A 60,948-nucleotide genomic window follows, 5' to 3' on the forward strand; every position below is an offset into this window, starting at 1 on the left:
GGCAATGTGGCAAAATCCTGTCTCTACAAAAAAAGAAAAAAAAAAAAAAGCGAAAAATTAGCCCAGTGTGGTGGCGCACGCCTGTAGTCCCAGATACTCTGGAGGCTGAAGTGGGAGAACGGCTTGAGCCTGGGAGGCGGAGACTACAGTGAGCCATGATCGTGTCACAGCACTCCAGCCTGGGTGACAGAGAGATACTCTGTCTCAAAAACTAGAACAAAACAAAGTGCATAAATCTGATCATGTCATTCTCCTGTTCTTCACAAAATAAAGATTTTACAACTTAGCAGCTATAGAGACAAGAAGCTTTAAATTTGGCCTCATATGCCATTTTATCCACTACTCCCCACCTCTTCCCACCTGCCCACCAGCCACCTGCCCCTCCAAATGCACACTCCATGCTCTTGCCACACCCAGCTCCTTGGCATTCCCTGGATAAGACAGAGCAAACCTTGGGTTAGTCTCCCTTCCAGCATTCCATTAAACACACTCCCTCACTGTCTATCAAATTCCAACTCAGTCCTCACACATTAGCTAAAGTGAGATGTCTTCCTGAAGCCTCACACAGCTCCCTAGGTCCCTCCTCTGTATTGCCACATCATGGCGTATATTCTTCTATTAAAGCACTTGTTAATGATGTAACATTTTGTTTATAACTGTCACTTCCATTAGCCCATAAGCTCCCCAGGAGCAGGTATTTACTCAATATTTTCAGTGCCTAGCACAGTGCCTGACACATAACAATTATCCAATGTTTGGTGAATTACTAGTATGGGGTTAATAATGCAGGCTCTTGGAGCATTCAGGAGAATGTCTGCAGATCTGGAGTGATTGATATTTTTTAATTCCCGACATGGGTTATTTGTACATTCTCTCTTTTCTCAATTAGTTTCAACAGAAGTTACTGATATATTTGGGTATAGATTGATCATCTCATTGCATATTTTAAATTTATCCTACTTGTTTTATATTTCTTCTGCTCCCTGTGATGGTTAATTTTATATGTCAACTTGACTGGGCTATGGAGAGCCCAGATATTTGGTCAAACATTATTGTAGCCAGACCTCTGGGATTCAAAACCAACCACTGTCATTGTTATCTTGGGCAAGTTACTGAACTCCTCTGTGCTTAAGTTTCACAGTTTAAAAAATGGCAATAATGCATAGGGTTGTTTGAAGAGTTAATAACTATAATGAGATTGGAACAGATCTCTGCACATTAAGTGCTCAGTAAATTCTCTTATTTATATTATTCCCACAGAAAAGGTACACATTTCTTCAGATCCTTTTGGTTTAGGGCCTTTAGTAACTATTGTAATGGTCCAGGCAAAAGATAATGAGGTGGGGATTGAAAGAGTGGTTTAAAGACAAGAAATGTGGTAGACATCAGATAGAATCACAGGGCTTGACAAAGCCATGTGAGGGGTAAAAAGAGAAAAGTCAAGGACTATCAAATTATCAGGTAGGACCTGGAGAGATCATGGCAGAATCCACGACCACAGCCAGAGCCGGCTCCACCTGCACCAGGAATTAGGGAGTTGGTGCCACTGTGCTCAAAATCCAGGAGAGAGAACTGAACCCCAAGGAGAGTAGGAGCAAGAACCCAGGACAAGACGCCAAATCCAAGGGAAGCTTCAAACCACCAGGAGCTAAGGAGGCAATGAGCAGAGTCAAAGCCTCTGTGACAGATGAATCTCACTCAGGGCTTACATAACTGATCTGGACATGGGGCACCCCAGGAATTCCCCATATCAGCAAATGATGGTAAATTTGAGTGACAGTTACCTATTTGTTGCTAAATTCCTAAAAGATCTTTAGAAGCTGGGTGAGGAAGAAAAAATACAGTCAATGAGATTCAATGTGAGTAGATGAAAATGAAAGTTTTTCATTATACACATCTAAGATGATGAGCTTTCATGAGTTGATAGAACCCTCATGAGAAATCTGGACACCCAGGACCTGGCCCCATCTTAAGTACTAACTAAAATATAACCTCTTTGGGCCTCAGTTTCCCCGGCTGTTTGATGAAATGATTGATCTTTGGTATCCTTTCAAGAGCTTATATTCTCTTCAAAGGAGTTTTAAAAGGCTTTCTGGTTGATTCTCTCAAGGAAACATCCCTAAACTTCACTATGCTACTAGATATCATATGTGTCAGTCAAGCGTCATTTGCCAGAGTTCCTCAGTCAAACTTCCCCCTTAATATTATTTTTAAACCTATTAAGCCTCCATTCCATATTTGGTGGTATAATTTGTGCTTCTCCTCATCACCAGATCCTGCGGAAATTTCAGTACATCTTTCCTCATCACCTGTTGCTCTAGTTTCTACAGATGCGTCTGTTGCAACTAGCAGAAAACCAACTCAAACTGGCTTGAACAATAAAGGAAATTCATTGGTTCATATAACTGAAAGGTGTAGTAATTAGAAAAATTTCAGGCATGATCTAATCAAACTGGATTTCATTCCATAATTCTCTTGGCTCTGCCCCTTCCCTTGTACACAATTTGTCTTCAGACTGGGTTCCTCGTAGTAGCAAAATGGCTGCAGCACTTCCAGGTCATACATGTGTTTAATATTCAGCAAGAGTCCAGAACCTCAGTCTGATTGAATCAATGTAGGTTATATAGCCATCCAAGGCCAGGGAAATGGGATTATGATGAATGGCTTGGGGCAATTAGGGCTTATCCCTGAAGGTGGGTGGGATCTACCCGACTCAAAACATGTGGCTGCTACACCCTAAGACACAGTGGCAGTAACCAGCATTTTCACACTACAGTTGAGTTTATAAACTCTGTTCTACCCCTCACCTCCTGCAGTATTCTCTCTGCCCTGTAGCAACACAAGGAAGAAGGCAACTGTCCTTTCCTTTGAATCCTCCAGAGAAAACACCACTCTCACAAGCATAGTGGGTCAGATTCACAACAGGGCAGGTAGTTACAGAGCAGCACAGCTCAGCACATATTTTTCAGCATAACATCCGGCATCTTGTTTCTTAAAGGTTCCTGGCTATCTCTGTAACTGGTATTTTCTCACTGACATAGTTTTAATCTTGGGCTCTAAGCTACCACTTTGTTGTTGACTTTAATCTACATTTCCCTGGTTTCTGGGATGGAGAACATTATCATATGTTTATTGTCCAGTTAGATTTACTCTTTTGCAAAATACTCTTTCAAGTCTTTTTGCTCATTTTTATATGCAACAGGTGCATATGAAAGGTGGATGGACTTTTATATAAAATGTAAAATAATCTGTCTTTTCTTAATTCTGTGTAGGAATTTTTTAAATATTCTTGATACTCGATTTTTGCTGAATGGTTGCAAATACCATCTTCCATGTTATAGCAAGCCTCTTTACTCTCTTTTTTTTTTTTTTTGAGAAGGTTTACTCTCTTAATAGTATTTTCTGATAAATGAGGATTCTTAATTTTAACATAAAAGCTCTTTTTCTTTATGGAGAGCAGGTACTTTTGTGACTAGGTTAAAACACATTTGCCTATCTGGAAGTCATATAGATATTTTCCTATATTACCTTCTGATGTTAGTTTATTGCTGCCTAACAAATGTACCCAAAGCTCGGTGATGGAAAACAAAAATTATTTTGTTCTCATTCAGGTGCCTGGGTCAGCTGGTCTGGGATGGGCTCACTTTATCTTGGCTGGGCTTGGCTCCAGGCTGGGTTTGGCTGGGGCAGCTTCACCAGAGAACTCTACCCATGTGTCTCTCATCTCCCTGTCAGGGTCAGTGGACTGGATCAGGCATATCCTTCTCATGGGGATGGCATAAGTGGAAGAGGGCAAGCAGAGATGTCCAAGGTCCCTTGAGGCCTAGGCCCAGAATGGCACACTGTCACTTCCACCAAAGGACTTAAGCCAAACATAGAGTCCAGGGAGGAAAAACATAATCTGCCCCTTTTATGAGAGGAACTGCAAGGTCACCTGGGAAAGGGCATGGGCACAGGGAGGAGAGAAGAATCGGGGCCAATAAAGCAATAAACAATATTCTCTATAAACTTTATATTAATAGCTTTACCTTCCATTTAAGTATATACCCCAAATGGAGTTAATTTTTGTGTGTGATATGAGGTTGGGGTTCATTGTTTTTACACGGGGGTACCCAATTGCCCTAGTGTCATTCTTTGAGGACATTTTCCCACAGTGCATAGCAGTGGTACTTTCATCATAAACAAACTGTGCACATACACAAAAGTCAGTCTCTGGGCTCTTTCTTCTTTTAGTTTTTTTTTTCTCTCCCAGTGCCGATACTACACTTTCTTAAATACTGTAGTTGCTTATAAATCTTGATATCTAGTACAGCGAGTTCAGCCCACCTTGTTCTTCTTCAATGATGTTTCAGCTTTTCTCCATCCTTTGAATTTCCATATAAATTTTTCAGCATCACCTTGTCACATGCTGCCATGAAAAACCTACAAACAATACCTTTGTGAATATTTTTTATTGTAAATGCTTTGAATCTATACATCAAATTGGAGAGAATTGACATTTTTTAAATGTCGGTTTTGCTAATTCAAACATAGCGTATCTCTCCATTCATTAACAGCTTCCTTGACATTACCCAACAAAGACTTTAATTTTTCCCTGTAAAGTCCTTACATGTCTTTTCCAGAGAATAGACACTTCTTATGATATTTTAAGGTATGTTCTTTTAAATTTTAGTTTCTTATCCATTACTGATCTAATGAAAAGATATTCTCACATTTATTTTTATCATCAGAAAATTTAATAAGCGCTCTTATTAATTCTAGTAACCTATTATTTTATGTAGAAAATCAAAATAAACACACAATTACATCATCTGCAAATAATGACAACTTTCTTTCTTTCTAAACCTTATACATTTAATTTCCCTTATTGAGCTCTCTGATAGAGTGATGAGTAGAAGTAGTGATAGCAGGAATGTGTCTTGTCACCAAAATTTTATCTTATAGCAATGAATTCCCATCTATACCTAGTTGCTTAGAATCTTTACGACAAATCAATGTTGAATTATCAAAAGATTTTTCTGTATCTACTGAGATGACCATAGAATTTTTCTCCTTTATTAATGTGGTAGGTTATACTGATTGAAATGTAAATCAACATTGTATTCCTGCCCTATACAGTCATGATGTATTAGGCTTTTTATGTATTAATACATATCTTTTTAAATTTGGGGGAGTACATAGTAGGTGTACATATTTACAGTGTACATGAGATGTTTTGATACAGGCATGCAATGTGAAATAAGCCCATCATGGAGAAGGGGGTGTCCATCCCCTCAAGTATTTGTTCTTTGAGTTAGAAACGATCCAGTTACACTCTTTATTTTAAAATATACAATTAAGTTATTATTGACTATAGTTACCCTATGGTACTATCAAATAGTAGGTCTTCTTCATTCTTTCTATATTTTTTTTGTGCTTATTAACCATCCCTACCTTCCCCTCCAACTCCCCACTCCCTTTCCCAGCCTCTGGTAACAATCCTTCTATTTTATAGGTCCATGAGTTCAATTGTTTTCATTTTTAGATCCCACAAATAAGTGAGATATTACTACTTTGTTGGCTATAATTTTGCTGAAGATTTTTGCATCTATGTTCATAAGTGAAATTGACCTACAATTTTCCTTTTCATTACTGTCCTGTCTTTTTCAGGTTTAGGTTTCAAGATCATGCTACAAGTCTCATAATTCCAGTATTTTTTAAATGCTCCCTCTTTTTCTATTCTCTGGAAGAGTTTGCATAAGATTGGAATTATTTCATACCTAAACGTTTGGCAGAACACACCAATGAAGGACAATCTGGGCTAGACTTTTTTGTTTTTGTGAAAAGATCGTACACAATTTTTTAATGCTTACAAGACTATTCAAACTTCTAATTTTCATTGAGTCCATTCTGATGTTACTTTTCAAAGGAATCAGTCCATTTTACCTAGCTTTCAAATTTATTTGCAGTTGTTTATATTATCCTCTTATTATTATCTAAATCTCTGCAGATCTGGAGTTATTAATCTTTTTTTATTCCTGACATTGGTTATTTGTGCAATCTCTCTTTTTCTTGATTATTTTCAACAGAAGTTACTGATATATTTGGGTATAAATTTACCATCTCATTGTATGTTTTCAATTTAGCCTACCTGTTTTACATTTCTTTTGTTCTCCTTGATGGTTAATTTTATATGTCAACTTGACTAGGCCATGGGGGCCCCAAATATTTGGTCAAACATTATTCTGGGTATGCCTGTGAGGGTGTTTTTGGATGAGATTTACATTTAAATTGGTAGACCAAGTAAAGCAGATTGCCATTCGTAAAGGGCAGCTCTCATCTGCTCAGCTGAAGGCCTGAAGAGGACAAAAAGGTTGACCCTTTTGCAAGTAAAAAGGAACTCCTTCCTGAGTCCTTGACCTGGGACATAGATCTTTTCCTGTTTTTGGACTTGAACTGAAACATCAGCTCTCCTTGGGTCTGGAGCCTGACAGCATTCAGACCAGAACCCTACTATTAGCTCTCCTGGGTCTCCAGCTTGCTGACTGCAGACCTCAGGACTGTCAGCCTCCATAATCACATGAGCCAACTCCTTCTAATAAATCTCTTATATAAATATATAATGTCTGACTAATATAGACAATCTTGCACCTTGCTTTAGAATGTAAAGGTACTTAAGTACCTGCAATTTTGCTCTCAGCCTTTGGGGCCTCTGTTCAACCTTAAAGTCAACAAGAAAAGTCACATTAAAATTCTGCCAGACTATTACTCAGTAATTGTTTAAACTCTTTCCTAATTTGGATGATTCAAATGGGGATCATCTGTGAGGCACAATAAATATTCAGACTTAGACCTCAGACCTGGATGAGTTATGTTCCTCTCCTTCCCCCAACTGGCTGCACGAGTGAAAACAAAAATGGGCTAGTTGTTCCCATAGGGTCCTATGAAAACAATCAGTTACCTTTTGAGTTTGCTCTCTTCTCCTGTTTCAAAGTCCCCTCTCTTTCTTCACTCATGTCCCCACAAGCAGGTATAAACTTTCTCTCACTAGCAAATAGCAGAAACTGAAAAATGATCAAAGGAATCTACTGCTGCCTGCGTGCTGCTGGGAAAACATTGTAAAAGGAGCACCCGGCAACCTGTGACCATGGAGATGGTTTGTAATCAGCAAGCCAGGGCCCTCGCTTTCCTTCCTTCTCTGGGCATCCAATAGACGGTTGGTTTAGAAACTCTGAGCCCACAGACTATTTTCCAACAACAGCTGCATAGCAACAGGGTTCATATGCTGTAAGCCCAGCAGTCAAAAACTGCTCATGTTTGCTTATCAAAACCAAAGTTATGATAGCAGGCACACCAGGCTTCCTTTTCTAGCAGTAGGGCAGATTTGATATCCTCAACTACCTTCTCGACTGAAACTAAGACACTGGATAAAATATGTAAGAATGTAAAAATAACATCACATTGCTGACCTAGCACAAAAGGATGAGAATCTACAAAGGCCAAAATGAAGTGAAAGCAAGAACTCAAAGTAAGCAGGCACCAAAGCCACCTTTTGCCCTGGGTTTCTGTTTCGACAGCTGCAATGGCTTGGGGTTTGTGAAGTAAAGCCTCAAATACCACTAATATAGACAATGTATTAGGAGACCCCACCCAAACCTGGCACCTCCTCCCAAAGGATACACCCTCAAAAGAAGAGTAGATAAGAAATAAACCCATCACGCAAAAGATGACGAAGAAATGTGTATGTTTTGATCTTGGTGTTGGGTGGGGAAAATCTCCCCTGAGACCTTGTAACCACAAGCCAGCCTTCAAATGGATTTGTTGTCTGAATTAACACCATGGAATTGCCTTGAGATGATTTGCAGAAGGCAAAGAAAATTCCCTCTGGAGGAATAAAATCTCAACTAAGGACTCAAAGAATTCCCACAAATTTCCAAGGAAAGTAAGCAGTTTACAGCTTTAAAAAAATCACATAATACACAAGGAACAAGACACTAAAATCAATACGTACAAAAGTCCACAGGCAGCAAAGTCAGATCACAGACAGTTCAGATACTAGGGTTATGAGATACATAATACAAAATGGTTCTACAACTCCACCCTTGCTTATTTTCCTTGTTTCCAAATGCGAGCCCCCATCAGTGTCTGGTTCTCAGTCCCTTTCTATTTCTTCAGAAACACTGCTCTTGCTTTTCTTTTCCTTCAACCTCTCTCTCCCCAGGCACCTTCCCCCAGGACTATGAACACATTTAAATCTTCCCCATTAAGAAACGAAGGAAGAAAAGAAAAAAGTAAAGGAAGCTTGCTTCCACCCATCTTGCTGTACCACTCACAACTAAGCCTCTTGAAAGAGCAACTGCTCAGAATGGTATTGCCTAGGTTGTCTTCCAGGGTTTCTATAATTTGGGGTTTTACATTTAAGTATTTAATCTATCTTGAGTTGATTTTTGTATATGTTGTAAGGAAGGGGTCCAGTTTCAATCTTCATATGGCTAGCCAATTGTCCCAGCACCATTTATTGAATAGGGAGTCTTTTCCCTATTGCTTGTTTTTGTCAGGTTTGTCAAAGATCAGATAGTTGCAGGTGTACAGCCTTATTTCTGGGTTCTCTATTCTGTTCCATTTGTCTATGTCTCTATTTTTGTACCAATACTGTGCTGTTTGGGTTACTGTAGCCCTACGCTGTATTTGGAAGCCCAGTAGTGTGATGTCTCCAGCTTTGTTATTTTTGCTTAGGATTGTCTTGACTATTTGGGCTCTTTTTTGGTTCTGTATGAATTTTAAAATAATTTTTATAGTCCTGTGGAGAATGTCAATGGTAGTTTAATAGGAATAGCACTGAATCTATAAGTTGTTTTGGGCAGTATGGCCATTTTAACAAGGTTGACTCTTCCCGTCCATGAGCATGGAATGTTTTCTATTCATTTGTGTCATCTCTGATTTCTTTGAGCAGTGTTTTATAGTTCTTATAGAGATCTTTCACCTCCTTTGTTAGCTGTATTCCTAGGTATTTTATTTTTGTGTGGCAATTGTGAACAGGACTGCATTTCTTATTTGGCTTGACTATTGTCGGTTTATAGAAAAGTTAGTGATTTTTGCCCGGGTGTGGTGGCTCATGCCTGTAGTCCCAGCACTTTGGGAAGCCAAGGCGGGCGGATCACGAGGTCAGGAGTTTGAGACAAGCCTGACCAACATGGTGAAATCTCATCTCTACTAAAAATACAAAAAAAAAAATTAGCCATGCGTGGTGGTGCGTGCCTGTAGTCCCAGCGGCTTGGGAGCCTGAGGGAGGAGAATTGCTTGAACCTGGGAGGTGGAGGTTGCAGTGAGCCGAGGTCATGCCATTGCACTCCAGCCTGGGTGACAGAGTGAGATTCCATCTAAAAAAAAATAACAATAGTAAAGAAAAGAAAAGTTAGTGATTTCTGCATATTGATTTTGTATCCTGAGACTTGGCTGAAGTAGTTTATCAGCTTAAGGAGCTTTTGGGCTGAGACAATGGGATTTTGTATATATAGGATAATGTCTGCAAACAGGAATAGTTTGACTTCTTCTCTTCCTATCTAAATGCCCTTTATTTTTTTCCTCTTGCCTGATTGCTCTGGCCAGGACCTCCAATACTATGTTGAATAGAAGTGGTGAGAGAGGGCATCCTTGTCTTGTGCCAGTTTTCAAGAGGAATGCTTCCAGCTTTTCCCCATCAGTAGGATGTTGGCTGTGGGTTTGTCATAGATGGCTGTTATTATTTGGAGCTATGTTCCTTCAATATCCAGTTTCAATATCTACAGAGTGGGAGAAAATGTTTGCAAACTATGTATCTGACAAAGAACTTAAACAAATTTACAAGAAAAAAACAAACAACCCCATTAAAAAGTGAGTAAAGGACATGAACAGACAGTTTTCAAAAGAAGACATACATGCAGCCAACAAGCATTTGAAAAAATACTCAACATCACTGATCATGAGAGAAGTGCAAATCAAAACCACAATGACATTCCATCTCACACCAGTCAGAATGGTTATTATTAAGAAGTCAAAAAATAACGCATGCTGGCAAGGTTGCAGAGAAAAAGGAACATTTATGTACTGTCAGTGGGAGTGTAAATTAGTTCAACCATTACGGAAGGCAATGTGGTGATTCTTCAAAGAACTAAAAACAGAAATATCATTTGACCCAGCAATCTCATTACTGGGTATATCCTGAGGGAATATAAATCATTCTATTATAAAGACACATGCAAGCGTATGTTCATTGTAGCACTCTTCACAATAGCAAAGACATGGAATCAACCTAAATGTCCATCAATGGTGGACTGGATAAAGAAAATGTGGTACATACACACCATGGAATACTATGCAGCCATAAAAAAGAACAAGACTATGTCCCTTGCAGGGACATGGATGGAGCTGGAGGGCATTATCCTTAGCAAACTAATGCAGGAAGAGGAAACCAAATACTGCATGTTCTCAATTATAAGCTAAACGATGAGAACACACGGACACACAGGGGAGAAAAACACACTCTGGAGCCTATAGGAAGGTAGAAGGTGGAAGGAGGGAGAGGATCAGGAAAAATAACTAATGGATACTGGGCTTAATACCTGGATGGCAAAACAACCTGTACAAATAAACCCAAGGCACAAGTTTACCTGTATCACAAACCTGCACGTGTACCCATGAACTTAAAATAAAAGTTAAAAAAAAGCACATTCCTCACTTAAAAAAGAGAGAAATTGTTATGACTTCCTCACCGCTCATTCCCTCCTAAGTTGTGGCCCAGCTTACCCAGTCCATCCCCACTCTTCTGCAGTGGCTGTTACTGAGGTTGTCAGTGTCCTAAGGTACTAGGTCACCACATGCAATGCTCTTTTCTCTCACCTCCTGCTGCTGAGGCATTTTGCACTGTGGACACTGCCTCCATCGAGAAACTCCTCACTCAACTTCTGTGACGCCACTTCTTTCTGATTTTTCTCATATGTCTCTGGTCATTTCTTACCAGTCTCCTTTAAGTGTCACATCTCTTCTGCCCACATCTTAAAATGCTGTTGTTCTAAAGTTTCTGTTCTCAACCCTTTTCACACTCTTCCCGGGCATATCATCCATTCTCATGGCTTAAGACAGCCATATATCTCTGAGGCATGCATGTCCTGGGGATACAAGAACTCTTTCCAGAGGTGCTCCAACACGAACAGTTTTAAGAGAATCAGTTTCCCACTGGTTAATTTCCAGGTGTATTCCTTCCTAGAATCAATCTGCCTGGGAATATGCCTACAATCAAGATATCTTCCACAAGCTACCGCTCACCCATTCTGAATCGGGTATATTTCCCCAGGTTGTAGAAATCTCTTGGTCTTGCAAACTTGCTGTAGGTGCTGAGAAAGTAGATAACTATAATATGGGTAATAAATGCCTTTGTAAGTTAGAAGGGTTCCAACTCTATGCTTTCAATAAAATTGAAGAAAGGGCCAGATGAGGTGGCTCACACCTGTAATCCCAGCACTTTGGGAGGCTGAGACAGGGGAATCACTTGAAACCAGCCTAGGGAACATGATGAGACCCCATTTCTACCAAAAAAATACAAAAATTAGCCAAGTGTGGTGGTACATGGCTCCCAGCTACTTGGGAGGCTGAGGTGGGAGGATCACTTAAGCCTGGGAGGCAGAGAGGTTGCAGTGAGTTTTGTCATGCCACTGCACTCCAGCCTGGGTAACGGAGAGTGACTCTTTCTCAAAAAAAAAAAAAAAAATTATAATAAAAAAAATTGAAGAAATAAAATTAACAGCAAGAGTGGGAGCAAGGGCGGGAGGTGCCATGTTCTTTTAATCAACCAGATCTCACACGTGAACTCAGAGCAAGAACTCACTCGTTATAGGGAGAATGCTATCCAGCCATTCATGAAGGATCCACTCCCATGATCCAATACCTCCCACTAGGTCCCTCCTCCAACACTGGGAATTACCATATCGGCATGTATCAGTGTGTGAATTGGGGCACATAATTCAGAAGGGGTTTAAAGAATTGATTGGCATTGCTATAAAAACATCTTCCATCTTTATCTACTTTTTGTCTAAACAGAGTTTTTCAACATTAATATCAAAACAATGAAAAATATTAAGGGAATTTATGGTGAGCTTTGCAGTTCTAGCAATAATATTCATTCACGGATACATGAACCAGTAGAAAAAAAATACCAACCCCATCAATATCATTAAGAGATGCATTTCCAGCAATATTTTACCTTTAAGTTTAGTGATCGTTTATTTAAAACTATATTTTAAATGTAGTATACAATTTTAACCACTTGTATCCCAAAAATAATTTTAACAGTAACTTAATCTAGAACAAGTTTGTCCAACCCATGGCCCATGGGCTGCATGTGGCCCAGGATGGTTTTGAATGCCGCCCAACACAAATGCATAAACTTTCTTAAAATATTATGAGTATTTTGCGATTTTTTTTATCTCATCAGCTATCATTAGTGTTAGTGTATTTTATGTGTGCCCCAAGACAATTATTCTTCTTCTAATGTGGCCCAAGGAAGCCAAAAGATTGGACACCCCGATCTAGAAGAAATTAGTTAACACTTACAGCCTTATGGTCTCAGGGGAAAAGTTTAATTTCTTTTAATAAACATAGTAAATTTGTTCAGAGAAGTATAAAAGGACATTCAAGAAAAATCTTTCAAGCATAAACATGCATTAATTTAGGATGACATTTTGTAAAATGGAAATACAAGTTCAAGGAGCAAAAGGAAAAGATTAAAATTTTCACCCCATTAAAGAGGAGCTTCCTCATGTCTTTTTTTTTTTTTTTTTTTTTTTTTTTTGAGACATGGTCTCATTCTGCCACCTAGGATGGAGTGCAGTGGTGCAGTCTCAGCTCACAGCAGCCTAGACATCCCACGCTCAAGTGATCCTCCCACTTCAGCCTCTGGAGTAGCTGGGACTACAGCAAGCACCACCACACCCGGCTAATTTTTTCATTTGTTTTGTAGAGATAGAGTCTCACTGTGTTGTTCAGGTGGTCTCAAACTCCTGGACTCAAGTGATTCTCCTGCCTTGGCCTCTCAAAATGCTGAGATTACAGGCGTGAGCCACCATTCCTGGCCTTGTTCATGTATTTTTTAATGGATGATAATAGGTAGCAGATCATACTGGCATTCAGTTTCTACTGGATGTATTAAAATGAATAATGTGGCCATTTGATTTTAAAAGTCAGTATTTAAGACACACCAGAAATGACATCTCTGAAAATATTCAAACTTACAATAAATAATTTTATCTGTAACTTAAAAATATGTGAGGATAATACCATACAATGCCATTTATATGAAGGTTTAGAACAGGCAAATGTAATCTATAGTGAAAGAAAATCAGAACAGTGTTTGCCTTTAGGAGGGATGTGGGCATAGATTGACTGGGAAGGGTTATATGAAAGCATGAAAGCTTCCTGGGGTGAGAGTAATATTCTATATCTTAATAGGATTCAGGGTTAGAAAGGCAAAAGCATTTGTCAAGAATTATTAAATAATATACTTAAAATGTGTACATTTCATTGAGGTAAATTTTAGAAAAATAGTAAATAAATATTTGAACTCTAGGTAACATTATGCATGCTCAAGAGTTTAGGGGTGAAACATATAGCCTACGATTTATTTGGAAATGAATAAAAAAAAGATAGATTGAGAAATGGACAGATGTATAAATAAGTAATGCAACCAAAGCAACATGTTTATTGTAGAATCTAGATGGTGAGTATATGGTGCTCCTTGCCCAACTATTTCAAATTTTTTGTACGTTTGAAAATATTCATAATAAAACATTGGGAAAAAAATGCAAGAGAAAATATTTTTGTAACTATTTTAGGGCACGTGTGGGCAAAAGTTTAAACACCACCGGCTTCTATTTATCACCATTTGCTGAAGAATCTTTACCCTAAACTTATCATCCAAACCTTTCTCCAGAATCCAATCATATTTCCACATCATCTGGATTTCCCACCATATCTAAAAATCAGCAGATCCAAAAACGAATGTATTGTCTTCCCTCTACCAGTCAGGAATATCTTTAGCTACACGTAACAACACAAAGTCAAACAAAAAGAGGGTTATTTTTCCCATATAATAAGAAATCTGGAGTTAGGTGGCTGCTGGTATTGGTTCAGTGGTTCCACAATGTCCTAGCTGGAAGGTCTGCAATTGTCTTGCCCTTTTTTCATGGTCACAAAATGTTCTAGCACTTCAAGCATCGTGTCTGAGTTCAAGACAGGAAAAAAAGAAAAGGGAGCAATGCCAGTGACTGTTTAAAGGCTAACTTCCTTATTATGTCATTTAACGTAGCCCTGTTCTTTCTTATAGTAATATACCCTTGAAAATGTATGGGATGCCTTTGAGGCACAATACATACATGTATGTTGATAATGGTAATTCCTAATGTTGGAAGTGGGACCTAGTGCGAGGTATTGGATCGGAGTGGATCCTTCATGAATGGCTGGATGCCATCCTCCCTATAATGAGTGAGTTCTTGCTCTGAGTTCACATGTGATATCTGGGTGTTTAAAAGAGTGTGGAACTCCCCACTTCTTTTGCTCCCACTCTCTCTATGTACACACTGGCTCCCTGTGACCTTCCACCACAACTGAAAGCTTCCTGATGCCTCACCAGAAGCAGATGTCAGCACTATGCTTCCTGTACAGCCTGCATAACTGTGAGCCAGTTAAATCTCTTTTCTTTAGAGATTACCCAGTCTCAGGTACTTCTTTATGGAAACACAAGAATGGACTAACACACATGCGTCCACACACACACACATACAGGAACACAAAAACCTAAACCTCAATTGGCTTCAGAAATGGCTAACTCAGTTATGGGGTAATATCACCTATGACTCTGGTTTTTTCAACTTCCTGCTTCGCTGTTTTCAACGTTGGATCTGTCCTCAGGCTGGTACGAAGATGGATATAGCAACTCTATGTATACCATCCAGATCCAACAGCTTCAAAAGGAAGAAGACCATCTGGCCCCTCGGTAGACACCACTCCCATCTCATTAGTCAGAATGCTTGTCAATTTGTTTCCTGAACTAACTACAAGGGAAATGGGATTACCTTAGCCTACTCCTGTCAAGGGTCAGCTTCCCTTAAGACATACAACTTTGTGAAAGGGCAACTGGGCAAGTCTATACTAAAGATCTGAAACTGTTACGTTGGACAGGCAGCCACCATCTGTCTCTACTACATGTGTGCTAAAATCGTAGCATGAAAAAAACAAACAATAGATGTATATGTTACAATAGGGGTCTCTTCCCTCTATATAATCTCTAGGCATATTTTGTCTTAGAGATGTAAAATTCGACGATATATTTAAAGTATAATATCATTGTTCATTCAGTTGATTTATTGAATGCCTTCTATGTACCAGATACTACTCTTTAACTTAGTTCTTTTCCTTTATACTAAAACAGAGGTGACAGATATAGAACTATAAGTGTTTGATTGAAGCTAATGATTCACTTCTCTCTGCATACCTAATGACTTCCATCTTTGTCTTTATTTCATTGTTGGAGACATGCTTATTACTAGAATCAGCACTTTCATTTTTCTATCTTTGACTCGTTTTTATAAATGAGTCGATATTCAAACAAATGTCCAAAGACACAGAGGTAGGCAAAGATGGCAACATGGTAGAAACTGAATGGTTGAGTGATAAGAGTGTGATACAATAATACTAACCCTTATGCAGTACTTAATCTGTGCCAGGCACTGTTCTAGGCACTTCACAAATACTAACTTATTTATCTTCACAACTCTATGAGGGGAGTACTATTATCTCCATGTTGCACGTGGGGACACTCGGGGCCAAGGACAGTTTGGCACATTGGTCAGCCGACTGAAAGCTATGATTTGGCCTCCTGCGTTCCTAACTCACTTCACCCCCACCAGGCTTCACTCGGGCTAACTGCGGTTTTCAGAACTCCCTTGGAGGCCTTGTTCTCTCCAGCCCTGTGCTTTTACACATGCTGTCTTCCTGGACTGATCTTTTCCGCCTGGGCTCCCTCTTCTAGACCAGATCAGGCCCCTCTCCTTAGCAATACCTTTTCTGGTTAAGGCAGTTAGGCCGGGCACACCTGTCTAGCACCCAGCCCTTCTCTCCTCACCTTATTTGCTTACAGATCTGTCTCCACCACCAGAGACTGTGGTTCTGGGCCTGGCTGTCTCCTCATTATTGAGTCCCTGGGGCTTGCTACTATGTCTGGCCTATAATAGGCACTCAAAGTTTTGCTGAATTTATGCATAAGCTCTCCGAATTTTACTTTCTTGTCTCCCCCATACTGTCTGACACCACATATTGTAGACACTTAGTCAATGGAAGTGGGAGTCTGATTTTCCTGCCAACAGCCTAACTTAATAAAAACAACGCAAAACAAAAACCGCCCCCTTTCCCCTTTCTCCCATCTCCACATCATAATTAAGATCCCGAAAATTTGGGATCCTTCCAAGCCCTCAGATCAGTGGAACCCGGCAGGACGTGAGAAGTCAGACTCCCTCCGCTGGCCGGCCGGGTTGAGGGCAGCCCTCAGGACGCAGGGCGCCGCCTCCCGCACCCTCTCCCAGTTCTTGCCTATTAAGGTAAGAGTCCCCCGAGGAGGGGGGAGGGGCCGGAGGGAGGGCCCCCTAGAAGCGGCCTGTGCGCTTGCTCCGCGCCGCAGAGCCGCAGCCCGGGACACTTAGCCGGGTGCCCCGCGACGGGTCCTGCCAGCTTCGGGGCAACCTCGGACCCCCCCTTAGCTCTTCTACCCGAGGTCACCTTCCTAGATTTCCATAGCCACGAGACCAAGTGCCTATCCCTCAAGCATCGCCCGGGCCTCAAACCGGTCTCCGCACAGGGCGCTGATTAAATGGGTCCCCAGTCCCCGGTGGGCGCTCCCGCCCTGCAGGTGCTCGGATAGCCGCCGGCGGCGGTGCGCCCACGGGAGGGAAGGAAGGTGGTCCCTGGGTCCGGGAGAAGAGCAAACATGCTCCCTCGGGCCGCTCGATCTCCACCCCCTGGCGCCCCCACCCGTCGCCAGCCACGCCGCTTGGGGTCCACGCGCCCCTCCCCGCCGCGCCCCGCCCCGCCCCCAGGAGGCCCCGCCCCGGTCCTCCCCGCTCCGCCCCCTCCCCGCCGGCGCCTGCCGCTCCCGGCGCTCGCAGCGCGGGCCTGGGGACTGGGGATCCCGCCGCCGGGCCGCAGCATGGGGCGCTTCCGCGGGGGCCTGCGGTGCATCAAGTACCTGCTGCTCGGTTTCAACCTGCTCTTCTGGGTGAGACCAGGAGCCGGGAGGGCCGGGCAGGGCAGGGGGCCGGGTGGCGGGCGCGGGGCCGGGGTCCCCGAGCTGCTGACTGCAGCGTCCGAGTCGCGCTCGTGGGGAGGGCAGGGTGCTCAAATGCGGAGGCGAGGAGAAGGCAAACAAAGAGGGAGGTGAGGGATGGAAGAGAGAGAACGGGAAGACAGAAGGTTGATCAATGAGAAATGGTGAGAAGGGGAGAGACACCGTGTGGTTCTTTCCTGGAAGGAACCCCCACCTGCCTTGGTTTTTATCTCCCAGCTGGTGACCCCAGGTGCGGGGACCCAGCCTCTCCTCACCTCCGGAGGACTTGGGGCCCTGGCGGTCCCTGTTCCCCTCCAGCCTCCCGTGCACACACCCCCTTTTCACTCTGCCTACCCCCTGGAACCAGGGCCTGGCCAGGGTGTTGGGAGAGAAACCCCTGCCCTGGGGCTGCCTGGGGTGGTGCTCCATTCGAGTGTGTGGACACTGTACCTGGCTGAGATGGTTTTGTTTAGGAAATTGGAGATAGGAGTGAAAATTGTGATGGTGGGAGTGGGGTCGTCCTTTTTCTGGGCATCAGGGTAAGGGTACCCCTGGGTGAGAGGAGGTGGTGGGTTCTCTTCTGAGAAGGGGATGGGGAATGGAAGGGCTTCTAAAGGGCAGCAGCATCTCTCCACAACCCCCAGCCGCAGCCTCTGCTAAATACTAATTCTCCTAGAGATGATCTCATTCAACTTTGCAGGGTTTGATTGAACTGACAGCATTCCCAGGATTCATGGTTCACAGAGAGATAGGATCTTGACCCTTGTCTCCTATATTATCGAGACAGGGATACAGCTAGACCAAACCTACATCCCTGGATACCCTGTCCCAGGCCCTGGACGACTGTGAGACAAGGTCTGAAAATTGTCTTTTCTGCACATTTCTTCTTGGGCTTTCTTAAGAGAATGTCAGCCAGTGTAACTGCTCAGCTAGACCCTGAGGGAAGACATTGGATAAAGAGGTTTGAGAGCACCCAGGGCCTGGGTGCCTTGAAACTACCAGGCTGGAGGTGGTGGCTGTCCTATCTGCTCTGGGGGAAGTTGTCTTCCTATGATTGCAACTAATTAATTATTGAATGATGGGCTCCTCTTTTGTCTGTCAATCCATTAGCCCAGATGCCTGGGTGACTTCAGCAACTCCAAGCTCTTTAGTATCCTTCAGCAGTGGAAGGTTTGAAGGAGGTACCTCCCCGACATCCCCTGAACTTTAAAGAGACACACTGCCTTTGTACACGTGGGGATTTGCATCAAGCATACTATAGGGAGAGGCGTTTCTGAAGACCCTTTATATTGTATTTTTTAGGAATCTGGCTTAATTTCAGAAGCTGTTAATGATAGATGTCACGCCCCAGTGACAACCTTCATTCTCACTGCTTATGAATTCAAAAGAAGTTTTAAGCCTGAGGAGGAATTCTTAAGCTGGGTTCAGTGCTTATTGAGTGCCTGATATTGTACCAGCCTTTCCAGTGATAGCTGGAAGGATTCACTGAATGTTTTCAATGCGTCAGGGACAGTGCTAAGCATATTACATTCATTATTACACATAATCCTCACAAGAGTCCTGATGAACATATACTATTATTATCCCCATTTTTTACAGATGAGGAAACAGATGCTCAAATTGGTTAAGTCACCTAAGATCACACAGCTAGTGAGTGGCAGGGATGGTATTCAAACTCAGCCTACCTTCTCTTTTTTTTTTTTTTTTTTTTTTGAGACGGAGTCTCGCTCTGGGGCCCAGGCTGGAGTACAGTGGCCCGATCTCCGCTCACTGCAAGCTCCACCTCCCGAATTCAAGCCATTCTCCTGCCTCAGCCTCCCAAATAGCTGGGACTACAAGCGCCCTCCACCACGCCCAGCCAATTTTTTTGTATTTTTAGTACAGATGGGGTTTTACCGTGTTAGCCAGGATGGTCTCGATCTTCTGACCTCGTGATCTGCCCGCCGCAGCCTCCCAAAGTGCTGAGATTACAGGCGTGAGCCACCGCACCTGGCCGCCTACCTTCTCTTAAGCACTTTGGTACATTCAATTAACCAGTGGTTCTCAAAAGTGGTTCCTGGGCCAGCAGCAGCAGCATATCCTGGGAATTTGTCAGAAATACACATTCTCAGGCCGGGCATGGTGGCTCATGCCTGTAATCCCAGCACTTTAGGAGGCCAAGGCAGGCGGATCACCTGAGGTCAGGAGTTCAAGACCAGCCTGGCCAACATGATGAAACCTCATCTCTACTAAAGTACAAAAATTAGCCAGGCTTGGTGGTGGGTGCCTGTAATCCCAGCTACTTGGGAGGCTGAAGCAGAAGAATCTCTTGAACCCAGAAGGCAGAGGTTGCAGTCAGCTGAGATGGTGCCACATTGCACTCCAGCCTGGGCAACAAGAGTGAAACTCCATCTCAAAAACAAACAAACAAACAAACAAAAATTCTCAGCTCATCCCAGACTTGCTGAATCAGAAACTCTGGGGGAAGGACCCAGCAATCTAATTTAACAAGTCATTCACATAATTCTGATCCATGCTCAAATTTGAGACCCATTCTGTTAAACAATGATTAAACAAATAATAATTTATAAATATAAACATAGTTCCCTAAGCTGCTCATCTCATTGAGGAAACAAGACCAGTGGATATGGAACAACACAAAAATAAGACAGTGTGGAATCAAGTGACAGGTTTCACACTGTTGACCATAAGCACAGTAAGGAAAGGAAGTAGGAGCAGTGCAGTTTTGAGTGCCTGAATGTGTTAACCAGTGAGGTTAGATCTGACCTTCTCTATATGTGATCTAAGTAAGGAGTTTAAAGAAAGGATCACAGTCATGATGAGGAGCCAGAAAAGTTCTCCTTAAGAAGGAGCTATTTAAGCTAAACCTGGAAGGACTGGTAGAATGGAGCTGGGCAAAGTGAGGGGGTGACACACCATCCACCAGCAGAGGAGCAGAGCAAGGGGGAGTGTGCGCCACCATCTGACTGTCGAAGCCATCAGGCTGGAGTGCAGAGATCCCAAGCAGGGTGTGCCTGCACAAACAGGGTGTACTTGGGCAAGTTATTGTTACTTCTAGGCTTGTTTTCTCATCTGTACGATTGGAGTAACAGAAATATTGAGAGAGTTAAGAGGGAATATATAAAGTATGTGACCTCAACTTCCTATGAGCCTAGGACATGGTAAATGCTCAAAAATGTTAATTATTATTTTTGTTATCGGCACATAGGAAGCGTTCAATAAATGTTAGCTCTCTTTCTCCTGATTCCTTTCTTAGTGGGGAATAGTATATAAGTTTGCCAAGTGACTTGCAATTTGTCTTCATTTGAGGATAACTACACCTTATCTTGTCAATTTGTACTTTCCCCACTAGAACTTAAAACACTCTGAGAGCAGGAATTTTGTTTTTTCTGTTTTGCTCATAGCTGTATCCCCAGTGCTAGAATAGTGCCTAGCATAGAAAGCATGCAGTAGGACATGAAGGACCTTCCTCTCCTCCAGTTTCATGGGGGTGGGGGTGGAGGCAGCAACTAGAGTGAAGAGGCAACTGAAACAGGCACCTCATGACTTAAGGGAAAGTGTGGGATAAAGTATCTAGATATCTGCCTTCACTGTAACTGAGGGAACCTGATTCCAGAAAAGCCCCACTCAAGTTTCTGAAGTTGTTTTTTTTGTGGTTGGAGGGCTTTGTGGGAAGTTTGGGAAAGGGGTGGGGGATAGTTTTCCTAGAAGGCCACACTTTAGCTGTGACTAAAGTATAAATTTACACACACCCTTAGAAGCTCACGTGCCTGCCCCTCGGAGTTACGGGATTCCCTGGGTGACAGCACTTCCTTCCAGTCAGAACCTCGCCAGAGGTAAACATAGAGGCGGGGCAGGGTCTGTTTGGTGATCTGCGATTTAACAGATCAATTTGCAGCCTCTTCTGGCAGCTTGCTTTAAGTTTCCCTAGGCTGTGCTCCTGGTTTCATAAACATACAACCAGACCCTGCCAGAGCCAGCACAGTATTCCCTGGCCCAGGGCCGCTGACTGTACTCACCACTGAATTTTTAAAAACAAAGTAAAGCCTAGCCATTAACCCCACTACATTAATTTCTCTTATCGTGGTTGATGTCAAATGTGAAACCCCTCCCAATATCTGTCATGTCTAAATTCAGACCTGCAATCAGATAGCAGAGCATATTCCTGTGCCTTTCATTGAAATCACCTTTTTTTTCCTACGTTGCATAGCAATATAAATAAAACACCACACCCCCACCAAGCCGCATATGTTGGCTTAAAGGAAAACCTGGGCGCTGTTTATTCCTTGGTTTATTGTTGTATGGTCAACGTTTTCCTATCATTGTGCTGCACTAGCTGCTCAGCATTACTGACCCACAGGAAGCAGAGCTGTTAATTGTTGAAAAGCAGATTCCATATATGGCAAGTCTGAAGTTGCCCTCCTTTCCTTCTCACCATTATTAATACAGCTTTGGGTTTTCACTTGGGGATGCCTAACAGGTACATTTAAGAAAGACAGTGTGTCTTGCAGGCTTGGGAGTCAAAAAAGTTTGACTCACATGAATCTTATAGAGGTCACCTTCCTCTCTTTCCCAAACTTATTTCAAACAGTAACTTCAGAGCAATCACCTGTCAGAGACATTTGTTTAGGTACCTAAAGAAAGTATTCTTTGGAGACCAGCCCATAAGGCAGATAGGAATGTTCTCAGCCTCGCTGGAGGAGAATCTTCATTTCTGATTTTTGTCAAGGTGAAAAGAGAGTAACAGGGGTCAGTGTCCCCTAGTGTGGACCTAAAGAGGGACCTAGCATTGCTAGGAGGAACAGAGAGCCTACCAGAGGGGACAGTCTGAAGAAGCCACAGCTATGGTCCCAGGGTTCTGGTAGACCTCGGACAGACCTGTGCAGTGTGGCAGTTCAAATCCAGGAATCCAAAACCTGGGCAGTGGATACTGACATCACACTGCCTGACTTTATTCCTGCCTCCACTCTTTACTACCTAGGGGACTTTGGGAAGTTGTTTAACCTCTTTGAGCCTCCATTTTCTCATCTGTATAATGGACATAATAAACTACTAATATCTATGAACTTTGTGCAGATAAAATGAGTTAATATATGTAAGGTCATAAGTATGGTTCATGCATACAGTAAATAATAACATATTAGTAATACTTGTTTTAAAATACTAGAAGTACAAATGGGAAAGTAGAATCTAGAATCCAAGAAGTTCATAAAGGCACAACAAAGCAGGCAGGTGGTTTACATCCAGCTAAGCAAGCAAGGTGGCAAGAGGCTTGGAGTTTATCAAGGGCATGGAGTCAAAAGGAAAGATCACTTCCTCTACCATTCCCTGCCAAGTGCTGGGAATTCAAAAATGATTAAGACACAGCCCTTGATCTTGAGGCACTCATGCCTTTATTTAGCCTCCATTTTGCCTTTGATTAGAATTTATTCCCTGTTTAGTCTTTGCTCCTTGAGGGCAGGGACTGTGTCCTTTTGGCATCCCCTTTCTTCCAATCCCTCAGCACCTAATAGAGTTAATTAAGCTTGGCTCCAGCTAAGGGAGTTGTGTGCACTGACCCTGGAGCAGGATCTGTTTATTTCCTTTCCCGCTTCTGTGCTACTAAGTGGAGGCCAAGGAAAAGCAATGGGAAAACCTTTGGTAATCAGTGCCTCTCAAACTTTAAGGTGAGTACAGATCACATAGGGAGCTTACTCAGCTGTATTCGGATTCAGTGGGTCTGCATTTCTAACAAGCTCCCAGGTGATGCTCGTGTTGCTGGTCTGGGAACATGCTTTGAGAACCCCCATTTTAGATGTGGCCTGAAGAGGTCAGAGATTCAGCAGTGGCACTTGTTTCTGACTGAAGCAGGGTGTGCCCTGCTTCTTGGCTTACTCATTTGGTTTGTTTTTGGCAGTTCTTTTAATTTCAGTTACGACTTTACCTTTATTAAGTCTCTTTTTTATGCTAATACTTGATGCTTTCTGGAATTACCGGGAGGCCACCTGTCCATTGTTCATTGCATTTCACCGTGTTGTTCTAGAACATCAGCCATGAAGTGTCTTTGGGTCTCCAACCATGTGTGACAAAAGAGAACGTAACCTCTATCCCCCAACGTTGACAGTTAATATCGTGAAGCTGCTCCCTTAAAACAAGTGAGCTATACTGAGCGCTGAAACAAATTATGTCATGGTTGCTAAGGAATTAAAGAAAGAATGCTGCCAGTAAGATGGAAATACCAGATGGGCTGGGAGCACATCTTACAGATGAATTACCTCGGGTTACCTTGGCCTGCCTTTTTCATCCTCTTTGAATTCGATGGGGAACAAAAATAACAATGCTAATTAACATTCATACAATGTTTCAGTTTACAAAGTGCTTTCATATGCATTATCCCACCTGATCATTAATCACAACAATCTCATGAAATAGTGTAATTATTCCCATTTTACAGTTGTGAAAGCTGAAAGTCAGGCACAGTAGGTGGTATGTCCCAGGTCTTCTGACTTTAATCCCCATGCTCTTTTCATTGTTTTAATTTATTGGAACATGTAGAATATAAGGTATAAGAAATGCTACTAACTTGGAAAATGTGAAGCCTGTGATCAGGGAGATTATATCCGGTGTCAGATTTAGTCTTAATGCATTCCAGAAACAGGTACAAAGAGATGCCTAAAAATACTAAGGCATATGGGAGAAGAAGCAGGAGAGAGGTTGGGAACACAGCTGATCAGTTTCAGGAAGAGGAAAAGTAAGATGGAAATTGAGAAAGGGTATATATCAAGAGACAGTTTAAAAAATTAATTTCAGGAGCAAAAACTTGAAAAATAGTAAGCACTATATAAATGTACACTATGCGCCAGCTGCTTTCCTAAGCACATTTATTAGCTAATTTAATCCTCACAACAACCCTATGAAATAGTATCAGTTATCAGCCCCAGTTTACATATGAGAAAACAGAGGTCTGAAGCATTGAACAGACTTGCCCAGGTCTCAGAGCTGGCCAGTGGCAGAGCTGTGTCTTTATGTGTGTCCCCAGAGTCTGTACTCATAACCACTCCAAGTCTACAGACTATCGGAGAGGAAGGTTGAAGCTCTGACAAGATTGTGAATTCTAGACCTGCGCTGTCCAGTGTGGGGACTATGCTACTGATCACATGTAGCTATTTAAATTAATTAAAACTAAATGAAATGTAACCTTCATTTTCTCAGTCCCACTAGCTACATTTCAGAGCTCCGTAGCCATAGGTGCCTAGTGGCCACAACGCTGGACAGCACAGATATAGGACATTTACATCACTGGAGAAAGGTCTTCTTGACAGCCCTAGCCTAAATATAGTTATTCTTTCACTCATAAATACATCTATTCATATTTTTCTCTTACGGGGTCTTAAAAACATTAAAGAGAGGAGACATAGTTTCCACAAAAGGCCACTGACTTTCTAGTATAGAAGATTTAGAAAACCGAAAGGAATTCCAGCTGTCATGGAAAGAGGGAGTGTGGATCTAAAATAAAAATTAGTAGAGGACGACTGCAGCAAACCGCATTATTGGAACCACGGGAGCGATGTTTCCTATCTTGAAGATTAAGCTTTCGGTTTGAAGGTAACATTAGCAAGTCTACCAACATAATAGCACAAAGTGTGAGGCACTCACTGTTCTCAGTGTGTAACATGAACTCATTTAGTCTCTTTAGGAGGCACTATTATTACCTTCACTTTGCAGATGAGGAAGCTGGGGTTAGAAAGGTTAAGTGTCTTGCCCAAGATTATAGGACCAGTAAGTGCCAGAGTCTGATTCAAACCCAAATGCCTAGAACCCCCATTTTTATCCACTACAACTCCTTTACACCTAAGTACTGTATGCACGCATGTGTTTATTACCCTAAGGGCATCATTATGTATTCTGAACACCCAGAAGAGGTGAATTTCTAGAACAGTTGGCAGATATTCCAGGATGTGTACCAAGCTCTGTCCTCCACATCATAATGGTGATTGGGAAAGAGTCAGCTTATTAACAGGGGTGGCAGAGCAAGGCTGAGCAGAGCCAGGGGTGCATTGGAAGCTGCTGTCACTCATCCGGGAAGCCGACTTTGTCTCCCTGCTCACGCCAGAGTCTATCTAGCCTTCTGTGAACGGACCAGTGCTGCACCTTCCTGACCTCAAACAGGTCCTGGTAAAATGGCTTTTAAGAAAAATCTCTATAGAGCACCAAGCTAGACTTTCACAATTTCTGCCAGATTCCTCCCATGCTAACTTCTTACTAAACAAATTGTTTTGGCTTTTCTAATCTAGCCTTAGCTCCATTTGAAATATTTTTTTAGCCACTGTCATTCTGTAACAACTAAAACTGGAGGAAGATCATTATTTATTGATCAATAATTAAGAATTGTTTATCTGCTCCAAAGTAGTTCTCCCAACCTCTATAAATAAATATTGTTTAATGTGTTGTCTTTGCTTATGTGAAGCTCTATATAGATGAGATGTGACAGTAGTCATTGTGGCCTCCAAGATAAGTGATTATATATGCAGAGGGCAGGCCTAGGATGAGAACCAGCTGGGTGTTCCAAGGAGGAGGTCCACTGAACCTAGAAAAGACCATTTTTTTCCTCTCTGGGCTTATGGCCTTGATGCGGTAAGTAAGGCAGACATTGAGTTCAGTTCACTTCTGTGACTTGGTAGACTGGATTTCAGTTCTGTACATATTTGATCTTCATTTGAGAAAGCCATCTGCTCCCTGTAATCCTTAGCCAGTAGTCTATGACATTCATTCTGCTGTATAAAGACTACATAGGCTGGGAATGGTGGCTCACACCTGTAATCCCAGCACTTTGGAAGGCTGAGGCAAGAGGATCAGTTGTGCCCGGGAGTTCAAGACCAGTCTGGACAACAAAGTAAGGCCCCATCTCTACAAAAAAATAGAAAAAATTAGCTGGATATGGTTGCACATGCCTGTAGTGGGAGGAGGAGATGGGAGGATCGCTTGAGCCTGGGAGGTCGAGATTGCAGTGAGCTGTGATCAGGCCACTGCACTCCAGCCTGGGCAACAGAGTAAGACCCTGTCTCAAAAAAATAAAAAGCAAGAAAACTACACAGCCATCGTCTTTCTCCTGGTTGTTGATGTTCCCTAATCTCCTTCTCCTTCTCGCTATATTTTTAAGAGAGAAGACATTATATATAATCACCGAATAAACAACACACTTTCCACTGTCTATATGTAAATTATCTGCTCTATCATTTGCAGCAAGCTTTTCATCCCAAGTTAGTTTCCTTCCCCTGAGCTTATATTTCTCCAGCACTTCTAAACTGCCCCCAGCAATGTTGGTCGACCCATGCAAGTTAACTTTATAACAATTTAAACAAACTGAAGGTGCATCTGGCACAAATGTATAGCCCAGTGTTCTTTGCAGAGATGAATGGAACACTCCTGATTTTATTGTGTCCTGAATTGCAGCACCCTTCCATCAGTGCAGAGAATTAAGCATTGGTTGATTATAAAATATACTCTTACCTGAAGGAAGTCTTTCTTACTGTGAGCTTTTTCTTAGGAAATGGTATGAGGAAAATAATGGGGAGATCAGAAACACTGATACCTAAAGGAGCTGCCATGCATTTCCAAACTAACACAGGCTTCTCATCGCCACATGCTGCCACAGTCCTGCCTCTCAGTTCCCACTCACCTGGTCCTGATGAAGGCCAAGGTAGCGAGGTTCCTCGGAGACCGTTTGACATAGATGTATGGCATTCAATTCTTGTATTTTTTCTGATAAAACCCTTGATTTTGAAGAAATGCCATCTGAATCCTTGCCTTGCTTTTACTGCATAACAGAATAAAAATCTTGGGAGCTGGTTTTCCTCTTTGAGAAAATTCAGATCATCTTCCAGAGCAAATGTGCTTCTGACTTTTGCCTGCTAAGAGGGTGAGACTCCACTACCCTTATGGTATCATAATGGGGTTTACAATCAGATCAAGAATCATAAGTGCTCATTATGTGATTCCAACGGGGATGAGAATTGCCACCAAGAGCAAGTATTAGCTTAAAAGCATTTAATGAAAATTCTAGGGTTGAAGCATCATTTCCAATTTTGTGACTTCATCCCAAAGAAGAGAATTGCAAATGAGTTGGTATTCACCCTGGAGAAGCAAGAATACAGAATTGATTTTGTTCATTCTTTCATTTGAGTGCAGCATGCGTGTGTGTGTGTGTGTGTGTGTGTCTGTGTGTCTGTGTGGCACTATAATTGTATTGTGTTCATATGCCCCTGCCAGTGGAAGGCATGTATACATTGTGTAGATTTACATTGTGTAGATTTATTCTTTGTGTCTGTGGACGGTGCACAACACACATTCCTGCAGGCTTAGGAAAACACAGAACTGATACTATGTGCTCTAGTTTTGTTTTCTGTTTCTGGGGCATGTGTTTTGCTGAGCATATTCAACAGTGTGTTCACACAGTGCCTTCCAAGGTATCTGCAGTGTTTCCCAGGTGCAGATGAGTTTGAAAATAGCACTTTGTGAAGTATTCCCTTGGAGACTTGTGAAGGAGGTTGTTCGCAATTGCTCCTGTCAGCCTGTCTTAATCAGCTCAAGCTGACATTTTAAAAAAATAATACCACAGAGTGGGGTGGCTGAAGCAGAAATTTATTTTTCACAGTTCTGGAGACTAGAAGTCAGAGGTCAGGTGCTAGAGGTTGGAGGTCAGGTTGGATTCTGGTGAGGGCTCCCTGGTGAGGGCTTGTGGACAGCTACCTTCTTGCCATGTCCTCATATAATGGAGAGACAGAAGCAAGCTCTCTGGTGTCTCTTCTTATAAGGGCACTAGTCCCTCATGATGGCTCCACCCTCATGACCTCATTTAAACCTAGTTACCTCCAAAAGCCCCATCCCCACATATCCTCACACTGGGGATTAGGCCTCAACCTGTGAATTTTGCAGGTTGGAGGGATACAATTCAGTCCATAGCATCTTTTTGAAGGTCCTCCATTCACTCATTTAGCAAATGTCTATTGGGAGCCCACTCTGCAGGGCAGAGGGGATTATGTTTGGGAAACAGCAATATAGACCCTGTCCCCGCCCTCACAGAGCTTAGGCCTTAATTTACAAAATATGGACATATTTAAGTAGAAAACATTATGTGAGATATAAAAGAAAGTACCTATCTAGGTCACGGTAGGCTTCCCTGAGGAATTAATGTTAGAGCTGTGAATGGGTGTCAGTTAGGGGGAGGGGGAGGAGGGAACAGCAAGAACAGAGACCTCCACAGGGGCAGGAAGGATCCGAAACTGTAGCTGGAGCATCTGAGGGCCAGGACCTGTGGTTCCCACTTAGGTATAAGTGCACATCCTGTCTAGAACTTCCCTAAATGATGCTTTTTACCCCCAAAGGGGGCTTTTTTGCTGGATTTAGTCACTAGAAGAAAGTGGATAGCAGGTATTTGCTCTTGGTGATCTGGTTGGCTAACCTCCGGGAAAAGGAGGACAGCTGGGCAGACTGGGGAGGCCAGAATGGGGAATGATCTCTGCATTCTTGCATCTTAGCACCACCCCACTCCAACCGCAGCGCCTCCCTAGGAACCACGTTTGCAATTCGTGAAACCTGTCTTTTTTTAAAATGAAAAAATATGTCCTCAAGATAGGACATCTCATCAGCAATCCCAGGAAAGTGGAAGTAAGTACAGTAAAATAAAATTGAAGTCTATTAGCGAGCTCTGCTTCATGCACAACGACTCGTTTTTGGCAGATAGCCATTATTAAAGAAAATGTTTGTCCATCCACTTTGCTTTAAATGCTTTCTAATCAAGTTTTCAGTCCTTCTTCTGTTTCTTTAGTTTTAGAACACACATTGTTTTCACTAAAGACATATGATTACAATTTGCAATTTCGTGTCCTCCAAACTCTCTGGAATATGGTTAGCTACTGAAGGAACTTGCCCATGACAATACATACTATAACCATATGTGATGATCCCCCATTTAATGACTTGGAATTATTGTCACTATCTGTTCCTTTCCCTGCATTCTTATCTCTTTTTTTTTAAGTATTTTTCTTGTCCTCTTTTTAACAGTTGGCACACTCTTGCCCTTAAATACTATTTTATCACATTCTCTGAGTACTTCACGTACAACTGGTCCTCAGAAAAGGAATGATGAGGCTGGGTGTGGTGGCTCATACCTGTAATCCTAGTACTTTGAGAGGCTGAGGAGGGCAGATCACTTGAGTTCAGGAGTTGGAGACTAGCTTAGGCAACATTGTGAAATGCCGTCTCTACAAAAAATACAAAAATTAGCTGGTGTGATGGTGTGTGCCTGTATTCCCAGCTACTTGGAGGGCTGAGGTGGTGGATCGCTAGAGCCCAGGAAGTTAAGGCTGCAGTGAGCTGTGATGGCACCACTGTACTCCAGCCAAGGTGACAGAGTGAGACCTTGTCAAAAAAAAAAAAAAAGGAAGGAGGACTCAAAAAATGGTGCTTTCTGGCAATTTCTCATGTGCATTCTGGTGGGCTGCCTCTGGACTGACTTCCCACCTGCAGGGTTGGATTCCTTCCTGGGCCACCCAGTGGGGATTAGCGTCTCCTTGAGCACCAGAAGAAGGACTGGACTTTCCTCATCTCTGAAACCTCGGCTTCGGACTCATAATAGTTGCTCAATAAGTGTATTTTAAAGGATTAACATCAAAGTCCACCTTTTGCTTCTGTATGAAAAAGTCCATTTCTGGAAAAACAACAATGTTTCTGGTTGTAATTGTTCCAAAGGCACAGGGATTGGCGCTGGTCCTGGAAGCAGGGCAGCCCTCATCGAAGTTCTTCAGTGAGTCCAGTGACTTCGTCGTTCTCACAGCTCTCCAAGTCCACTCCCCTGGTGTCCTGTCTCTGGTCCTCAGCCATTCAAGCCTTTCCCTTTGGCTCCTTGCTATGTCTGACCTCCAGGTAACATTCATGCTCCTGATGGTTTCCATCAAAGTGTGGGCTTCTGTCCCTCCTCCCCACAGGCAGACCTTGCTATGGGCTTTCCAAGATGGTAGCAAGCAAAGTAGAAGCCGAGTCATGGTCTGTCCCACACTCTCTCAAGCCCCAACCTCCGACCTCCCCCAGACTCTCCTTAACAAACACAGCATCGAGGTAAGGAAATGAACCTCCGTACTGCCATTTCTGCCTGGAATTCGCCTCTGCTGCCAGTCCTTCCTTGCCCAGTGACTTCTCACTCATTCTTCAAGATGTAAATCAAAATTTAATGACTCCTCCTGCATGCCAGTGGCTACAGTTTGCTCCAGTCCCTTGGCAGTGTGCACGCTGTTCCTCCTCAGCACACTTCCTGCATTATAGTGCACTTAGTACTTTATGTGACTGTCTACCACATTAGACTATGAACCATGTCTTTTTCATCATCGTTTCCCTGACACTGAGCACAGTACCTGGCCTGGACCATAGTTTATTCTTAATAAACATGCAAAGAAGAAAGACAGGGAAGGGAGATGTGACTGGGGGCAGAAGAAGGAAAGGTTAAAAAAAATGGTAGCCTCCCATTTCTTATTTGTTTTAACATTGGCTGAGGTGTAATGTTATGTCTGAATGCAAAAGAGGGGTTGAGATTAAAGGGAGAAGAGAGAATGTGGGCATGAGGCAGTTTTGGCCCCATTGGGTTAAAATTTAGGATTAGAGAGTTTGAAGACTTCCTTCAGGTCTTTGGGGAGACCATTTCCTCCAGCTCTATGGAATACAGGGAATGTCGAGAACTTAGTGACACTGACATGCTCACTTTGTTCCTGACTGGAGTGGAACTGGTGTGAATTTTTTTCAAGCAACTTCTAGTGTGTGATAGACCAACCAAAGCCCAGTGAACACAGAGCATTCCATGAATCTTACAGGAATGGTGAGTTAAAAAGGACTAAAGTGCTGTGTGGTCTGTGCCAATGCCACTTTCCAAAGCAGTGATCACCCTGTCTCTTGTCACAAGCAGCATCAGCCCTGGCCAGGTCCTTACCCACAGCATCCCCGACACAGCCGGCAGCAGCCTGCTGGGAGGATTCCCTTCCACACAGTGATGACATTCAGCTAAGCCACAGTTTCTTTGACCCAGGAGGAAACCCGTGTGGTTTGGGGTTAGGGGCATGGATGAGCAAGCGCAGATTTTTTCCTATTGCCCGATGGCTTTAAATTGCAACCTCTCTTTTAATTTTCCGTTATGCATCAAACACATCTGTGCCAGAACTGGACAAATGTATTCTGTCTGGGAGGATAATCCCAGACAGCTATAAATTGGAGTTTGTGTACAGAGATTCCAAAAATGTGGCCTCGTGGTAGGGTGTCCCTGGGACAAGTCACCTCCTCCATAGTCTGCTCGGTGGCTGCTGGCTTTGGCCTGATGCCTCTGTCAATAGGTCTTGCTTTGTATTTGGAAACTCTGTCTTTCCATTGAGTCGCCACAGAGATGAGGGCGTGCAGGGTTGCCTGTGAGGCTTTGCTGGGCATACTTGTCCCAGGCAGCCTCCAAATGCTCCTAGGAGGAACCTAGGTGATTGACCAAGGGCATTGCTCTCTTTCCTACACAGGAACAGCGAGGACCTCAAAGCTGGTGTCCTCCCAAGTTAAAGCATGGCCCAAGAAGACTCTCCTCACCTTTTCTGGATTGCACATAGAAACTACCATGTAACACTTTAAAAATATATTTTTTAAGTTGCAAGAGAAATACATGCTTAATGCAGGGAACTTAGAAAATGTACTGAGAAGGAAAAAAGTCACCTGGAATCCTGCCCTTCATAGATAATGTTTTAGCAAGACTCCTTTCAATATGTTTCCATGCCATGCCACCCTTTTTTTAATGCAGACGTCTTTCAAAAGCTGATTGATCCCGGTTCCTTTAGCTGCCCCTCACATTATCCAATTAGTGCTTTCCTCTAAGTACTGGAAACTTTTAGTTACTCCACAAGGGAGAGTCCAGCTGGTAGAATTCTGCCCCTCTGACTCCTCCTCACTGAGGTCACACCTCTTTTCTGAAGCAGCTGGCCACAAAGGGGATTGGCCTTGGGAGACAGAAGGAGAAGAGGGATAAAGTCCTCATAGAAATCCAGCCAGATCGTCCAGAAGGCTAGTTCCGGGTCCTTTATAAGCTGCCTGGCAAGATAGAAGTCTCCTGTATAAAAAGGACTATGCTGTCTCTGGTGCGATTTTTCCTTTTAGACCTCTGCTCCTCTGATTTCCATCCTCTATGCTCCTGTTCCCAGCATCTGTGTGTGCTCTGCTGTATTTGGGCAGGGGAAGCCTCTAAAGTGTTCATTCAGTGGTAGGCCAGGGCAGCCCAACAGCAACTAGATGGGCCAGCAGAATTAGGAGGCTATTTTTATATCTCTGCTTACTTTCCCATGGTGCCCTGGGCCCAGAAGGTGCCCAGTAAATATCTGTTGATGGATTGATACAGTGAAATTCCAGAGTGGTGTTTGTGGAGAGAAAACACCGTGGCTAGAGCCTGCTGGCACGCAGCAGTGACAGTCCTGAGATGGCAGAAAGGGCTTCCAACTTCCATGCTGAGCCTCACAAAAGCCTTCAGAGTAGGGAAGGAAAGGAAGCCGGGTGATGACTCTACCAGCCGCCAGCCTGCCCAGCCACTGCCTGCGGCAGCCACTCAGCCTCTCCATGAGCCACACAGCACACAGACCACGCTTTTTCAGAAAATTATTTTTTCCTTTCTCACTTTCCATGGAAACTCAAAATAGCAACCAAAAAAAAAAAAAAAAAGACTGGGCTATCTCCCTGCCAGCAAAACCATCCCCAGGCAAGGCAGTGACCATATAGGATGGGGGGAGAGGGTTACAGATGCCCCTAAAACCGCTTTCTATTTGGGGACTGTGCACTCACGAGGTGTGGGTGGGTTCTGAGGTTGAGGTTGCTGTATTTTCTTCCCATTTAGAAAGGTGGGTTTCCCCCAGGTCTTGGAGTTCATCTTGCTCTTGGTGACCTGGTAGCTGAGACGTAGTCACTTCTCATTGTGGTGTGGGTGAAGAGATCCGACGTGCCCAGCAAGGGACAAAAAGGCAGCGGGCACATGCCTTCCAGAGGGAATGTTATTGGAACATTGCTTTTGAGACACCTCCCTGGCTGTGCTGTGTGTGCCCCATAACCACAGGGCAGCCTGGCATCATGGAAAAACCCTGCTTTCAGAATCAGAAAAACCCAGTCCAATGTCACATCAGGGGCCTGAGGGGCTTCGTGCACATCACTTCATCTCTCTGAGCCTTCATTTTCTCCCCTGTAAAATGGGAAGGGTGGTCTAAGTGATTTCTAAAGGGGTGACCTCATCAGCGTCCTGTGCCTACAGCCTGCTCTCGGATCTGTGCATGCTCTTTCCCCTTCCACTGTAAACACAGTGTCATTTGCCTTCCAGCTGGCTGGATCGGCCGTCATTGCTTTTGGACTATGGTTTCGGTTCGGAGGTGCCGTAAAGGAGTTATCATCAGAGGACAAGTCCCCAGAGTATTTCTATGTGGGTGAGTGACTCCAGCTTCCTAAGCTCCAGCTCAGAGTAGATGGGGCTGTGCAAAGGCTTAGAGCAGAAGCTGCACTTGAACTTTGGTGGGAGGGGGAGGGCAGAGAGGCAGGGAAAGAGGCTGAAAGGAGCCACCCCTGAGCCCCTGTGCACTGGTGTAGTCCTCCGGGTTGTCTGCTGGAGACAGGTAGAGAGGCTGTTGCGACCCCTTCCCCTTGCCCTCACATGGTCTGTTCCTCCGCCCTCCAAAATCAAGGGAGTCTGGGGCCAGTAAGAGCAGCCTGTTGTGCTTCGTTTCAAGGAAAGAAGTCTCAAGGAAATGCAGCTAAAATTTATTTCAAAGAATGAGAAAACTCCCTATTGCCCCTGGAGTAAAGTGGGTACACCACAAGTGTGTCATTCACTAGTCCATCTGGGGTGACACAGGACCCCTGTAGGATTTTATTTTGTGATCTTATATTTTAAATTGTCTAGGAAAAAACATAACTCAAAATACAGGTTAGAAGGTGCTAATCTCAGTCTCTCCATGACGAGGGACTGCAGAGAGGAGGGGAGGAGAGAGAAGAATGAGGGAAAGGAGGGATGGAGGGAGAGGAGATGGAGGGCTGCCCCTGGGAAGAGGCTTCAGCGGGAAGGGGCAATAGCTCTGCCCCTGCCACAGTAGGAAGGGGTGAGGAGTGTGGGGTGGGGTGCAGCCTCCACCCCCAAGGCAGTGCTCTTAGTAGGGGCTGGGCATTGTTGCCCTGGGATTAGTTGACCTACTTCTAGCATTTCCTGTGGCCTTTTCTCATTCCCCAGCTAAGTGGACTAAGACTCTAGATTTCAAAAAGCCCAAGACAATTGTCATTAGAGGTGGCACCCCCATATACTGGCTGTTTTAGGATCTGTACTAGCCATAGAGTAAGCTTCAGTTGCTGTGGTGACCTCTGTGGCGGGGAGGAGGAGCATCCTGCACGGGTCATTTGCTCTAAATCACAAGAAGAGTAGAGTGTCTTCCAGGAGAGAGAGAGCACAGGCCCCACTCAGAGCAGGGACATCCTCCCGAAGGGCCAGCCTGCAGCTGTGCTGCCTCTTGTTCCAAACACTCTTCCCACACAGCATCCTCCTGCGGGGAAAAGAGCTGTGTCAGTTAGGATACTTTTAGAGGAGAGTAGCAGAAAACCTACTAAAGATGGATAACAATAAGGACATTCCACATTTCAGGAAATCATAGATGTGGCTCTCTGTAAAACACTCAATTATTTTAGGTTCCACTAAGAAAGGAAATTTTAGGTTCCACTAAGAAAGGAAAAAATGCTACCAGTTTAGCTATGACATACCATAAAAGATGCATTCTAATTTCAGCATTGTTAAAATATACCAAAAAATAAATCATCTAGACAGTGATGAAATATAGTAAAAGAAGTCTGGAGATGGGGACTTTCCAGAATTCGTTCAGAGCTGAACAAAGTCATCAAGGGCCCAGGTTCTTTCCCCCTCTCTGCTGTCCTCAGTGTCCTTAGACATCTCCCCTTAAAAGATAACTGCAGTGGCTCCAGGCATCATGTTCTCATACAGCAACATCCAAAAGAGAACAAAGCAAATTTTGCTTCATATGGTCCCTTTTTTGAATGAGTAAAACCTTTTTCAGAATCTCCCAACACATTTCCCCTTGCAGCTTATTAGTCAAAATTGCATTCTGTATTCATGCCTAAACCAATCATAGCCAAGAAGCTAATTACTATGATTGGATCTCTGACTAATTGATATTCACACCCTCATACCCTCCCCTGGGCCTGGAGAGGGGCCTGGGCCCCCCACAGGACCTGTGACACTGACGAGATTGGGATTTTGTGACAAGGAAAAAGCAGAGGAATCTGCCGTAGACATAAAACTGAAATGCTCCTTTCTACCCACATGGTTTCCAGGAAGTATGCACAGGACAAGGATATTTGAGATAAAAAAATATAACCCATCAGTATAACCTAAATATAATCCATTGGCCAGCATTCACAGTCCTGGGCTCTGCCGTCACACAAAAGTGTGTAAGAATTCTGTAACTGCCCCCATGTAACTTGTAATATAAATGAAAAGACTCACAGACTTCACAATTTAAATCACAATAAAAATTAGCATGTGACTAAATGCCAGCTAAGTGGTATTTGCAGTGGGTGCATTAGAGGTCATTCTAAACTGGTAAGGAAAGAAGGATTTAAGTTAGGTTTTAAAGACCAGGCTGTAATCAATTGAGAAGAGGAAAAATGGGGACTGGAAAGGCTGAGGGGAAGGCATGCACAAAGAATGGCTGTGGGGAAGGATTAGCAAGCCGGGTGGGCCGGGGGCTCTGTTGGAGTCTGAGGACTGAGGCATGGGGGGCAGTAGGATTCGGAATGTTGGGGAGGGAGAGGGGACAAGTATAGAGGACTTTGAATGTCAGGGTTAAGTTGGTAAACAGTAGAAGAATGATTTGGGGCCGGGGGTAGGGTATGATCTGCACTGCATTTTAAAGAGATTATTATAGCAGAAGTAGAATGAAAGGGGAATCCCAGGACAGAAAAAAAAAATGGCAGATTATTGATATAATCAGGCCTGACAAATTAGGGTATAACCCACAGTGATTGCAGAAGGAATTAAGAGGAAAGAAACAGAAAGATAAGAAACATTATTAAACATTTTTAAGCCTGCCTAATCAAACTCAGGGACAGAAGAAATCAAAATGGCAAAAGAGATGAGTGAGAGGCAGAGTCAAACCTCTCAGTAATAATTCATGACTTTCTCATGGAAACCTGAGTTACAGGTCTAAGTAAGGGGCCCCCCCGCTCCATCAGAGGGAGGGGCCGTTGTGTGGCGCTACAGATGGAAGACTTCCCTGGGAGCAGCCTCAGTCTGTGTTTCTCCAGAAACAAAAGGCTGATAACAATTTCACAGCTCTAGATGTCAGTTCCACGTAAAAACCTTTATGATTAGATACATCAAAAGGTTGAATAGACTTCCATAGATGAAAGTGAGCTCTCCTTCATGTCGTATTTAACCACTATCGTGACAAGAATCAGAATTGTGTGTTTCATTCAGGAGATTCCTGTGTTGAGCCGGAGGCTGAACTGGCTCTACACACACATTCCTGCTTTTGTTTCTAATCTAAACCAAACAATACGCACACTGCCTGAGATATGAGGAATTCTTCATTATGTCATATCTTTACAGACTTGTCTATCAGGACTCTTAGTATTGCAAATCACAGACACCTACTCAAATTGACTGAAGCAACACAGACCTTTATTGACTCACATACTTGAAAGGTCAAGGGTTAATACTGGTCTCAGGGTCTCAGACGATGTGACCAGAGTCCAGTCTGGAGCCATCTCTTGGCCCTGCTTTCCTTGGGCTCCATTCTTAGGCAGGTTTCTTCTCCATGTGATAAAACGGCTGTCAGTGGCTCTAGGCTCCACCTCCAGAGTGACTCCAGAAGTAGAACATGCTTTTTTCATTCTAACAGATCCATCTAACGCCCCAGGCCTAACTCTCGTTGGCAATATTGGACCTCGTGCTCATCCTCGAACTTGTCATTGTGGACAGCTGCTTGTGGGCATATGCCTGGGCTTCATGCCCACTACCGAGCTGGAGGTGAGTCAGCCCTCTCAAACCACATGGGCTGAGAATGGAGGAGTTCCCTTTACCTAATAGAGAAAAGAAGTGGATTCTGGGCAGGGAAAACAGCAGGCCACAGCAGGGCCTGAATCCTCCTGCTTGCTCTTGGTGTCACAGGGCATGATATGGGTTTACCCACCCTTCGTTTCTCGTCTACCACATCTCCCTTCCCTAAGGCAGCCCAGAGTGGTTGGTGGTAAAGGCACTCACGATCCATGCTCAAAGTTCAGAGAAGTGGGTCGTCGTAGAAACTTAGCATCACGCAGAATAAGGAAACTACAGGCAGTGGATAAGCACCTGGGGCTGGCAGTCAGCCAGGGCTTCCCAGCTCCTCCTGGTGGGGCTCGGCCTGGAACCCAGGTTTGCAGACAGCCAGGTCTGTGCTTGCTCTGTCTCCCGGTGCTGCCTCTCTGGATAGTGGCATCAAGAAGTCCTTGTGAAGTCAGGTACCTTTTTTCCCCTTCAAGTATGTCTTATAATATAAATAGAAAGAGCAATAGACATGTTTGTAGAATTGGCATTTTTTCCTCAGTAAATAATTTTCCACATAAGAAAGATACCTGCTCTCCAGCAATAAAACAAGAAGGAAAATACACTAGGATACTGTTTATGGATTTACACAACATACAGTATGAGGTGATAGCACTTTAGGAAACAAGCAGGCCCAGTGTTTGGAAAATCTCACTCCATTGTCACAGGGCACCATTCACTGATCTGGGTATTTCCTTTCCAGAATAGGTTCCAGATAAATCAGCCTATTAAACTCTTATCACCCCTTTGTTAAAGAGTGTCCTAAACAGGCATGGCACGTTCAAATGGTTCTTAAAGAAATAAGCCCTTCCAGCCTTGACTCTCCTCTCTGAGAGGAACCCCAGGAAGACAGTCTAGGTCCCTGCTTCGGGGTAGATGACTGCCAGACTTTGTAAGGGAATTGTCCCATCTTCTGGGGGAAGCTTTCCTTTCTGGCATCCTTGGTTCTCTTTCCTTGGGGATGGAGCGAGTTTTTCTTCCTGTGATAAAGATCGGACATAACCTCCAAGCCAGAGGTGTGGTCAATCCCAGGGCAGGGCAGGGCAGGAGGATCCAGCTGTGGGACATGAGGACAGGGCGAGAGGATAGTCAGACTGGCTGCTACCTGTGTCTCTTCTCAGGGCCCTCTGCATCCAGGCCAAGGCCTGGAGGCCCTTCCAAAGTCTCTGTGTCCACGGGTTGCTAAGGGTAGAAGAGAGGACCTGGCAGGAGTGACGCTGGCAGAGGAGGGCTTGGGTTGCTCCGTGTTTCCTAGACCTTGTCCACGCTAGTCTCTTTCAGGGCACTCGGGAGAAACCCCCGTGTCTTCCAAATTCCAGCAACCTGCCCATCTGACTTCCTGTTACAGTCTCTCTCTGGAGTGGGCAGACACCCCAGGGGTCTTCTTTCTAGAGTTACAGAGTAGGAGCGAGCCCCTCAGCCCTTGGAAAACTGGAGAGACTGTGTGCTTGGTGCATGAAGTCATGTCTGTGAGCAGAGGATATTAACAGGTTTTCTCCAAGAAGGGGTTGCCCACACACACAGGAGCCACTCGGCTCTCCAGGATCGCAGCCTGACTGCAGCTGTCTCTCCCTGTGGAACTCAGAGTCTCCAAGCCTGGCTCTGATTGTGGCTGGATGTTATGTATAAGGAAAGCATTCCAGTGCCGAACACCAAGGGGGTGGCTTGGCTTGTTAAAAACTCTGACTCACGCTGGTCATATTTTTCCACTTGGTTTTCGCTTGTACCTGACATCCATGGTAGCTGGATACCAGAGAGGTGTTGTAGCTTACATTGTTGAGATAATTTCTCCAGAGCATTTTTGTAAGAAGTTGGAATAGACAATCATTTCCATATTGCAGCTAACAAAACTGAAGAATAGGAAGACTTACCTAAAGCCATAGTTGGCAGGCCTGGATTTCTGGCTCCCAGCCATGTACTTTCAGAGGAAAAACCAGGAATCATCAATTCTAGACATCTCAAGTACTTTTCTCAAGGAAGAAGAAAAATAACTCTACTGCCATTTATAAATTGCAAAATGAACCAATTTCTAGTTAAGAGCATTATTGTTCTTCAGAGTTACTGCTAAAATGAAAGCATAGGGGTTCGGGGGTGCACTTTAGAGTACGCTCCCCTAGGTTCAGTTCCAATTTTTTCCCTCACTAGCTATGCAATCTTACGTAAATTATTTAATTTCTTGGTGTCTCAGATTCTTCAGCTGTGAAATACGAACATATTTAAGCATAGTATCTGTTTTGTGGTGAGCCCTCAGTAAATATTGGCTATTATTATTACAGATCGAGCATCCCTAATCTGAAAATCCAAAATCCAAAATTCCCCCACATCCAAAAGCTTTTGAGCACTATCCTGACTCTGAAAGGAAATGCTCATTGGATAATTTCAGATTTTGGATTTTCGGATTAGGAATGCTCGACCAGTGTAATGCAAACATTCCAAAATGTGAAAACATCCTAAATCTGAAACACTTGCCCTTCCCAAAAACTAAGTTGTATTCAATATTCTAGATATTTGCATTATTATATGCATTCAGGGGATACTGGAAGGGAGAGTGAAGGGACATAAATGTAGGGACATAAAAAATTTTAGATAAAAAAAATGGTAATTAGCAGACTATGTAAAACCATCTGCTGCTAGAAAGCCATTAAAATTGATGACCACATCCAGTCCCTAAAAGGGGGGAACGATTTTTAAACGAGTTTATCCCAGTAGGCCGTTAGGAGGCTCTCTCTCATTTTTATGTTACCTAAAATGATGTTTCTAGCTTAAAAGAAGACTCTGAAACCTAAGAAAAGAGTGATGGAATTGCCTGGGAACATGTTCCAGATCTTACCGCAGCTAGAATGACTATTATCAAAGGGAGAAAGAATAACAAATGCTGGCGAGGATCTGGAGAAAGGGGAAGTCTCGTACACTATTGGTAGGAATATAAAGTAGTACAGCCACTATGGAGAACAGTATGGCAGTTCCTCAAAAAATAAATACAGAGCTATCATCCAGCATTCCCACCGCTGGGTATATATCCAAAAGAAAGGAAATCAGTAAATTAAAGAGACATCTGCACTCCCATGTTTATTGCAGCACTTTTCACAATAGCCCACACATGGAGTCAACCTAAGTGTCCATCAGCAGATGGATGGATGAAGAAAATGTGGTACATATACACGATGGAGTATTACTCAGCCATACAAAGAATGAAAGCCATAAAAAGAATGAAATCCTGTCATTTGTAGCAGCATGGATGGAACTAGAGGCCATTATGTTAAGTGAAACAAGCCAAGCACAGGAAGAACAGATATCACATGATGTCACTCACGTGGGAACTGAAGAAGAGGATCTCATGGAGGCCAAGGGTAGACTGATGGTTACTGGAGGCTGCAGAGTGTAGGGGGGTGGGGAGATAAAGAGAAGCTGCTTGATGGGTACAAAAATACAGTTAAATAGAAGGAAGAAATTCTTGTATTCTATAGAGCAGTAGGGAAATTATATTTAACAATAATTTTTATATATTTCAAAGTAGCTAGATGAGAAGAATTGTAACTTCCCAATACAAAGATAAATGTTTGAGGTGATGGATATCTCAGTGACACTGATTTGATCCTTACAGATTGTATACATGCATTGAAATAGCATATGTACCCCCAAAATATGTGCAACTATTATATATCACTAAGATATTAATACATAATTTTAAATACTTTTTAATTTTTAAAAAAGAAGGTGTCCCAGGGAAAGTACTTGTGGTAGCATGTCACAGAGATCACTGGCGTCCCAAAGCCCAGCTATTCATGATGAAAATGTAATTTCAAAGTGTTTTCTGTTTTTCAAATCAAAGGCAACAGGACTCGGAAAGCACGAGGGATTTGGGAAGTAGGTCGTACGTTTGTCACACCTGCTCCTGTGGGAAGGAGAAGGCTCTACAGTAACCATCTTGGAATTAAAAATGTGGCTGTAAATTAATTAATTACATTCAGCAGCTATTTTTTGAGGGACAGACCATAAGAAGGATAAAGTATCCTTGGAAGCCACAGGTGGCCTTATGGCATGCAGAGTATTAGAGCCAGATTTGGAACTGGATCCAGCACGCCCAGGGAACCTTTCCTCTTGTAGAATTTCTTCTGCTTTTCCCTTCAGCTCCAGCAAGCAATGTTCATTTGGAGCTGGGCTGAGTCACAGGCCCACACATACAAAACAGAAGCTGGCTGAGAAGAGGCCTCAAAGTTGAAGCTGCTAGGGCAGCTTCAGGTTGTTTTTGCCATGAGCTCTGGGATTCTGATAGCCTAAGAATGAAATAGTGCTCCAATAAGCACATTTTCCTGAAAAGCTCATTATTTCAGAAGGATAAGTATTGTTGCCTGAGGGAGCAGACAGTTTCATTTACAGTGGGGAGCAACTCTGGCCTCCTCAAACCTCTATGCCCCTGTCCAGTGAGCCTCCCACCTCCTCAGGAGCCTCCCTCTTTCTTATATGCCAGGGTTTCTTGGGGTGTGAAGCAACCATCCTCATGTGCTTGGCTTTGGAGAGCCCAGCTATGTAGTTGCTTTGTGGATGTTTGCTGAGACCTGTTTCCAGCCTATATCTCTAAGCAAAGATGGGTGATGACAGCCAGCCAGCCTGGAACTGATTTGATTTTCTCTGTCTTATCTACTCATCCAACGCACACTGACTGAGAATTCTGCCTTGTACAGGGTATGTTCTAGAGAGGATGAATAAGGTTTGTCAACTTGAAATCTATAATGAGAGACTAATGTGAGAACCTGCAAAAGCACAAAATGGAAAAGAGCAGGGCACAGTCAGATCATGGTGAATGCCCAGGTGGCTGGAGCATAGGATGGATAAGGATTTGGGGGGAAACTTGTCTGTAGGCTGTGACTTCATGATAGATCTGCAAACGGCATCATGTAGCAATTGTGGCAGTAGCAATGGGAGGCAATGGGCATGTTCTGCAGCAAGGTGGTTCACCAGGAGACATTCCATGAAGGAACTGAATATGGTGTTGTTGCTGCCACCCTGCATCCAGCTTGCTTCTGTGGGGTGGTCAAATAGAAATGTGGGATGGGAATTGGGGCTGCAGGCCAGGGCAACCTGCCTGCAGCCAGCCATCTTGCCTCTCAGACCTCCATTTGTAAAACAAAAATAATAGTCCTTGCTTACCTAACCAGGTTGTTTTGAGAAGCCAATAAGATGATGGAAGTGAGAGCTTTGAAAACATTGCAACACAGTGAATGACTTTTTTTTTTTTTCTTTTTCAACTTTCATTTTAGAATCAGGGGGTATATGGGCAGGTTTGTTAGAAAGGTATATTGAGCGATGCCGAGATTGGGGGTATGACTGAACCTGTCACCCAGGTAATGAATATAGTACCCAATAGTTAGTTTTTCAACCCCTGAGCCCCTCTAATAGTCCCCAGTATCTATCATTCCCATCTTTATGTCCATGTGTACCCAATATTTAGCTCCTACTGATAAGTGAGAACATGCGGTGTTTGATGTTCTGTTCCTGTAATAGTTTGCTTAGGTTAATGGCCTCCAGCTGCATTCATGTTGCTGCAAAGGGCATGATTTTGTTCTTTTTATGCCTGCATAGTATTCCATGGTGTACACGTACCGCATTTTCTTTATCCTATCTACCATTGATGGGCACCTGGGTTGATTCCATACCTTTGCTGTTGTGAATAGTGCTGCAGTGAACATGTACCCTTTTGGTAGAATGATTTATTTTCCTTTAGGTATTTACCCAGCAATGGGATTGCTGGATCGAGTGGTAGTTCAACTCAGTTGTTTGAATCATCTCCAAACTGCCCTCCGCAGTGGCTGTACTGATTTACATTCGCAACAGTGTATGAAGTGTCCCCTTTACTCCTACCCTTGCCAACATCTGTTATTTTTGACTTTTTAACAAAAGCCATTCTGACTGGTATGAGATGGTATCTCATTGTGGTTTTGATTTGCATTTCTCTGATGATTAGAGATGACTAGTATTATTTCATATTTGTTGCTCACTTGCATGTCTTCTTTGGAGAATTGTCTGTTTATGTCTTTTGCCCACTTTTTAATGGAGTTATTTGCCTTTTGCTTGTTGATTTGTTTAAGTTCCTTACAGATTCTGGATATTAGACCTTTGGTGAAAGACATTTTTAAGAACAATAAAGTGTTTAGGCAGTGGGGCCAACAACACTATTATTTTTAATATGATATCATTTCTCACATTACCACATCCATTCCCTCATGAAATTATTCTTTTAGAGAAAAGGGAAAGGGAGGAGGTGGTAGAGCTGGAACAGCAGGAAATAAATACCCACCTCGGGACTGCAGAGCAACAAGGCCTCAGGGCCCTGAAAAGAACGCTGAGGCCAGATCCGGGTGGGGCAGGAAGCAGAGCAGCCTCGCCTGTGGCTCCTACTAGGTCTGTAAACTGCCAGATCTGCCCACAAACCACCATCAGCAACCCAGAGGAGCCCCAGGAAGCACCCTGAATGCCAGGCCCAGGGGTTCCCCACAGAGGCAGGGCACCAGCCCTCACCCTCCCTATTAATGAGAGTGGTTTCCAGGTGACTCATATGAGTAAAATGCAAAAAATGAAATAGAGACCATTAACATGATTCCAAGTAAGACAAGTGCCAGGTCCCATATTGTATTCTAACTTATCTCAGGATCACAGAAGGAAATACAAAAAGGCTTGGCTTAGTTCTCTCAGAACCAGAACATTTCTGCCCTTTTCTTTCTCTGTAAGAACTGTACCTGGGGCTTGCCTAAGTAGTAAATGAAATCCCCACCTGAATGATGGCTGCCTCCATCACTAGAGATACAGGACAGAGTTGGAGTGTTGGGCAGGCTTTTGAGGCTCATGGCTATTTTTCTCCCGGCTCTGCCAAACACCAGCTCTATGACCTTAAGCAAATCGCTTTATCTTTTGGGGCCCAGTTCCTCCGTGTCAAACATGACAGTAAGAATAGCACCTCCTTGTGGTACTATTAGAATGCTCTGCAGTGCCCAGAGTCTTAAGCCTAGTTGATCGTGGAGGCACTCGGTTGGCTCTCAATGGTTTCCTCTGACCTCTTCCCCACAGGGCTCTATGTTCTGGTTGGAGCCGGGGCCCTGATGATGGCCGTGGGATTCTTCGGGTGCTGTGGAGCCATGCGGGAGTCGCAATGTGTGCTTGGATCAGTAAGTGGGGCGTGGTGGTAAATGGTGGGGTGGGGGTGAGGGAGCAGCCTGCATCTGAAGGGAGTCAGTGCCTCTGGCCCCTGGCTCCAGCTCCTACGTGGACTCTCTGAGCCCTTGGCACACACTTTTCCTCCCTCAGTCTTGGTTTCTCCATCTCTTACATATGAATAATATTACCTAGGGCCGGGTGCCGTGACTCACACCTGTAATCCCAGCACTTTGGGAGGCTGAGGCAAGAGGATCTCTGGAGCCCAGGAGTTCAAGACTAGCTTGGGCAACACAGGAGACCTAGTCTCTACCGGGTGTGATGGCACACACCTGTGGTCCCAGCTACGCAAGAGGCTGAGGCGGGAGGATCACTTAAGAACCAGGAGTTGGGAGGCTGCAGTGAGCCATGACTGTACCACTGCACTCCAACCTGGGAGACAGAGCAAAACCTTGTCTTGAAAAAAGAAAAAAGAAAAAAAATATTATCTTTGTTCCTGCCTCATATGGGAAGTATGAAAAGAAATGAGGTCATTGGTGTAAAGATGTTTTGGGAGTAAAAGTACTTAGTAATTGTAAGGAAGGACTATGATTGTTCTTTAAAAAAAATATTTCACAGTGGGCGAGGCAGCTGAAAGGTTTCTATAGCCAGGGAAATGCTGTTATCTGCAAGGGAAACATTTATGTTTGAGATCAATAACAACCAAAATCCCTCTTGTGGCTTATTTTAACAAGCAACCTCTGTTTAAAAAAAATATCAAATAGTTTCAATTAACTGCTATACATTCAATGTCAGTGTAGCCTGAGAGAAACAGAAAAGAAGAAGAGGGGCAGAAGGAGAGAAAGTGTTGATATTTCTCCACGGGGAGTCAGAAACAGCAGTTTTATTAGGCAGCCTCTCATCTCTCATTAGTCATTATGATCTTTGGATTTTTAACTCTGGCCGTAGCCTCTGATCTCTTGCTATGTGAAATGTCTAACTTATTTCTTTGCTATTCATTCCTTCTCTTTCTCCTACTGCTGAGCACATTTCTGTCTTGTTTATCACTGAACTTAGTTTGATCAGAGCAAATCCATAGACCAGAACAGAAATCCATCCAGAAGGACACCCCCTCAACTCATCTCCTCAAAGAAGCCTTTCCAGACCACAGAGTCTCAAGTCACCCCCTTCCCCATGCCCAGGCTGCATCAGTGATTCTCCCTCTCCTGACCTTATTTTATATCTTTCTAGGTCTTTTGTGTTCATCAAGTATTTACTGAGCACGTAGGTGCCAGGTGGTGTTCTAGGTGGTGGGATTTTTACATCACTACCTGAACTTATTCACTTTTTAACTTCTTTACACAGTTATCATATATTCCCCTGTCCAATCCAAGGTCCGTGATAGCAGAGACATTTGGATATTATCTTGTTCACCACTGAATACTCAGCACCAAGGACAGTACCTGGTGCAGAATAAATGCCCAATAAACAATTGCTGAATGAATGAATGAATGAATGAATGAACCACATGAAAGCGATTTAGCCATTACAGAAGGAAACTAAGGTGCAAAATATATAAATTGAAAAGGTATTGAATTAATGAAATTAGTATTTTCTCCCCTCTACAGTTTTTTACCTGCCTCCTGGTGATATTTGCTGCTGAAGTAACCACTGGAGTATTTGCTTTTATAGGCAAGGGGGTAGTAAGTAAAATTACTTATAATGTTTTTCTATGATGGTTAAAAGTGTTAGAATATTGATACCCACAATATTGTTAAGAAACCAAATAATCCCCATTATTATAGTTTAAACAGAACTTTTTAACTTAGAAGTGGTGTGCAGAACTAAGCATATACATATATGAGTGTGCAGGCATATATACATGCTCACATTTTTCTGGGGAGATAGTTCATATCTTCCATTAGACTTATGAAGTGGTCTATAATAAAACCAAAAAAAAAAAGTATCTCTAGTTTAAGATTCTTCCCCATTGTGAAATGGGGTAAGAGTTAGAGTACAGACTTGAGAAAGAATCTGGATTCTCATCCCCTGTCAGACTGCCATTTGTCCTTAAGGATTGGCCTGGATGGGTCCATTTCATTCTCAAAGAGCAGGGCCTGCCCTGCTGTGGGCTAGTGAAGCCAGTTTATATTTGCTGCCCAAATCTAGGTGTCCAGAATAGCTTATCAGGAGGACACACAGAGGAAGTAGCGTTTCTTCCTCTGTAAAACACACTGTGGGATAGAAGAGAATGGAATGGAAAAGGAGAAAGAATGGAAACTTAAGTTTGCTGTATTTCACATTAACTCCTGTGTCATTAATATTATGTTTCTGAACTTATTTTAGACTATAAAACAGTAAACATGTAGCATAGTAAATGTCACCTCCTTTTGAATTTTTCTAAAGTAACTGGCTGTGTTCATAGGTTAGTTTAAATTCAGCTACATACAGAAGTAGACTGGGATCTTAGGACCTGTTGAGATATCTGTGGATTTGAAATCACAAGTTTTTATACTAGAAAAAGCATTCTGTAAGCTTTATATGATATTTGAATGTAGAAAGTTTTCCTTGGTGATGAATATCTTTTAAGTCATGTCATAAAAAGATTTGAATGCTTTTAACCAATGGGGTAACAGGAATGTACAAGTCCGGATCCTAGCTATGCATCCGAATCACCTGGGTGGAGCCCAGGAATCTGGGGCCCAGTTGATGCTGAAGCCCAGTTGGGTTTGGGAACTGTCAGAAATCTTTCTAGTCCATGAAAACTGTTCTGGTTAGTCTGTCCTTCCATCCTCAAAAGCATCTTAGAAACGCCAGAAACTATAATCTTCTCCATATGTTGCAGAATTATCCTAAAATACCTATGGAAAGGCAGTATTTTTTTTTTTATTTCAACAGGTTTTGTGGGGAACAGGTGGTGTTTGGTTACATGACTAAGTTCTCTAGTGGGGATTTCTGAGATTTTGGTGCACCCATCACCCGAGCAGTGTACACTGTACCCAATGTGCAGTCTTTTATCCCTCACCTCACTCCTACCCTTTCCCCCGAGTCCCCAAAGTCCATTGTATCATTCTTATGAGAAAGGCAGTATTTTTGAAAGGTGTGGAAGAGGGGATTTTCCTTGATGAAAGGAGAATGTTTGAAACTTCCCACCCAGAAGTCCCTCATTTTTCCTCGTATTTCTTCAGGCTATCCGACATGTTCAGACCATGTATGAAGAGGCTTACAATGATTACCTTAAAGACAGGGGAAAAGGCAATGGGACACTCATCACCTTCCACTCAACAGTGAGTAACTTCACTTCTTCCTTAAAATCACAGCTTCTAAAGATTATATGTGAGCCAGGTTCTCACCAATCACCAGAATTAAAAATAAAAATAAATTCAGTGAAGCCAAGTAGCACCACCTATTTTAGCCTTTTCGAGGGCCAGAGTTTGCATTATGTGTGGAACCCTAGAAGGGAAAGATGTCTATCACACAGAGTTCACAAGAGAGACAGAAGAGCATGAACCCAAAAGACACATGCCCCAAAGAGACAAAAGAGCACAAACAAGGTTACGGAGAAAGGAGCCCAAATAAATAGCAGGCTCTGTCAGAGGGTAGCATTGTGGTGTAACAGAAACAAGTGTGACCTTTAAGTCAGAAAAGCTAATTTCTAGCTGCAGCTCTGCCACTTAACAGCCTTGTGACCTTGAGCAAGTTACTTGGCCTCCCTGATACCCACGCAGCTCCCTCATTTGTAGAATGAAGGGTCACAGGAGATGGCTACACTCCCTTCTGGAACATTCAGTGGGACTGTGCTGTCCGTGGAGTGCTCAGAGCTACATGCAGTTAATCACGGAAGGCTTACAGAGGAGATGGGCCAGGCCAGAGTTATTCTGATTTTTTAGACACTGTGATATGAAGAAGTAGCTGTGAATTCCTGGGCCAGGTGTTTTCAGCTACCTAGTTCTTGTCTAGGACAAGTATGTCTTGGAAAGTGGCCACCATTTATACATTTATACAGTTTCACCTCAGCTGCCCCCAGGACCTGAAGCAGCACACAGGTTCTTTTGTCTTAAAGGGCCAGCTAGCCCAAGGCAGGACACCTGTTTGCTGGCCAATCTTCACATCTGGTCTTTTGGACCCTGGAATTTCCTGCAGCCACGTCTCCCCTCTTTCCCAGACTATTCCCAGCTAATGAGTCCTTCTGCAGCTCATAAAACTTGAGCTCCTCAGCAGGTTAAATGACTCCCAGTCTGAAAGAAGGAATCTAAAGCCCCAACCCCTTTCTAAAAAGTAGCAATTTACACAGACACTGTCAATTAGCTTCTTGCCTTGTTTGGGTTGCCTTGAGTCTTCCCATCATTAACTCAGATGGCTTTAGCAAAGTCATTTTCTTGGTTTGCCAGCATGATTATGTGATTCTTCGCTCTCCTTCCAGAAATAGCAGTCTGGGTTGCAGTGACTGGGCCTCGGAGCTGCTTTGCCGCCTCGGCACCCCAGTCCTTAGCAGGGTGCCCAGACTTGTAGCTGCTACTCCTCCCGCCTGGTCCTGAAGTCTCTTTTCTGACTCTCTAGTTTCAGTGTTGTGGAAAAGAAAGCTCCGAACAGGTCCAACCTACATGCCCAAAGGAGCTCCTAGGACACAAGGTAAGCTTCGACCAAGGTTCCTACCCTACCTGTAGTACAAGATGGTTTTGCCTTCAGAGTAGGGCCAGGGGCTCAGTTCCTACCTCAGGGATTCTGGGAGGCCCTCTCCCAGTGACTTCTGTGGCTTGGCCTTATTCCATGTGAAATAAGTGAAGCAATGCGGAGTCACAGTCCCCTGTGCCCTGGGGAAAGATGGTACGCCAACTTCTGGTAGTGATGCCACCTGCTTATGGTATTAATTAAGGACACCAGGACTGAAGTTTGTGCCCAAGAATGTTACCCCACACCTCTCTGTGGGAGTCACAGCACTGATAAATGCATCCTTTATTCAGTGCTGTGTGTCAGACGCTATGCCAGTTTCTGGGAACTCTGAGATGAAAAAGACATGGTCCCTGTGCTCAGCAGCCTCACAGACTTAGTCAAGGGCAATAGTGCGGTGTAAGAAGTCTGAACAGGGTGCCCTAAAGCAGTAGATTTAGGAAAGATTCATAGAGGAGTGGGTCCCCAAGCTGAGTTCTAACAAAGGAAGATCATTCCAGGCCCAGGAAGCACCAGGAACACAGACACGGCTGCGTGAAAAACTCCAGGACTGCAGGAGAAGAGGGAGCCCACAGAGAGAACTGAGCAATGTGTTGAGAGAAGCAGGCAAAAGCAGGATTTTACACCTGGAAGTTTGAGGAAGCCATTGATTTTAGCAGAGAATGAGCAAAATCCGCTTTGAGTTGTAGAAAGTATTTTCAGGCCACTGGGGTATGAAGGGTAGGATAGATTTGGAGAGTAATGGAGGAAGACCACTTAGGTGGCACTTGTGGTCACCCTGATAAGAGAGGATGAGCGGCCACAGCAAGTCACAAACAGTAGGGATGGAAAGGACGTGACAGTTGAAGAGACATTCAGGAGGCAAAATCAACAGGCCTGGCTGACTTAGTGGGTATAAGTGGTGAGTGAGTGGAAGGAAGGGGGCTAAGATTTCCAGACTTCTGCTTGGGTGGCTGGGTGGATAGAGGCTCCACTCCCTGAATATAGGGAAAGGGGCAGATCCTGGAGACAGATGACAACTTTGGTTTTGGTCAAGTTTGTATTTTAGGTGCCTATCGACTTACAGGTAAGCTGAGATGAAGACACGGTGTGGGAAACTGAGCAGTTTGGCCTTAGCCGAAGCCCTCGGAGTGAACGAGAGCACCAGGGAGAGTGAACAGAACAAAGAAGGAGGAGGGGCTCCCTCATTTCAGGGGCAGGCTGAGGCCAAGAAGCCAGCACAAGAGACTGGGAAGGAGGAGTCAGAGTCTACCTGGGAAGCCAAGGTGGAGATGGTTCACCCATGAAGTCAAATGCTGGGAAAAGACAAGTAAATGAAGACCAAAAATAATTTGTTGGATTTGTTGGTTAGAATATCATTAATGACTTTTGCCATACAGTTTTAGCGAAGTAATTGGAGGAAAATGCAAGGTGGGAATGAGAGAGGGAACTATGAGACTTTGGAGACAATAATGTAGATGTTCTTAGACCCTCAGCTGTGAATGGGGTAGATGAGATTTTAGCTCCAGCTTGCATCTCGAATTGCCCATTGAACACTGGTTGGGTCCTTCTGAGTTGGATGAAATGAAAAAGACAGCACTGCCCTCAAAGTGCTCATGTCTGGCAGGGGAGACCCGCACAGGAGCCATGGACAGCACGTGGGCTGAGTTAAGGCTACACAGGACAGAGCGCAGCAGACGAACCTGGCATAGGATTCCAGGGTCTACAGGAGGCTTCCCTGATGCAAACAAAAAAGAGTGGGATATTTCAGGCAGAAACACAGAGCAAAGGCATGGAGGAGAGAAAAGGTAGCTGTCTTCAGGCGAGTGCCAGCAGCGGAAATGGCCGAAAGCCCAGGTTGCCTATGGGAGATGAGTGCTTCAGAAAGGAGGCACCCATACTCAAAGGGCCATGGACACTCTTGTGAGGCCAAAAGTCTAGCCTTCATGCTGCTAGCTTAGGAAGCCATTGAAGGTAGAATCTGGGATGGGATCTGCATTTTACCGAATTTGCTCTAGTGGCAGCATAGAGGATTGATGGAAAATGAATAGCGTTGAGCTGAGATACCCATTGGGAAGGCTGCTGTCCTTGTTGTTAGCAAGAGATATTAAAGAGGGCCCTTTAGAAAGTGACATCTACAGGAGTGGTGACCAGAGAAGAGAGGAGAATCCACTACTGGGTTTTTGGCTTCACCATCTACATAGATGATGGTGTCATTTACAGAGCTGAGGGAGAGAGGAAAAGGAGCCAGTTGTGGAGAAAAGAAAATGAGCTTTGTGTTTAACATGGTGATTTTGAGGAGCCAGTGGCACTTCCAAATGGAAATATCCAGTAGGCAGTTGGAAGATCTGGTTTGTGGCTCAGGAGAGATGTCTGAGTGTCAGTACTTGATGGGAAACTTAAAGCTATAAATACAGATTTGATCCATTAGACTTGGAAGAAAAGAAGGATGAGGATAGAGCCCTGGGGAACAATTTAAGGGTGGGCAAAAGAAGAGGTGCCAAAGAAGGAAACTGGGAGGGGTGGCCAGACACAAGTGAGGAGACACCATGGGAAGGGGAGGGAATGGTCAGCAGGCCCAGGTGCTGCTGTTGAGGGCAATTCAGTATTGATCAGCTGCCTACCTTATGTTCGGCACTGTTAATGCAAAGGGGAAGGAGCAAAAGTTCCTACTCACAAGGAGCTTGCATTGCAGTCTAATAGGAGGGATGAACATGGAGTCCATACAGTCCAGTGATTAGGAATGCATGGAATGTGCATCGTGCTCCGAAAGCACAGAGGGAAACGCACTTAGGAGAGGCCAGAGGCTGGGGGATGGGGAAGGCTGACTGGAGGTAATGATGTCTCAGCTAAATCTTCAAGAATGGAAAGTAATTATGCAAGCATTGGGCAGGAAGCGGGAGGGGGAGGCCTATCTGCAGAGAGACCAGTGTAAGCAACAACACAGAGGCAGAAATGCCGTGGTTTGTGTGGGGAACTGAAAGCCTAAGAAGGTCTACTAATAACTGCTGAAAAGCTGGCAGGATTTAGCATGTAAGGAACCAACTGCTGATGTGCTGTGAGGGATGGAGTGAGGACAGAGCCCAGGTTTCAGAGAGCGAGATGTGAGGAGAGAGAGCATCCTTTCAGGAAGTTTGGATTTGAGCCAAGGACACAAAAAGAAAGTTTACAAAAGCCAAAGTCCAAATTACCATTAAACATATAGAAAATATAGGAAATTAAAAGTAATATTTAAAATTAATAGCAAATTAAAATGAAGAGATGCTGTTGTTTAACCTATGAAATTGACCAAGTGTTTTTCCTTTCCCTTAATAAGAATACACAGTTTTGGTAAACGTGATGTGATGAGCATTTTCAGATAAATTAGTAAATAGTTTTAAAGGTCAGTATGACTATTAAGACTAGAGGATTAAGTATGTTTATGCCCTTCTATCCAGAAATTCCACTTCTCCGAGTTTATTCTAAGGAAAAAGAATCAGAAATGCAGACAGATGTTTTTGTGCAAACCATGTTCATTACATGTTATTCATAAGAACAAAACACTGGACAGACCCTTAATATGTGGCAATAGGGGATTGTTTAGATAAGTTGTAGTATATTCATATGATGAAATGTTTTACCACCATTAAGAATCATGATTTCACCTATAATCCTAGCACTTAGGGAGGCAGAGGCAGGCCGATTGCCTGAGCTCAGGAGTTCAAGACCACCCTGGGCAACATGGTGAAATCCCGTCTCTACTAAAAATACAAAAATTAGCCAGGCGTGGTGGCATGTGCCTGTAATCCCAGCTGCTCAGAAAGCTGAGGCAGGAGAATCACTTGAACCCAGGAGGCAGAGGTTGCAGTGAGCCGAGATCACGCCACTGCACTACAACCTGGGTGACAGAGCGAGACTCTGTCTCCAAATAATAATAATAATAATCATGATTTCAAAGAAATTTTTAGTGAAACAAGGCATTTTTAAAGTTGTAATATTAAGTTTAAAAAGCTCACTGTTGAATATAAAGAATGACCTAAGGATGTAGGTGTGTTTGTGTGTGTAAGTATCACCAACAAATTTATTACCTTTTGTGGTGAGAATACAGATGTTTCTTTTTAAAAAAAAAAAAAAAAATCTCTTCCAGATTTCTACAAGAAGCATGTATTCCTTTTGTGACTAAAGCCAATATACCTTTTGTACATTTGTTTTTTACAAAAAGAAGCTGACAATGAAGGGAAGGAGGGCCCAATGGCAGAACTAGAGGAGGACAGTCTAGAGTGTTGTTTTGTTTGTTTTGATTGAAGAACCTGAGCATGGTGATAGGATAAGTAGAAATGTCAGTGGATAAGGAGAGGCTTAATGTATAAGAAGGAAAAAAAGTAACTGGCAGTGCAGGCTTCCTGAGGAGCTGAGAGAAAGACCCAAAGCAGGATACGAAGTTAACTTTCTTTTATTATTATTTATTTATTTATTCATTTATTTATTTTGAGACAGAGTCTCACTCTGTTGCCCAGGCTAGAGTGTAGTGGCACGATCTCGGCTCACTGCAACCTCCGCCTCCCAGGTTCAAGTGATCCTCCTGCCTCAGCCCTGCTAGTAGCTGGGATTACAGGTAGGTGCCACCATGCCTGGCTAATTTTTTTATTTTTAGTAGAGACGGGTTTTCGCCATGTTGGCCAGGCTGGTCTCGATCTCCTGACCTCAGGTGATCCACCCACCTCGGCCTCCCAAAGTGCTGGGATTACAGGCGTGAGCCACCGCGCCCAGCCACGAGGTTAACTTTCAACAGAGAAGGGCACCTCTTTGGCTCTGATTAGAGAAAAAGGAGTCAGGAGTGTGCTTGCTACCTACAGCAATGCCTGGCACTGAAGGAAGGGAGCATCTAAGTGTATAGGAGAAGGAGAGGAAGAGTGAAAGAATTGCTATAGGTTGACTCTCATTTTTTCCACTAAGTAAGGGAGCCACTCTATAGAACAGTAGTTTTCAAACTTTTATCAGAATGCATTATAGGTATCTCTTGTGGATCTGTGTCCTTCTCTAAACTGTAAATTCCCAGAAAGCAGGAGAAACCATATCCTATTGTCTCTGCATCTACCACCCCTCTTCCCGTGACTAATGCAAGGTAGATGCTCAAGAAATGTTTGTTGAATGAATGAAGTGTGATAGGAAATACAAAGAGAGAAGTTGAGGGTTTTATATAGCTCAGATGGTATCAAAGGAACCAACCAGTGACAAGCGAACAGATCTGAACAACCTGAGGATACAGTTGGATTGAGAGCATCCTTTACTTAAGAGCACTCCAAATAGGAGTGTTTGAAGTTGGGGAAACTAATAATAGTTACAGGTGATCTCTATTTGGCTTTCTGTCTAAGTTTCCCCACATCCATGAAGGCCCTTTGAATCTATGCTGCACAGGTGTCTTATGGGCACAGATGAAAGGATAGGAACTCACCCAGCCCAGCCCAGCCACCACAGAAGAGAATGGTCCTCTAGCTCCCAAGACTTGGCTTTTCTAATTCTTGGATTTCCTTTGTTTAACTTGAACCTGTTAAGACTTTTTAGTTTCTTAATAGGTCATGCCTACCTTGCATAGTAAATTGGATCAAAGACATAGAAAGTATTTTAAACTGTAAATGACAATATGAAAACAAAGAGTTATTGTTTTAAGGGTATTTTACTTATTTGCTACAAGTAAGAAGTGGCTCCAAATTTTTAGATTCCTCAGAATCAGACAAATAGCTTCCTCCAGTTATATTTCAGGGCTCTGAAGAAGCCACTGGCCTAAACATGAAAATCTCACCCGAAGGAGAGGCTTCTATTTTTTTCCCCCAAACTGCATTTTTGCATTAAGCTTATTAAGATGATGTTATCAAAGATGAATTGTTGAAACATGAGTAGAAGCTGGCATGGATTAACTCTCACAGAATGAACTGTAGAGATGGAAAGGATTGGATCAGGGTAATGACTGACACATACAATCAGTTTTTATTCCTGACTTTTTTTCCTCAAAACAGAATTGCATCGATGAAATTGAGACCATAATCAGTGTTAAGCTCCAGCTCATTGGAATTGTCGGTATTGGAATTGCAGGTCTGACGGTGAGAAAGTTCTAGAACTTATCTTTTTTGCCCTCTAAAAAGCCTTGAAACTTTGCATCTTATTTCTCTTCAAGTGTGGTAGTATCTTAAGAGAGAATTCTCATAAAGAAAAAAGACCTTTGTTCACAATGTTTTATATGTTCTAAGGCCAAAGCTCATAAATATATTAATAGTTTGTCCTCTAAAATATAATAGAAATTTCAACTTTAACTCATTATGACCTTGAGTGTATCATTGCTATTAACTTCCCATTTTAAGGCTACCATCCATAACCTAGATAAATGATTTTCAGTTCTGGGTCTCTTTCTACTGTTACAAATTCAATGCAACATATCAGGTTAATCTCTCTCACCTATGATTTGAAGAGACAGCAGAGCATAGCGATTAGTAGGGCAAGCTGTGGCATCACATGGCTTGGATTTAACTCTAGGCTCCACCATTTGCAAGCTCTGAGATCATAGGAAAGTTTCTTAATTTCTCTATACCTCAATTTCCTCATCTGTTAATATATAAACCTTATAAGATTGCCATGAAAATTAAATGGGATGCTACATATAAAGTAGTATTACAAATTAATACAGATAAAGTGTCTGGGACATACAGCACTCAACAAATGCCAGCTCTCTGCATAATCTACCAGGCAAAGGCAGTGGCATAGAAGGTATTAAGCGTAGTGCATCCAGACCACCACCAGGTGGCTCTGTACTTCTAAAGTACAAAAGAAGAGTGTGTGGAAAGAATGGATAGCATCGGACAGGTATGGCAGGAGTTGCGGGAGATGGTAATGGAGAGAGTATTGGGTCTACAACGTTGAGATCTTTGTATGCCCCTTTGAAACGGTGGGCTTCATCCTTAAGGAAAGGGGAGACACCAAGAGTTGGAAGAACCTGTGGTAGAGGATAGAGGAAAGGTTGGAGGGAGGCAAGATTGGATTTGGGAGGCGGGTTAAAGGATGATTTCCATTGTCCAGGAGTTGGATGATAATAGCTAATGCTAAGATGGCACTTAGTCTCTAGCCCTCTATGTAGATTAATTCATGGCCTAAACTAAGGCAAGGGCTGTGGGAATTGTGAGGAAATCAATGAATTTGCAGTTATCAGGGGACACACAAGCGCCTTCCCCTTTTCTGTATTTAGAGCACAGAGGGGTGGGGAAGTGGCTGGAAATACTCTGCTGAAGCCCTCCAAATCAAGGGACGTCTCTCAGGTCCTCCCCACCTGCTCTGCGGATAGCCTGGCTGCAGTTCTGCAGCTCCCCAAAGGACAGTCCTGAGGCAGGTCTGAGCGTGTGCTACATAATGGAGAGTTTCACAATCTCAGCAAATGAGCAGCCTAGAAGCATTCACCCCTGACTCGTGTCAGCAGTAGGCTGAGACTGAAGGATTCTCACCGAAACCAGGATGGGTAGGGATTACATCCAACCTTATGGCAATGGTAAAGGGGAAATGCCCATAGTAAGCCTATCTTGAGTCGGCACCCCCGGCTTTCTTCGTTAGTTCTTTTCTCTGTAAAGTGAGTTGCACAATGTAATCAGTTAACTAAATGTCCATTGGGTGTCGCCTGTGCTACACACTGATACTGAGTCCTGTCATCCAGAAGCTTGAAATCCTGTTCCTGGCCATGCCCTTACCTGCTTCTGCCCCTCCCTTTTCAAAACAACTGATCATTCATATCTTATTGAATTTAGCACTTACAGGTCCTAGTCTGATTTAGGATGGAATTGAGGAGAGAACCAGAAAGTCATAGTACCCATTTTTTAAAATAAACATTGACAGTAGTTTATAGAATGGTGCCCACAGATAGGGTTCCATGGGCTGTACAAAATTGTAGGGGAAATAATTGCGGACAAGAAGAATCTTTGGCATTCTTCTATTCAAACCGTGGAAGTGGATATTGATTTTGCTCAAGTATTTAACTTCTCAGAGAACTATCCAAAAGGTAAAAGTCAATAATACCATAGTATATACCCTTTAGTTTATGCTTTGCTAAAACTATTGAATTTAACAGTGAAGCATTGTTCGCCCTAAAAAATGGACCGAAAATGAAGTGATGCTCCACTTTTTTTTTTTTTTCTTGTTTTGTGAGACAGGGGCTCTGTCACCAGGGAGTGAAGTGGTGTGATCACAGCTCACTGCAGCCTCGACCTCCTGGGCTCAAGCCATCCTCCCGCCTCAGCTTGCCAAGCACCTGGGACTGCAGGGACACACCATTATGCTCAGCTAATTTTTGTATTTTTTGTACTGACAGGGTTTCACCATGTTTCCCAGGCTGGTCTAGAACTCCTGAGCTCAAGCGATCCTCCCACCACAGCCTCCCAAAGTGCTGGGATTGCAGGCATGAGCCACTGCACCCAGCTGATACTCCATTTTTTGATATATGGACACTGTTGTAAAAAATCAGAGCTTTTCCAGCAATAGAAAATTGTTTAGACCACAAGCATATCTAAACAACAAGTGGTTATGGACATAATTTTCAAAATAAACATATTAAAGAGATCTGGGATTAACCTGAAATATAAAATTCCAAAGCCAGTATTGTATCTGTCTTTCATAAGTATTCAGAACGGTTCTCTGATTGTGAAGCAGGGTAGGTTCTTTTAAAGCAGAGCCTTGTTACCTGTTAACAATAATAATACACATTTAAACAGTTAATCTAGAATTATTTACCCCATAGCCAACCTTAAGTAACATACTAAAATGTCATTTGTGACTGGTAATTATTGGTTATAATTATTTGTTAACTTGAGTTAGATACCCAGGAAGTCTGCTGAACTTTTTGCCAATCGGTACCCATTTCAAAGTCACTGATGAGTGTTTCCTTCTGTTTCAGATCTTTGGCATGATATTCAGCATGGTCCTCTGCTGTGCGATACGAAACTCACGAGACGTGATATGAAGCTACTTCTACATGAAAATTGCAATCTAAAGCTTTCATACCAAATGTCACAGGAGCTGTCTCCCAGCTCATTTTTAATACTGAAGTGACATTAGGATCTAAAATAATTTGCTGTCAATTGTACATTTGCATGAGTACATATGTTTGGCTCATTACTGGTTTACCCCTTGAGTGAATGCCTGTTTATGATGACTGAGAGCATATTCATGTGTGATCTCAGTGTTCCTGGAATATGCTTTATACATAATGAAATCTGTTTGCTGGGAATTCCTGATTCTTGTTATATAAGAGGAACAACCTATTTCACTCCCAGAAAAAAAAAGATCAAAGAGCTTTCAGAAACTTTGAGAACTTGGCTATTTAGAAAAAGTGATAATGGGTCAGTTTCTCAGAGTGTAGCCATTGAAAATTAGATGCAGAGAATTCAGAGATTTCTTCTTAATGGAAGCAATAAGCTGTAAGAATTGAGAGATCACAGTGGAATGTTAAAACTGACTGTATCTAAATTGGGTGTAAGGGTTTCCTGGGTTTTTTTTATATACATGCTCTCCCCAGAATACAGTAAACCACAGTTTTAGAACTAAACACATCTGTAAAAGTAAATATAGCATGGAAAATCTAATTTGAATAAGTCATGCTTTCCTAGAATTTAAAAATAAAAAAGTCTTCCTCTGGAAAGAGAAGTCACACAGACAATCACGTGCCCTATAAAAGTGAGTGTTTATAGGACTAAAAAACTTTTAACAACTTTTTAAGGAAATATTTTTGTTCTTATACAAAAACATGTAAATATTGCTTTATTACTTTCATTTTCTGACCCTGCTGTAAACTACTGCAATCCTCACATCCTCAAAGGGACTTTTATCTCAAACTTGTCTGTTTCTCCAAATATAAGGAAAAAAGACTAAAGCAAGAGATCTGGCAATTGAAAATTGTGGGAAAGAGAATTTTTATGGGCACTGTATCTATGAAATACCTCATAACTTACGTTTACATGTTTTCCTAACTTTTTGTATTTTTCTTGTATATCCACCTAGAGAATTCTTCATAGATTAAGAACTACAGTTTTCACCACTTGACATAAGTAAAACAAAGTCCTTCGTAATTTAACCATTAGCATCTTTGGCCAAACCAAAATAAAGAAAAGCATCTTCTCCTAGTTGTGTGTGGGCAACAGAAACAAGTTAAGGAAACAAAAATACTTATATATACACAGAACAAAAATAATGTTCTTTTTATGCAAATCCCCTGTGAAAATAAAATTTGCAATTTTTTTTGGTCTTAATGCTTCATTTTAAGTTAGTGAACCCACATTTAGGATTTACATTGGCAAATTTTTCAGTAATTTTTGACGTGTTACATTTAGTAAACCATAGATTTTTTAAAAACTACATTTTATAAGGCCACACATCAGTGAAAATACGGAAGGCTTTGGAAACCCCCAGGTGAACTTCTATACATGGGAAAACACAAGTCTTTGAGTGTGCACTAAAAGTGTCACACTCCCAAAAAACTCACAAAACATTTTGCTAAAAAGATATAACTGCTTCAAATAGTCTCTCTCCCATGGAGAACCACATTTCTCTTTCTGCCATACTTGCTACTGCTACTGATTTTGGAGGAAACTTTTCTAGAAGAACAAAGGTCATATTTGAGGCAAGCTAAAAACTTAATTATACATGGCTACTTTACTGTGTCTATAGCTAAAGAAAAATTGTTTTACAAAAATTACTTCATGAAATATAGTTTGTACCCCAGTAGTTGAGAAATGTGACCTTTTAGGCAAAGAACAGGCAGTCCATCTCTCTTAGCTTTAGTTTATCTCTCTGCGTGAAGACAGGAAACAGGCCCAAGTGCATACTCGGGTTCTTTCCAACTCAGAATCATCTCTGATTCCACAAAAGTGAGTTTAGTTTCCTATCTGAATTAACAACTTTAAAGGAGACTACAATAGTTAAAAGTGGAAGAATAGAAAGAAATAAATTTAAAAAGAAATTAATTAAAGTAGAAAAGAAGGGTTCTGTTCCATGTATGATTAATGTGCCCCTTTTGGGGATAAGCTTTCCAAAATATGTGTATGGGTAAATTAGAGAATTCCACCACTAAGCAACAATAGATTTTATATGTGTGTGTGGATATATATACACACACACACAGAAAGATGAATATATATATATATATATAGCTGCATAAATAGACACACATATAGTATATATAGATATATAATACTATATATCTTGAATCTACAAATATCTGTATACATATATAATTTGAATATATACATGTATGTATATACAGATGTGTGTGTATATATATATATGTATATATATATATACATACACATATACATAAATTTTCAGTTATTTCTGTTCCCCTGAACTAATTTGAGATTAGACCCAAACATGCTTTTAAATGTCTCATGCCAAGGCACCAAATTAAAACTTCTTAATATTGAAATATTTTAAGTGATTTCATATTAAATTTTCTATATACTGAAATTGCTTGTTTGATTTATGTTAAAGTCCTATTATATCTTTCTACAAACCTTCACGCAACTTATCTAAATGTCTAACTACCAATCAAATAATATGATTTAAAAAAAACAGAGTGGTAACCCTTCTATAATTTACTATTGGTAGTTGACTTAAAAGCAACACCCTAAGGACTCTTACTGCATGTACAGTCATCTCTCAGTATTCATAGGAGAATGGTTCCAGGACCCCCTGTGGATACCAAAATCCACAGATATCCAAGTCC

The 60,948-nt window shown here is 42.8% G+C and overlaps 1 protein-coding gene across 1 annotated transcript; it reads left to right on the plus strand.

The window, feature by feature from the left end:
* Nucleotides 1-17,144: 17,144 nt before the first annotated feature.
* TSPAN2 (tetraspanin 2) lies at nucleotides 17,145-60,689 on the plus strand. The gene is made up of 8 exons (XM_003268026.4): nucleotides 17,145-17,278; nucleotides 33,681-33,783; nucleotides 44,505-44,602; nucleotides 46,196-46,270; nucleotides 47,756-47,854; nucleotides 49,128-49,199; nucleotides 55,214-55,297; nucleotides 58,126-60,689. The coding sequence occupies exons 1-8, from the start codon at nucleotides 17,210-17,212 to the stop codon at nucleotides 58,189-58,191; spliced, it is 666 nt and encodes a 221-aa protein (XP_003268074.2). The 5' UTR covers nucleotides 17,145-17,209; the 3' UTR covers nucleotides 58,192-60,689.
* The last annotated feature ends 259 nt before the right edge of the window (nucleotides 60,690-60,948 follow it).

This window comes from Nomascus leucogenys, chromosome 12 (assembly GCF_006542625.1).
Source record: "Nomascus leucogenys isolate Asia chromosome 12, Asia_NLE_v1, whole genome shotgun sequence".
Lineage (NCBI taxonomy): Eukaryota > Metazoa > Chordata > Mammalia > Primates > Hylobatidae > Nomascus > Nomascus leucogenys.

Coding starts and splice junctions, on each gene's coding strand:
- TSPAN2 (XM_003268026.4), top strand. CDS start 17,210: ATGGGGCGCTTCCGCGGGGGCCTGCGGTGCATCAAGTACCTGCTGCTC. Junction 44,603..46,195: donor CGCAATGTGTGCTTGGATCA/GTAAGTGGGGCG, acceptor TCCCCTCTACAG/TTTTTTACCTGCCTCCTGGT. Junction 47,855..49,127: donor TCATCACCTTCCACTCAACA/GTGAGTAACTTC, acceptor CTGACTCTCTAG/TTTCAGTGTTGTGGAAAAGA.